The sequence below is a fragment of the Pteropus medius genome, unplaced genomic scaffold, assembly GCF_902729225.1.
Source record: "Pteropus medius unplaced genomic scaffold, Ma_sr-lr_union100, whole genome shotgun sequence".
NCBI classification, from domain to species: domain Eukaryota; kingdom Metazoa; phylum Chordata; class Mammalia; order Chiroptera; family Pteropodidae; genus Pteropus; species Pteropus medius.
This window is the reverse complement of record NW_024351073.1, coordinates 16,024,647-16,096,735: the sequence shown is the minus strand read 5'-3', so window position 1 is coordinate 16,096,735 and position 72,089 is coordinate 16,024,647. Positions and strand designations below refer to the sequence as shown.

The following is a 72,089-nucleotide window of genomic DNA, read 5'->3' as shown; positions in this document are numbered from 1 at the left end:
GGCCCCAGTGTGAGGAACAATCCAACAAGGAGAATATTGTCTCCCTTTCCATTCTTTATTTTATGTTTTTAGAGCATTTTTCTTTCTTATGCAGCTGAGTCTAACCTCAGCCCAAGACAACTATATATTACTTTTAACTGCAAACTCAAATGTCCCCTGGGTTGCTTTGGTGGTTTTCCATGAATGTAATGCGATAATCCCCTTGGAGCCACCAAGCCACTTACTACTCTTACCCTGATAAAAATACTTGGTTGGAGCTATTCTGATGTCTTTTATTTTTAATCCAGCTGAAAATGGAAGCATTACAGAGCTTAGAAATATTAATGAGAAAAGTCTCTGCTTTCTATCACAGAGTACTCCACTTAGAACGGACGAGAATCAAAGTGTTTTGCCCCAGTTTTTCCTCAACAGAAGCGTTTTAACTGAGGCTTTCAGGCTAGGCTTTTAAGAAAGAATCATATGACCCACACGGATACAAAATGGAAATGTCCTGGCAGATAAAATTAACATCTCCTTATTGTACCTGTAGTGCGAACAGTTATAAAAGGGGTTGCTAAATAATGTACACTCTCTGATGACTTAACATGCAGCCGCTCTCTTTTCTTTTTTAAATATTGTGAGGGTTAAAGCCTAATCTAATCTTTTCTTTGTCAGAGTTTCTGTCAAATGATCAGATCTTTGGAAATATTTTTATTCAGGACTGATGAGTTGTCTTGAATCCAGCCTGCATTATTAATAGGCTGTCCACACGCCCCTAAGAACCTTCTACTGTTTGTTTCTTGACAGATAGAAACGGACTTGCCATCTTAACTCTTGTTCTAACTAAACAAACCCATGCCAACTCCCAAAGGGGTGTTCAAAGCAGTTCAAAGCAGATGGATCTCATCTTTCAAAAGGACATGACTTACTATCCTGCTTTAGCTTTAGGCACAGACGTGTCTGGATGGTTTGTCAGGTGGCACAGTATTTTAAGTGGGAATCACCTGGCAAATGAGTTTTTCTTGTTCATTTCATGAAAGCAAAAGAGAGCAAAATCTCCCCCTCTTGTGGTCATGCTGTGGAGGCATGATGAATCCCACCCAAAGCTTGGTTTGGATGGCAAGACTGATGATACCACACAAACACCAAGAGGGCATGACAAGTTTTATGACTCATGCAGTGAGGCTTTCTGGGAAGAGCAGGGCAGACTCCCAGACAGATCTAAAACTGGCTTGAGAGACCAAGGAATGAGACCAGCTTGGCTTTTACTGTGACTGGGAGGTAGCCAGACGGGGCGATTTCCATACGTGATACAGCGCTTGTATGGTTTGAACTTCTCACTGGTGTCAGAGGGAGCCACTTGGGCTTTCTTATCAGCTGGCCCAGCCATGGGGACAGAATGGAAAGCACTGGGGGAGCTTGAAAGCTGTCAGCAGTCAAACATCAAAATGGGGTCAGACTCTACATTACACCTCCCTTTTCACTGAAGACCCAAGGCATTCTGGAAAATGATAAATATTTTTAGAATAATACCAAATGCTGCTTGAGAATTAAAGGTTTTTTTTTGGTATTCTCTGGAAAGCTTTTAAAATTCAGTTATCGGTTTCCTTTTTGGCTTTTAGGGGCAAAGCAATGATTGCTGTCAGCCAATCCTCTCTGTTTCTGATAAAACATTCAGAGGAAAAGTCAAAATGCCTTGGTTATTACCAAAGACACTGAAAAATTTCCCTATTCGAACCAATGAACTCTGTTGGTAGGTTATTTTCCACTTTCTGGCCTAAATCCTTTGCAGACTAGGTCAAGGTATTTCTTGGTTCTCCACATTACACTTTAATGGAATGATGGGCAATCAGAAATTCAGTGGACATAGGGACCATTTAGGATAATCTTACTCATTATTTAGATAGAGAACCTTAAGACCCAGAGGCGTCTAGTGTTTTAGCCAAGATCTCACAAACTAGAATGCAAGCCCTGAGCATTGTTTAGTGCATCTCACCTAACTTAGCTCAGAGGGTTTGGTGTTGTCTTATATTTTACTATATAATATTGGAATGGTATTAGACCCAGTTTTTTTTTAAAAAAAAAATACATATATATAAATTTTGTATGTCATTTCTCCATAATCTTCTAAGTCTAAATATATTGTAGAATTTTTACAAGAATTCTAAAATGGAGACCCTGTGTCTAATTACACTTGAAATGTTAAGTTTTATCTTAGCATTGGGTTAAGAGAAAATTTATCTAACAACAGGTCTTGCCTTTTGTTTAATTCAGCGTATTAATTTTTTAAATAACAAAATATTTAAAAAAAATTTTCCCTTTTGCGTGTTACTTTTTAGGATTTTTAAAAGTAAACTTTTAATTTTAAAATGATTTTAGATTTACATAGAAATGCCGAAGATAATGCTGCATTTATGTATTCTCCATACTCAGTTTGCTCTGTCAATAACATCTTACACTAGTATGATACATTTGTCAAAATTAATTAGCCAATATTGATTCTGCATTATTAACTAAAGTTCATACTTCATTCACGTCTCTTTAGCTTTTGTCTAATGATCCTTTTCTGTCCCAGTATCCCAACCAGGACACTCGTCACATTACATTCAGGCTTCTCTTGGCTGTGACTGTTTCTCGGGCTTTTCTTCTTTTGTTTTGATGTCCTTGACAGTTTCAAGGAGTACTGGTCAAGTATTCTGTAGAATGTCCCTCAACTGGAATCTGTCTGATGTTTTTCTTATGATTAGGCTGGAGTTATGACTTCTTGGGAGGGAGACCACCGAGTTAAAGGGCCATTCTCATCACATTGCATCAAGGGTGCAGACAATCGATATGACTTATCGCTGTTCATATTAACCTTAATCACCTGACTGTGGTAGTGTTACTCTCTTGCATGTTATAGTCTGGAAGAAAGTCATTATGCGCCATGTAAACTAAACTATGCTCCATCTTATTAAGGGTGAAATATGTACATAAATATGTACATAAATTTTTTTGAATTCTGCATGAGAGATTTGTCTACTATTATCTATCTATCTATCTATCTATCTATCTATCTATCTATCTATCATCTGTAAGCATAAACTTGTGGATATTTATTTTATACTTTAGATTATAATCCAATACGACTTTGTTTTGTTGCTTAAATTATTTCACTTTTAGCCATTGGGACCTCTTTCCGTTGACTACTGTGTCCCTTTTGACATACCCATACTGTGTTCCTTTTTTAAGCACTTTCTACCTACTGGCACTATAAGACGCTCTGGTTTCATCCTGTACATTCCCCGTACCAGTCCCAGAATCAGTCATTCCTCTAACGGCCCTTATATCTTTTACTGAAGGATGGTACTAGAAATCATCCTTGAGTGTGATGTGTGCTTGTTGCAACTGTGCTGTCATTGTTTGGGGTGGCCCTCCTGGCAACACAGCAAGGAAATACATATGTATATACTAACTCTTGTATATCTATATATCTATATCTATATCTATATCTATATCTATATCTATATCTATATCTATATCTATATCTATATCTATATACACACATTATAAATATCTCTATATGTATTCATTTTTATATGTATCCATCTTTATATCAAGTTGGAGACATGAGTTCATACTGATGTCTCCAACTCTAATCTGGTAGCACATAGATTATCCTAGTTTCCTCCCTTTGTCTGTAACCTCTCTCTCCAACAGAGAGAAACATGGCCCCTACCACCTGCCATCCATTTATTTAATTGCTCAGTTCCAGTTATACATGTGTAGTGGTTTCAGAATTGTTAATCTGATTTGGGGATGTTTTCCAACTTTATCTTCCAACCTACCTCCTGAATTTTTTTTCCTAATCTTTATTTTTTAATTTTTAAACTCTCTTTTTTATTCTGTAATGCTTCCCTTTTTCCTATGGATTGATAGCTTTTTCCCTCTCTTCCTAAAGATATTAATTGAAATTATAAAATTCATTCTGTCCTCAGGATTGTTTCTGTTTCTTCTTTAGTTTTTTCATTTCTTGGTGTTGGCCTTAGTCTTTTTCCTTAGAGACTTCTTTAAGTATCTGCTCTTTGGCGATTTAAATACGTCTAATCATGAGGTACGATGATTTAGAAATCATAAAGGTACCTAAATAAAACACTGTCTAAATAACTTCCTGTGCTAAACTACTGATTGTTTAGTTGTAATTATGAACAGAAACAAAGGATATTGTTCTAGATGAGATGTTAAGCTATTTGTGTTCCAAAGATACTCCCCAAGATATAAGTCAGAATTAGGGACAGAGGCTTATTTTTAAAATATAAAATGCCCTGGAGAGTACTACTTTCATATGATAAATAGCTAGCAAACTAGATACAGAGTGAGGCACTAAACAGGCTGATTGGCAGCTGTGCGTCCTGGAGTAGGACTTGTTGACTGATGGGTGTCTTCACGGAGGACCACTAGCTTTTCCATTGGGGGTTCCCCAGAGAACAACCACTTTACAGTAAGAAATACATTTTTCATAATGAACCAGTAAACACACATGAGTACCAACCTTTCTACTCAAGCCACAAAACAATATTTAAATTAAATTAAAGTGCAACATATTCTGATATTTTCCATTTTAAGAAGGTCGTGACTCACTAAACTGATTGAATAGCCCAGTAATGATTCAAGACCAAAACTTAGAAAATTTTGTTTTAGATGTTTCTGTGAATCGGTCTCTACCTGTTTCTTTGTCTAGAAAAAAAAAAAAGTGATTACCCTGTCAAATCCCTTTGTCATGTCCAAACTACTGGAAGTGCTGGGATTTCTCTCGACTCTGTATTTTGCACATGTTGTTCCTTTGCCTGATAAGTCCTCCTCAACTTTCTGCCTGCTAACTTCTCCATGTCCCGCAACTTCAGCCCAGGCATTATTTATCTTGGAAAGCTTTCTTGGTCTTTTCTTCTTTCCTATTTGCTACTCTTCCCTGTCCAAAGGGACTTTCACCTCATCTATTCTCTTTTTCTTTGTTTCCATAATAATGAATACATATGCTATTATCCTATCTAGCACATACACATTTGTTAATGTAATCATTGATTTTTATATCTGTTTTTCCCCTGAGACAATACATTCAAGCCACAATCTATGTTTTGTACTTTGCCTTTTTTTTTTTATTCTTGGAATCCTGATCAGACTAGGACTCAGATGAGAATCAGAGGCTGGTGTGTACCTTCTACCTGTATTTACAAGACTTCTGGTATGCTTTATTGGGTCATGCAGATTAGATCCACCATTAGACTCGGAAATTATTCCACAAAGCTTACTACCTGTCCCCTAAACCTGCATAAACATAGCTCCGTGAGTCCAGACCTCAGACCTATTTGGAGCAATGCTGATTCCATAGAGGGCAATAGGCTCCCCCATACTCTGTTGAGCATGGGAGAAAGTGTGCTATAGACACGGATCTCAAAGTCTGTTTCCAGGAAGACAGCAGGCTTGTGACTCTGAGCCAGATGTCCTCCCCACATGGGAGCAGGAGTGGAGAGAGGCCTCCTGACTTGGGGGTATCTAGATAGAGTGTGGCGCCTCTTTGTGGAGTAGGAAGAGATAGGTGGAGAAAGGAAACAGAGGCATTTCCCCAATACTGTTTCATCCTGGATGTGTATCACAACTGTTTCCTCTTTAGAGACCTGTGGCCCAGGAGTTTGAATATCTTATTCTTATATCTATTCCTTAGCATTCAGTTAATGAGCCATTAGGGTGATCTATAAGATCAGCATTTACGATTGGAAGGATAGATGTGGATAATGATGATGGGGTCAAAGACTAGAATTCATAATGACAGAACATACTACATTTAGGACAATATAAGGGGGAAAAGAGGAAGACTATGAATATTAGAGTATAATATCTTGGTGATTGAAGGATTTGAGTGATTACCTGTCTTACCTGATATCTTAAATGGAATGGAGATGAAAGTTATTAACGAAGAAATTAAGGAATTGTGAGACCTGTGTATTGGGCGTATCATTAGCATGAGCATTAATATTGGAAAATATGATGGTAGAGCATTGAATGAAGAGTGAGATTTAAGTCATGCTAAAATATTCCGAGAATACAACAGAATATTCTGGAGGTTCATAGATTACTAGACAGAAAGGACAGAGTGGTTATTATGTTAAAAAACAAATACTCCTTTATTATATACTTATTTATTATTACTTTTTTTAAATTAACATATGACATTTGTTGCTGTTGCTGTTGTTCTGAAATGTTTGCCTTTAGGATCAGAAAATAAGCTCATACCATCAAGGACAGTAATGCATTTTGGCTTAAAATACGAGTACTGTGTTAGAAAGAATAATGCTGGCCGCCATAACAAACAAATCCCCAAATGTGCAATGGTTCAATCATGATAGAAGTGTATTTCTCACGTGTGTAAAGTTCAGGATGGGTGTTCCTGGTAGGTGACTCTCTTCCAAAGATGATGTAAGGGTCTAGACTCCTTACATCTTGTGGCTTTCCTGACTCTATTATGTGGCTTCCAAGATCCCTATACTTAACTTCACCAGGTTGGAAAGGAGCTGCAAGAGAAGGCATACTACTTGTTACCAATTTGGGATGGAAGAGACTAAAATCATTTCTGCCCACGTTTCACTGGTGAACACTAGTTATGTGGCTTCACCTAAATTCAAGGGAGCCTGGGACTCTAGTCTACTGTGACCAACTACTTTTCAGCCACAAAATTATACAATAAGAGGAAGCCCAGTTTTGGGCAGACAGTTAGCCATCTTTCCAAAGATAATTTGTCAAGTAAAACTTTCAATAATTATTAAATTAAATCAAAACTTAAGTAAAGTATAATTAAATAAAATAATTAAAACTTTCAACAATGATTGACTGAGCAAACAAGAACACTTAGTAAAGACATAAAAGATTTGACAAGCCAATCAATTAACAAGCTTGATTTAATGAATATAAATAGAAGCTATCCATACATAAAGAATTAGAACCACCATTCTTCTTAATCACTCAGAAAAATTATAAAATCCATTATTTTCTAGGCCAGAAAGCGAGTTTTAATACATTTCATAGCCCACATCTTCTTTTTGTAAAGATAAGCATTACCCCCTAGGCTCTGCTCTACTTGTTCAGACAGGAGGATTCTCACTCAAAACCGAAGCTCCAATAATCCAGTTACCAACTTCCAGGAACATGGGTTGCCATCTTTGCAAAGAAAATGCCTTTAAAAGCAGCGTTTTTACATATTTTAAGATAATTTGCATATGGCAGTTATTAACATACATTTTCCTCATGGTTATTTATCATCACCTGCCCCTTCTATTACTTCATATTAGCCTTCGAACTTGTAAGCATAAAACATTTTTAACCTAACCCTTGTGATGGTTTCTGATGACCTAAAAATTGAAAGTTGCTTATAAGGTCAATGGATTTGTAAACTTTGACTTAGTTAGAATTAGGCAGAAAATTATGGGGCCATAAGTGGAGTATCATAAACATTTAAAATAAAAGTCAAGTTTATTACTATTCCATTAATTCTCATCAGAATAATGATGTCTGATTACTTCAATAGAAGACAAGCGGTCATTTTCATTTACATGGAATAGCTGACATCCTTTTTCAACTGTGAAATTTGACAAAGAAGGAAAGGTCTTATCTCAGAAGTAAAACATAAGAAGTTGAGTTTATTTGGTAGCTAGAAATGTCCCCAATATACCTTTGTCCATATGTAGGTACTCTAAGGTTACTTGTTTTTTGATATAAATTTCTCAATGTGTTAAACCTTTTAGCAAACCCCTAGCCCTAATTCCTAATGCGTAGATCCTCAGAGGAAAGAGTTAAAAGCGAGCAAGGCTGTCATGGGAATCATGACTCTTTAGATGGGGTGAAGAAGAAATCAGAGTTCCTATACCTTGATGCCAGGGAAATTTAGGATTCCTTATTTTTCATTTTACACATGAAGATGATGAGACCTAGGTAAATAAGGGTATTTATTCAGGGTCTCCTAGATACTTCAGTTCAGACATTAACAACAAAAAAAATGTCTTTACATTAGACACTAGACACCCTTTGGATGTAACAAAAACACGCCGGAGCAGCAAAGGGTTCAGTGGACCAGAAGAAGAAAGGCCACTGGCAGCATGGCAGGAAGAGTCTGTAAGGGGATTACACAGATGTGCTCATAGATTCATTCTTCTCGTGTCTTTATTTCAGTAAGTCTAGGTATGCATAATCATTCAACAAATATTATTAAGCCCCTGTTCTGTGCTAGGTCTATAAATACCTGTCTTCATGGAGGGTATTTTCTAATGGGACGATTCTCCGCCATACTCAGTGCTTCCAGTGATAAATTTATAAAAACCTGGAACTAAGATGAATTGGGGTAGTTAAGAAGGTTCTCACATAAGGTATGGAATGGTTACTTTTAAAGTCACATATTCCACTACACATCTACCACAATGACTAAAATTAAAAAGACTGACAATACCAAGCGTTGGGGTAAGAATATGGAGAAACTGGAACTATCAGACATTGTCGGAGGGAATGTAAAATGGTACAAGCGCTTTGTGGAAAGATCTGACAGTTTCTTTTACAACTAAACATATACCTAACTTACAAACAAAAATTTCATGCCTAGATATTTATCCAAGAAATATGAAAATATGTCTATAAAAAACTTATATAAGTACATTCATAGAATGCCTATTCATTATAACCAAAACCTTGAGACAGCCTAAGTGTTCATCCATGGAGAATAGATAAATAAACTGTGATATATTCATACAAAGAACACTATTCAGCAATAAAAATTAAATAATTGGAGTACTAAATATCATCTAAGACTATAATCAAAGAGGAAGAGATACGATAATTACTTTCAGAGGAAACTTTTTTAACCCCCAAACAGTCCATCGAGAAAAGATACATCAGGGAGAGAACGTCTTTCAGGCTGGTCCTGGGCTGGAAAATGGTAGTTGTTGATCCAAGGCAGGTCTCTGGCTGCCCTTGCGTGATGTCCTAATCTCTGTTGATCAGCTGGGCTCCAATTTAGGGACCTTGGTATTTGATGCTGGGAAAATTGTAAAACTTTAATTTGGACAAATGGGGCTAATAGTGCATGTTACCTGACTCCTGGGAACATTGTCAAAATTATAGGAAGATAAGATCCTGATGATGGATGGCTAAGGACAAGGGTGAGCTTTAGAGAGCTGATATTGGTCTACTTCTTTCCACTCCAGCTAAGAGATCTCGCTATGGCTGCCAGACTCATCCTTTCCCAGACGAGGGCATTCCACATTTAGTTCCATTTTTAAGGCCCTCTCTTATGCTTAATGGTATTAACAGGGCTATGTTATTTTTGAAAATTTGTGGTACAACAAAAGTACAGTGATTTATCAGTTAGACTGAATGAAAGTAAAAGAAAGAGTTTGAGAGCTTGCAGGAAACCTATGGTGTCAATTTGGGATCCATTAGTATCCAGTCCTTCAAGACTGGGAGCTAAATTGGGTAACTGAAAATAAGACTTAAAAATATAAATGATTTTCTTTCTTGGCTTCTAATCTGAGTCACTGTGTCTGGGCTTTTTTTTTTTTTAACCTCTTCATTCATCCTCTTCCTCATTTCCTGCTAAGCTAGTTTGTCTTTCTTAGCCATTTGGTTCTGTTACTTCCTCTTCTTTGGTCCTCAGTTCCAGAAACATCTTTGTCTGGAATGACCTGGCAACACCTTAGAGGAATAAAGTAATCAAAAAGTCTCTTCCTTTCTTTTCTTCCTTCTGGAGGTTGGGAATGTGAGAAAGAAAAATGAGAAGGAAATAAATGGAGATTAGAGCCAGAGGCTGGGAAAACTATTGTCATGAATATTGGGTTAATGATAAGTTTAAGGACCTCTCTTCCAGTTTGACTAAGACTGTCACATGAGACAAGAGGCTGTTTATTTGATTAAAGAAGTGGGTTAAGGTAGGGAATCGCTTTAAAAAATGATGCAATTTCTTTGACTTCAAACATATATATATATACACAATCTTCGATGTAGGGCCCAAGGTTTTGTTTGGTTTTTGAGTTTGTGTCTAGTGTTTGGAGTACAGTGTCATCTTTCTTAGGTAAATAATATTGCCAAATATACCATCTATGAATTCTAACTTCAGTTTCCTTATAATGGAGGGAGAATTTAAGGACACCTGTGAGACAATTAAAGTACATAATCCTTTTAGATTTTTGAGACCTTCTAGTCATTTGTGTTTTACCCATATTTACTTCGACAGCATTGTTGTTTTCTCCCTTTTATCCCATCTTTCCATAGTGTTCACCTGTGCTTTCATAGAAAAAGCCATCTTGCTTTTCGTACTCGTGTTTCATGGGTTTTCAAAATAGTTATCTGATTTAACTAAATTCTTAATGAACATAACAAGTCTAATTCAGAAAAACTAAGACTTGGAAACAAATGTTGCCAATTTTGATGAGCGCACAGCTAGTTGGTTGCATGTGACATGTGCAGCTGTGCCAGAGAGAAGCCTACCAGCTTCAAGCTTTCAGCATGTTGTGGGTCTCAGTCAATTTGCTTTACGGATGGGTTCGTGAATATTGGCTATAACTCAACAAGCTGGTTAAGTGGAAGTTTATTGGGAGAACTTCTACTCGGCCACGTGGTTTACTAAGCTGATTGTGGTTCCGTATTTGAAAACTGGAGGCACAAGACTATCATTACAGCATGGAGATGGCTGGCTTTTAGGACTTGAGGTACTCTGGTAAAAAGACGTGTAGGGTCCCTCCTCTGAGAGGAGACCACACTCTGTGGAGTGTTACCCTTCTTCTAATAAACTTTCTTTTTGATTCTAAAAAAAAAAAAAAATGCCTTTAGGCTCCATGTTTCTAGCTCAAGAATATAAATATGAAATTCCACTAATGGGTTTTTGTGATTTTAGAATATGCATTGCCTTGTATGGGCATTCTCTTTTAAACTAATGTATATTTTTAACTGTTACCACCTAGCTGTATCATTAATGTCTTCTATGAATGAATTTATTGAGACACTTGCATTGCCAGGAAGAGCCTTGGAAAGAGTAAAAGTTCCAAGAAAGAGAAAGAGTACTGATAGTAAAGAGTTTTACAAAGACAATTTTATTTTCTACTTCATGAACTTATCAAAGGCTGAACCTGCATATGAACACTTTAGTAATGAATGAGAACAGCGCAGAAATTTTGAACATCGAGCATTTTCAAGCACTGTGCCAGCTTCTGGGACTGCAAAGGGGTGCTGAGCGGTGACCTCCATGATAAATGTTTATCAGCACACTACTGGCCCAGAGTTTTAGGGTAGGTATACATGGAATTATTATTAGTTTTATAACAGAGGAAATTACATAATGCTTGACAGAAATAAGAATGGAGCAACTAATTCTGGCTGACACTTGCGTAAGGCATCCAGGAGTTTACACTGGGGCTGGGTGTTGGAGTGTGAATACACATTTGTCAAACCAGGAAGATAGGGGAAGTCACCCCAGGAAGACAGACAGCAGGGGGTGGGGTGGGAGAAGAGAAAGAGAGAAACAGAGAGAGAGAGAGAGAGAGAGAGAGATCTGACAAGGAATTGACTCACGTAATTATGGAGGTGACAAATCTCAAGATCTTCAGTAGGTAACCTAGAGACCCAGGAGAGCTACTGTTCTTCCAGTTTGTGTCTGAAGGCCTGAAAACCAGGAGAATGATGCTGTAGGTCAAATGCCAGCATCTCTCAAAACCTGAGAAGAGCCAAAGTTTCAGTTCTAATCCAAAAGCAGGAAAAAAACTGATGCCCCAGCTCAAAGGCTGTCAGGTAGGAGGAGTTCCCTCTTAATTGGGAGAGTCAGTTTTTCTTTCTATTCATGCCTTCAGTGGATTGGATGAGACCCACCCACTTTAAGAAGGGCGATCTGCCTTATGCAGCACACTTCCGATTTAAATGTTATCCTCATCCAAAAACACCCTCACAGAAATACTCAGAATAATGTCTGACCAAATATCTGGCACCCCATGGCCCAGTTAAGTTGACACATAAAATTAACCATCACAGAGATCATAGGTTCAAAGTGAAATCTTCGTGGTTTTTTTTTTTTTTTTTTTTTTTCCTCCTGATAGAACTGAGAGCATGGGACAGCATTCTCCAACCTGGAAGTACTCAGCCCCATTTGGGCTGGAAGTCTGTAAACGCCTGTTAGCTGCTGTCAGCCAAAACTGTATAGGTCAATGAAGATGCCTTGAGTGCCCAGGACTTCCGATGAGAGTTCAAAAATGTTTTGTGACAATGTGATATTTGGGGGCTTAGTGTCAATCTACACCCTCTGGTAATATTTATAGGACTAAATTTGTAGAACTAAAATTATGCTGGGAACAAAGCACTGACCGATTGCGAGGCTGTTTTTATATTTTAAGTGTTGATTGCTGAGTTGTTTTGGGACTCCTATTCTCAGTCCTCCTCACAGATATCCATACCTTTCTGCTAAATATTGCACAACCAGCTAAATTAAAATATTTCTTCAGTATGGACTGTGGTCAGCTTGAGCATTTGGAATTTAATAATGGACAGTGGCTTATTTAGTTGAAAACTTAAAGCAGCTGCAAGTTCCTTTTCTACTATAGAAAGAATAATAGTCAAATTCCTCATTTGGGCTGTGTCCTTTGGGCTGTAGGTCTTTAGTGATGATTAGGATGACGGCAATTACAATAATAGCCACTTGTTATATCAAGTACTGACTGAACCATAAGTTGCCTTATGTTGATTATTGTCCTCATTTTATCGATGGATAAACTGACATAATAGGTTTTAAACCTTGATTAAGCTTACATATCTAGCTTGTTGCTAAGATGCTAGACTATTTTATCTCCTTTTATTAATGTTGATGGTGAACATTTAGGTGGAAAAATCCCCAAAGCTCCAAAATCAGACCAGCGAAAAACCAAACGGTAACTCAGAGAGAATGAGAACTCAGGTTTATTACACACAGTCCCTGAGGAACTAGTGCTCTAAAGATCTGGGCAGTGCATTCAGTGGAAACATTTCTTACATACCCAAACCTTACACAAGCTGATTGGTCAGTTTGAACACAAACCGTTACATACAGCCGGGGAGTTGCTATGCAGATTGCAAGTAGTAACGTTGTATAAGGGCGAGAGTTGTTATGGGTAACCAGCAAATACAAATTGTTCAGGAAGCGAGAGCTGCTGGAGTACAGTGACATTTATAAGTCCAGCAAAGTGCAAGGGAGCTCTTGCAGGACCCCTTGCATGCAGCGAGCATATTTACAAAAGCAGAAGGCTGATTAGCTTTTAATGAAAATTCCTGAAGTTTCCTCTTCAAACCCAATTGATTTCCAGCTCAAAGTGGATTTCTTTATATCTACATTATTCATTGTACCTATATAAACTAAATTTGTTAATTACTACTTGGCAGGATTTTAAAATAACTTCCCTGTGTGGGAGAGAAAAGAGCTATTTCTTAAGGGGTTTGTGGATATATCACGGAGAGACAGTGTCTGGAAGGGTAAGGAGCTGGGTCATTCATTTAGCATGTTATTTCTACATTTTTATGTAAAAAGCAAACAAGTGCATTCTTAAAAGGGGAAAGAACAGGTAAGTATGAGGATAGGGGCAGAGCTTTGCTCCTGTTGGTCCCGGCCACGTGCTGATGGAATGCAGGATGCTTGAGTCTGCTTCCAGCTGTAGTTCTGGGTCATTTACATTCCCCCAGCCTGGTTACAGCCCTGGGAGGTGGACCCAGAAAAACATCCCTCCTCACAGCTAAGATGGTGCCCCTGGGGCTCCCAGAGGCAGGGCCACTGCCGAGCACAGGACTGTCTCCTTTGATAGCCTCTGTTTATAACAGTCCAGAAAACCTTTTTTAAGGACAAAGAAAATAAAATGCACTGGACTGACTTGGGAGAAACAAATCTTCATGTTGAATGTGATGATTTTTTTGGTGTGTGTTAAGCATAAACTGTCTCAGTTCTGAATGGGAAGATAATGTTATTCCCTGAATACTATAGGGAGGAGGAAAAATGATTGGAATATATAGGTTCACATAACTACCAAGTCCTCACTAAGAATTGATTAGTTTTTTATTGATTCATTCACTCCTTATAACCAGGAGTTACTATGAAAATGTAACTCCGGATACCCTGCTCACTGGTGGGGGTATGATTCAGAAGATTTAATCTCTGTCTTCATGGAGCTGACCGTGGAGAGGAAAGGGGAACAGATTGCAGTAAACAAGTCATTTTGTTTATAGTTCTACAGAAGAGATGTGACAAGGTGTTACAAAGGTTCCTGAGATTAGCACCTTGAGCAACCTAATGTAGAGTTTCTAGAAGTTTCCTAAGGAAGGTACCTATAAGCCGAGGTCTGAAACGTGAGTCAAGGTGAGATAGAAAAAGGGCCTATAGGAAGTAGGATGGGGAGGGCTGTTCAGGTGCAGGGAACAGTGTGATATCTAATTTTCATGGAACTGTCTAGAAGTTCATTTTAATAGCTTACCCTTGTGAGCCTTTACTAAGCATCAAGTTGTGTGCTAGGAGCTTTATGAGCATTGTCACCCTTAGTCCTTTATAGCAACTCTGTGAGTAAATATTATTCCCTGTTGAAGAAATAAAAGTCCTAGAGAAATTAAATGACAGTCAAAGGAAGAATTAGAACTAAGGTTTAAGTCTACATGATACAACATTTAAAGAGGAGAGGGGGCAAGAAAGGATGGGAGGTGGCGGGAGTTCTTGATCCCAAGCAGTGCTGGTTGTCTTTTCTCAGGCGCTTTGCCTGCACTCAATCCAGCCACAAGTGAAGTCCATCTGTTGCTGGAGTCTGGAACTCTCGCAGCTGATGCTGAAAGAGAAACTTGACCCTTCTCTAAACCACTGTCTTAGTTTGGCGGCTGTAACAGGATGTTATAGACTGGGTGGCGTAAATAACAGAAATTTTATTTCTCACCGTTCTGTAGGCTGGGAAGTTTAGTCAGGGTGCCAGGATGGTGGAGTCTGGTGAGAGCCCCCTTCTTGGTTTGCAGGTGGCTGTCTTCATGCTGTTTCCTCACACGGTGGGGTATGGGAAAAAATGCAAGCTCTCTCGTATCGCTCATTATAAGGGCACAAAACCCATCATCAGCGTTCCACCCTCATGACCCAATTACCTCCCAAGGCTCCCTCCCCACATATCATCACATTGGGATAATGGTTTCACATATGAATTTTGGGGGATACAAACATTCAGTCCATAACCATCACCCTTCCTACATTCCTGATCTACAATGCTGAGTCCTGCCTTTCACGTACTATCTCTAGGGAGCTCCTTTTGGGACACTTTCCCCCTCACTTCGACATTGACTCTGACATCTATTGAAGTTCAAGGTTAATGGGTAAGAAGACAGTGTGGTGATGGTCCATGATAGTGGGAGAAATGGGTGGGAATAGCACTGCACTGATGGCGAGTCTGAGTGAGTCATAGACTGACGGAAATTGCAACTTAGCTCAGTCCTGAGACAACTGGACTTCTTACTCCCTGAAGCAACGGACTTCTCTTTGGTGGCTTCCTACCAAGAGCATCCACTCTCCACAAAATGAGGCTCAAAATATTTGGAACCATTCATCAAGCCAGGGCTCTTGAAGAGCTTCATTTTTCTGAACTGTTCATTTCCCTTTAGTTAGAGCAAGAGCTCGTTGAGCAGAGAAATTTTGCCCAGCTGAGGGAGGGGCCTGAGGGAGGCTCCAGCCCAGCAAGACACAGGGTGGTCTGGCCCCACCATTAATTTTTCACTCTCTTTTCTGTTTGGAGTCGTGAGGTCCAAAAGGAAATTTCAAGAAGCAATGTTGTGTGAGCACTGATATTCTCAGTCATACTAGTTCCTACCTTTTTTAGTTTACCAACATTTTTTAGAATCTGCTGAAAGCTATCAACCCCTTTCACAGAAAAATGTACCACGCAATATTTTTTGTCATTAAGTAGTCTCATCCAGGGCCAGAGATTGAGTGCACTCGGTTTATATGTCACGGTGAATAAGGACGCCAGGATAAATTGACGACTTTGTCACAAAGAAATATAACACCGGAAAATCCAGTTTGGAACAAGGCGAAGTGAAAATTATTGATCAGCCAGTCTCAAGGATCAAGTAAACTTAATTGATCTTCCTGTTATGCTTAATTTGGAGGCTATAGTTATGTTCTAGGGGGAAAGGTGATGCATTTTAAATCATAGCCTTTTGCACGGTGCTCGCTTTTTAAACAAGTTAGTGAAATATCTTTGGAGTGTAGCAGAGAGAGAGGGAAAGAGAGAAAGAGGGAGGGAAGGAGGGAGAGGGAGAGAGAGAGAGAAAAAGAGAGAGAGAGAGAGGGAGAGAGATCTTTTAATAGTGTGCTTAAATTACCTCACTTCTTATGAGAATAAAAAAATTTGCAATTGCTGCCTGTATGAATTAAAAAATGAAACCAGAAGTCTAGAAGTCTTGTCTAATTCTTGCAATTATTAAGTCTTGACGCTAAAAGGGAAGAAAAGGGCCAATGCTTTAACCTTAGCTCTTCCCAGGATTTTGAAGCGGTGATGCCCTTGATGACAGTGTACATCAATCGCCTGAAAAAAAAGCTGGAGACGATGTTTCGCCTCTCAGTTGAAATCCTTAATTCACTACAGCCTGAGGCCCCAAGTCACCATGGGATGCACCAAACAGGCCTCTCCAGGGTGGCATTGAGTTTCTACGTGGACGTTATTCGACGAGAGCACTGCATATCCAGGAAAATTATATTCTACCCCAAACACACCTTTGTCCACAGAGGTTGTCTGGGATGGTCTGTTTCAGCACTTGTAGATTTCAGTTTTTCTTTTGAGAAAATGATGAATGAAAAAGCATGTTACATGAGCGGTCTCTCAGGTATCAGTGGTGGGGTATGCTATGTGTGCGTGTCTGTTAACATGTGACAATTCATCCACTGTGAGCAGGCGTTACATTTTAAGGGAAGCTGTTAAAACAAACCACGGAGTTTACGAGGAATGTATGTAGGAATCCAACATACGCTCGAATGGATCAAAGTCCTCGTCCGTATTTCCAGAGTTTTCTGTCCACTAACTTGTTTAATACATGAGCCTGGGGACTAGAGGGAGTAACAGGATGAATAATAAACAGGGTGAATATAAAAATTCATAATGTGTTCCATGGAGATAAATGCTACAGAAAAAAGTTAATTAGGGCAGGAGAATGAGCAATGCTATCATTATTTTGAATACTGATACACTGGTATGAAAAATTTATTTGAAAGGAATAATATTTGAGGTTTTTAAATTGACATATAATTGACATATAACATTATATTAGTTTCAGATGTACAACATAATAATTCGATATGTGTATGTAATGCAAAATGAGAAGTCTAGTTATCCATCGGCACACATAGTTACTCATTTTTTTTTCTTGTGATGAGAACTTTTAAGATTTACACTCTTGGTGTCTGATGGGTGCTAGACTCATCATGAGAAAGACTCGTCACTTTGTAAGTTATATAAATGTCCAATCACTATGTTGTACACCTGAAACTAATATAATATTGTATGCCAAATGTAATTGAAAAATAAAAAAATTATTAAAAAGAAAAAAGATATCAAAATTGATTTATAAGTAGTGTGTGTTTTGCACATCCATTTCACTTACTCTATTTTTTCAATAATTTATTGAGAAATATTTTACACACAATAAAATGCAGTGGGGTCAGTGCAGTATCAGGTAAGTGTAGTCTCATGGTTTTTGTGGGGTAGACGATTCCACCCTCTGACTTTGTGATGACCTTCAGAAAGTTCCCCTTTGATGCTTCCTTTAGAAGCTTCTAAATAGGGTAAGACAAGGCACTGAGTTCTTTTTAAAGAGTTGATTCTAGACTAAGAATTAGCCCCCAACACTAGGTTCCATATTCGATTACCTTTTAAAAATCTGTCCAACCTATCCAGTAGGCAAAATGAAATGACAAACATTGGCTTACAGAATAACTCCAAATCGTCCAGCACTGGTAATGAAAAAAAAAAAAAAAATTGAACCATATGAATCATCTTTCATTATTTAGTGAATCTCTTACTCCCACAGAAAAACGGAAGAATCCAAAATAATTGTGTTTCATCTGGTTGCCACAAAGAGATTTAGAGTCAGAAGAAGGAAAGAACAGAAAAATGAAGGAAGGGAGGGAGGGAGAGAAGGAGGGAGGAAGAAAGAGGGGAATGAGGAAGAGGGAGAGGAAGAAAGACAAAGGAGGGGGGAGGGAGAATAAGAGAAGAAAGAGGAAAGAAAGAAGTTTCTTTTTCTTTCCCGTACGGAAATTAAATGACAAAACCCCCTTCCTCATTTGTTTTTAAAGTTGCCACACTGTTATCCCCATTTCATGGATCGGTACGTGGAGTTTCTGAGACTTCTCACCTTGCCCAAGCGCCCGTGGCCGGGAGGGCGCCCAGCGCTGCTGCTCACAGCCCTGCTTTTTCTGCACCAACCACCCCAAGGAGGCATCTTCTTTCCTCCTTGCAGTTTTGGGGAACAGTCATGTCTCGGATTTGAGGGTATACAATTATTCCAAGGGATTTAAAAACAGGGTTTCAGCACACACAACTCTCTATATATCAATCATTTAATGGATAGTAGAGACAAGTAACTACTCTCTAATTTCTTCTACTTTGATTAAAAGAAAATAATGAAAATGGCATCTTATTAGCACAAATGTTATGTCAAAGTTTCAGACTTATGGCAACTTTATATAAAATAGTAAATAATAAAATGAGGTGATTTTGGTCACACAGATATGAATTTAAGATACAGGGACATCTTTTGTCAGCCTCAGTAGACTACTTCTTCCTTTGTTTTGTTCTGGGTGCACGGTATTGAGAAAAATCCTGACCGATGCTGCTAAATAATAGTAAACTATAAACATTTTTAAAACACCTCATTTTGCAATATTGGATACTCTCCAGTTAAACTTAATCCAGAACTTTGAAAGAGGAGTAGCAGGAAATGTTTGTTTCAAAGCTGAATCTCTAATATCTTCTTGATTTGTTTTCGATTCGCTCGTGATTGCATAACTGAGCATTATAGCAGGACTATAAGATGTGTGGCCAACATGCCTGGGGCTTGCAGGACGTTCGCATGTGGCGAACATGTGCCGTGGGATGAAGCGTCTTGAGCAACAACTGCATGAACGAACAAGGGAAGGCTTGAGATTTTTTTTTTTTTTTAACCATTTTAACCATTTTTAAGTGTGCAATGCAGTGGCATTAAGTACATTCACAGTGCTATGCAACCATCACCATCGTCCTCTGCTTTGGTTTTAAAGTTATTCCCAGGTGTGTATGTCATGTCACTTTGAAAGGGGCACGCGTGTATATTAGCTTTTGTCTTAAAGTCTCACTTATATAATTGCCTGGTTATTAATACTTTAGCTCTCATTTCAATCCCAACTTTGATTAATCTCTTAAATTTAAACTCGATTTGTTTTTTTTTTTCCTTCAAGTTAGAATCTTTCTGGGCTCTCCTTTCCTGGTGGTGTTTCCAGAAGATTCGAAACCCTTAGGGATACTGGGAATTGGAACTTTGAGGTGTGACCTGATCCCTAGCTAGTGTCCTCAAGACTTTAAATAGCTATCTACCCTAATTTCTTTAGTTAGTATCTTACCTGTTCCCTGAGCTAATACTAATGACCTGAAATCTCATCAACTTCTTTCTGAGGAAAATCAGAACATTTACTCCTATGACATCCCTCTGTTCTTTTTTTTGTTTTGTTTTTCCTGTCAGAACAGAAAAAAAATGGAGAATCAATTACATCTTTTCTTCTGTATATACGAGAAATAATAATTGTTGGTTAAAAGGTCCCATTTTGCTAGAACGAGCCTCACAGGAGCTCCGTGAGGGGCTATTCTTATCATCTCCATCGCATAGATGATGAGATGAAAGCACAGAGAGGTTAAGTGACCTGTCCCAGGTCACACAGCTAGGTGAGTACGAAGCTGGAACACAAGCCAGGAAGTCAGCTCCTAACCACTGAGCAACAGTACCCTCATGTTAAGGATGGCTTCTGTTGACATCACCAAGATTCCTTTCCAGAACTCCAGCTTCAGGGGAAAATTTGGGTCACAGACAAGGAAGATACAAGTGCACTGAGAGTTGAAAGCCTGAGTTCTTATTCTAGTACTTTCTCTGTCATTCTCTGTGTCTTAGACACAACGCATAGCTCTTCTGGGTCCCACTTTTTTTAAAAAAAAACAAAGGGCTTTCTGAGTGACTATTTTTATGAGAGAACTGAATCTGTGACTTAGAGAACAAGTGGCAGACTGAGTGGAGGCAGGGCCGGCCCTGTGGATCAGAGGGCCCAGGGCAAAATGAAAATGCAGGGGCCCCTTATTCAAAATTACTAAGAAGTTAAGACAGTGACTGCTGAGCATTAAGCCAGGTGGAGAGTCTTTCTGAGTGAGGGGCCCTGTGTGATTGCATTGTCATCCGGGCCCGCCTGAGAGCCTCGCCTGTTTACGAAAGAAACCATGGCAGTGTGTTTCTGTTGAGAGAATCTGGATCCAGAAGCTGACACTGAGGATGGCTCTTGAGAGAGTCCTTATCAAGGGAAGACTCAGCTCTTGACAAGTCCCAGGATTTCAGCTAGATCCCTATCATGCTGGTGAGCAGGAGTGAGGCAGGCAGACAGAGCCTGAGGGAGGGTTTGCTGACTAGAATGATATAAGTAGAGGAACATACTAAAGTTGAGAGTCGGCTTAGAGATATTTGTAACTCTCACAATTCATAAAGAAAGTAGGACCCAGAAAAACTATGGGATGTGTCCAAGTCACCTGAGGAGATAAAGAAAGTCCTAATACTAGAACCCAAGTCTCCAGCTTCCAGTTCACTGTGTCTTTCTTGTCTGAGACACAAACTTCCCCCCTGAAGCTAGAGTTCTGGGGAGGAGTCATGATGGTATCATGGGAGAAGCTGTTCTGCACTCAGCGGTTAGGTGTGGGCTCTGGAGCCTGCTGCCCGGGTTTGTGTCCCAGCTCCGCCCTCACCTAGCTGTGTGACCTGGAGCAGGTTGCTTCACCTCTCTGTGCTTTTACCGCATCATCTGCACAATGGACATGACAATAATATTCTCTTCCTGGGGCTGTAGTGAGGATCATAAGAATGAATACACATAGAGAAATTAAGATATAGAATTCGATAAATCTTATGGATCGAATGTCTGTGTCCCCCTAGAATTCATATGTTGAAGCTCTACCCCACCATAGAGTGATATTAGGAGGTGGGGCCTTTGGGAGGTAGTTTTAGATGAGCTCATGAGGGCGGGCCCCCATGATGACGCGAGTGTCTTTGTCAGATGAGGAAGAGAAAACGGAGTCTTTGAGTCCTCCTGCCCCCGTCCCATGCAAGAACACAGCAAGAAGGTGGCAGTCTGCAAGCCAAAGGGATCTCATCAGACATTGAATCATCAGCCACCTTGATCTTGAACTTCTCCGTCTCCAGAAGTGAGAAATAAATGCCTGTTGTTTAAGCACCCCTCCACCCCACCACTCCCAATCTGTGGTTTTTCGTTACAGCAGCCGGACCTGACTAAGCCAATAAGCATCAGCTATTATTATTTGGACACAAATAGAACTGGCTGCCACTTAGTCTTCCACAGCAAGTTACCCAGCTTCTCTAGGCCATTGTTTCCTAGGCTGTCGTGAGCCTCTTAGAGACGGATGCGCTGTGAGAAATGTGTTGCTGGGGTGGTTTCGTCATCGTGCGAACATCATAGCGTGCATTTACACAAACGTAGGTGGTATAGCCTACTGCACACCTAGGCTCTGTGGTGTAGACTACTGCCCCCAGTTTACAAACCTGCACGGCAGGTTACTGTACAAACAACACGAGATTCAATCAAGCACGAGAGAAAACGATGCAGTCGAGACACAGTGAACACAAGCTACTGCTGACATAACGTGGCAGTTTCACTGCAAACTTTTTATTTATAAATGGAAAGAGTATACTTTAAAATAACAATAAAAGTACTGGTTTATTATCAAGTGTGGTAGATTGTGCATAATTGCACGTGCTGTACTTCTATTTGACTGGCAGTGCGGTAGGTTTGTTTACACCAGCATCACCACGAACACGTGAGGAATGAGTTGTCACGTTATTAGGATAGAGGAGTTTTTCGGCTCCATGATAACCTTATGAAACCACCATTGCATTTGCCGCCGTGGGAGACCAAAAGGTCCTTGTTTCAAATGAAACAACAGTATGTACCTTCCAGGGTCACCAGCACGGGGCTTGGCTCTTGTCTGACAGAGTAGCAAAATGGAATAAATAGTTTTCAGCAATATTAGCTATTACATAAAACCCCACCTTTCAGAACAACAAATGTTTTCCAAAGAGGACCTGCCTCTCATTAAACAGAGGATAAAACGAGGAGCTGAAGTCCCATCCCCCAGGGACTGCCAGCCCTGAATCCCAGAAACCAGAGACATGTAAGGGATTGAGCTCCTGGGCTAAGCGCCTCCAACACATCTCATTTCTAAAATGCCTGTTGATCCTGCTTTGAAAACTATCAGACCCGCGGGAGGAAGAGAAACACAACACAACCATGCAAAAAACCCAAACTGTGACATCTGGCTAGGCGGGAATGACTGTGGTTTATAATATAGACAGACGGAGCCGTGGGCTGCATACATAGTCCTGGCTTCACCTCGCTGAGGTGTCCCTGTTGTGGTCACACGGGGAAGTTGGAGTGAGGGGACAGCTGGAGTGGTGTTTACAAAATAACCTTGAAATCTGACAGGGAAACCCCCCCTTGACACTCATGCCTAAATACGGGAAACATTAAAAAACAAGTGGTAGACATTAATTCAGTTCAAGGTTATTTAAAAAAAAAAATAACTGCAGAAAAAAATACTGAGGATGAAATAACAGTTTCCAGGCTGGTTAGAAAAGGTGAAGAGTTTTATGAGTGGGACAGGAAAAAAAAACCACCAAAACCCAAAAAACCTTAATTAAAATTATTTTTCTCAGTTAAGAGGCATGCTGTTAGAACAATGACCTTTACATCCTGCTTACACCGACTGCTAAAAATAACATTTGGGGTTTTTGTTTTAGGCTCTCCTGGGCATAGGCCATGATAGCAATCACCTTTGTTCATAGAGCAACTTTGTCCTAAGAAAAAGGAAGCTGGGAATTCCAGAGTGCGGCTAAATAATACAGAAACGTGAGGGCCCAGCCCAGGCTCCCATTGACAACCTCGAAGATTCTGCTGGCTTGGTGTCACCCTCCCTGCCTCCCACAGTTTCACAATTCCACATTTGTCATACACTTACCGTGCCCTTGGCACTGGACAGAGGCAGAAAGGAGAAGGCTCCATTTTGGAGACTCATCGTTCTGCCGTTTGCTGAGCAATCTCAAGCAAGTTGTGTCACGCTTCCGTCTGCTGAGGCTGCAATGGTAGGATCGCCACTAGCAGGGGCCAAAAGACCCAAATGTGACCTTGAAACTCGTCAAAGAGATTTCATTTAAAACTGAACACTAGTGTTACCAGCCTACCGGAAGTCTCTTTTCAGTCCGAGCCTAGATTCTAAAGTTTTTATCGCAGTCTGTCGAATGAACGCAGACGGGTAGGGGAACAAAGTATATAGCACGAGACTGGTGCCTTAATAGTCACCTCCGTTGTGTCGGAAGGACCTCCCGTTCTCTTTGGATGTATGGCGCACAATCGAGCTAGAAATACTAGCTATCAATAACCAGTTCAGGAGGAATACCAACCAGCAGCAGCAATGTCACCTGGGAACTTGTTGGCAATGTACATTCTCAGGTCTCAGGCCCACTGAGTCAGAAACTCACGGCCCAGAAGTCTGTGTTTTAACCGCTGTCCAGGGACTTGTCTATTCTGGTGCATGCTGATGGACGTTTTTTTTAATTTATTTTTTGTTTTTTAATAATTTCAACATTTTCAGTCAGTGTCATTTTAATGAATCATTATTCTAGGTAAAACTTGGTAAATTACTTTTTTTTTTAATATCTATACGGTTCGAGTTTTAGGTATAATTCCCAGAACTGGAACCCCATATCACAAGAGCCCCTTAATTTGATAGCATTTTAAAAGATTTTCCCAGTAGCACCTTAAAATGTTCTACTTCCCACAGAGACAGGAGGGTTACGATAAAGGAGCCATCAAGTAGTCTGCAGACAGGCTGGTGTGTAGATCATTTACGATATTTCCCTCGTGGGCAGTAAATGTCCGTCAGGCTGAGTGTACATACTATACATGGCAGTCTCAGGAAAAGGATGACCTAAGTCATTGTAGAAATGTCCCTTTTCCAGAGACAGCATAATCACTTAAATGCTACCGGGTGTTGTCACTACACCTGGTGTTTGGAGGCCGGGTCGTTTGAACAATGGAGCAGGGGTGCGGTGGGAGCATGCCAGCCAGATGGGCACAGCTCAGCTCAGCGTTCATTATTCATCATGCTGATGTCAGCCGTGTAGGAGAATCTACACAGCGAAAACTGGCAAACACTCCAAGCAAGGACTTAAAGAAATTTGGGAGGGAGAGCTGGTTTACCAGCACGCCACTGGATTTGGAGAATTCAGAGCTGCCAGGTAGGTCTTACTGACTGTGCTCATCTCTTCGGGAATAACAGTCTTTTAAGTCTTATTTATGTTAAGTTTGGAACTCATCTTTATGCTTGTCAGTATATGGTACCCACACTGGGATTCAAAGCAAATCCATCGGAGGATTTCTTTTATGTTACTTGAATATTGCTCTCCCAGCTCCTGCAATGAGGTCTCTACGAGACTTCCAAACTCTTTCTGCTGCGGAGCGCCGAGGCGTCTGCCAGGTACTGCTGTCTCTTGTCTTCTAGGTGTTCAGAGCTGGTCAGCTCAGCCATTTGGGGGTGATTCCCTCTATCCCGCTTCGGTCTCTTTCTCCTTTGTAGTCTACTCCAATATCAACCAGAGAATCAGAGGTTTTCATGAAAGGGCGATTTCTACTTTAATTTATAAATTTCATGTTTACTTAGGGCCTACTCTACTCCAGGCACCGTGTAACTCCACAAACCTGGCCTCATTTAGTATTAACAGAAGCCCCAAGACATAGGTATTACTAGTGAGGAAGCTGAGATTCAGAGAGGTAAGTAAAAGCCAAGATCACAGAGGATTTGAACTTGGAGTGTCTGACTCCTGTCTTTCTCTCACATAGGTCTGAGTCACAGATACTGAACTCCACTTGGAATTAATCTTATACTTGGTACTTTCTTCCTTCAGATTGTGTTATATCTCCCTGGAGCCCGTTAGCTACTTGCGCAAACATATCTGGTGCGTCTGCCCCACTGGGTCACCAGGTGTGCCCAGGATTAGACACAGTTTAGGTTCCAGTTAGGGCAGCCTCCTCCCTCCCGACAGCTAGTCAATCATGATTCATTAAGTGCTGACCACAGTGATTTTACTTCATAATCACCCATAGAGCTTTAAAAACATAGAGATGCTTTGGACTCTGACCCAGAAATTCTGACGTATTGATTAAGGCATAAAGCCTGAGAATTTTTAACAGCTCGTGTAGAGGGCTAGGCAATTCAACACCCTCTTAAGTGTGTAACTGAGCTCTCAAGACAGTAACAAGGGACCTCTGGGCAGAAATCATAGAAGGGGCTGAAAACCAGGCTGGTGAACCCATGAGCTGATTCCGTAGCTTTGCTTGGTGACAAGGTGGGGTGAGAGGAAGACTGTGGCAGTGTAGTAATGTGACAGGGCACCATTTAAAAAATTATTTAGCATTTGATACACACAAAAGAATATTATTCTTTCAAACATGTTACTAAGATCCATCCATGTTATTGCAAGGTGTAGCTCACTGACTTCATGGCTGTGTGATATTCCACTGTGTGATCGTACAACCATTTGTCTGTTTCTTCACCTGTCAGTGGACATTTAGGAGGTGTCAAGATTTTTACTCTTATGCAATTATAAATACGCATGCACATGTCTCCTGGTGCACATGTGCCGGATTTTGTCTACGAATAGAACATATTCAAAAAGGAATTCATGACTCTCGTCCCCTTCAAGACTTGCTCCACCTACGGTCTTCCCCATGTCTCCAGTGGCAACTCCATCCTTCCACTTGCTCAAGACAAAACTTTGGCACCAACTGTATTAGTTTCCTGTTGAGGCTGTAACAAATTACCACAACTTTAGTGGCTTAAAAAAACACAAATTTATTATCTATTTTTTAGATTAGAAGTCTAACATGGGTCTCACTGGGCTAAAGTTCAGGTGTAGGCAGGGCTGTGCTCCTTCTGGAAACTCTAGAAGGCAAGCTGTTTCCATGCTTTATCCAGCATCAAGAGGCCGCCTGCATTCTGGGCTTGGGGCCCCCTCCTCCACCTACAGAGTCAGTAACTTTGGGTTGAGTCTTTCTCAAGCTTCCATTGCTTTGGTCCTCACTCTGTTGCTCCCTTTTATACTCTTAAGGGCCTTTGTGAGTACAGTGGGATCACTCAGACAATCCAGGATAACTTCCCTATTTTAAGGTCATCTGATTAGCAACTTTAATTTCATCCTCAACTTTAAATCGTGTCCCTTTGCCATGTAACCCAAGATACTGGCAGGTTCTGGAGATTAGGATGCAGATATCTCTGAGGGTGGGGGAGGCATTATTCTTCCTGCTTCATCATCTCGATGACTCTTTCTCTCATATGATAAAACCAATCTGTGAGGAGATAGTTTTCAACATAAACTGAAGATCTGGTCACGTCTTACCTCTCCACTATTCTTGCTGCCTGGATGCAGTCCACCACCATTCTCTCAGGATCATTGCAGTAGTGTTGTGAGCATTTCTCTCTGTCCATCTTTGCAGCCTTATTTCAATACATCAGCCACAATGATCCTCTTAAAATGTAGATCATGGCATGCAAAGCTACACAAAGTCTTTTCATTTCCAGAGTCTTTTCATTTTCTCAGAATAAAAGCCCAGGTTCTTCCAATGGCCACACAATTCCTTGATTCATGCATCTCTATCTTATCTCCTATTACTCTCCACATTGCTCAGTCCTCACCTTTAACTCACATTGTAATTTGCTGATTATTTTCTGCCTCTCTCCTTCTAAAAAGTAACTTCCACAAGGGTAGGAATTTTGGGGTTGTTCACAGGTATCTGCTCAGAGCCTGGAAATCGGTATTTATACTAAGAATAAATTTTTTTTCCCAAAGGGTTTATACTAGCAGCTCGGACATGAGATGATGTCCTGGGCCAGCAAAAGAGGGAAGATGGCAATGAGACCCCAACATAAATCTGAGAACCTACAGAAAATTCCTCCCACAGCCAAAGGGATTTTGTCTGTCTTGGGCTGGGCTCAGTCTCCTAGAAGCAGTATTGTGTTTGCCAGGGTTCTGGGAGGAAGACGGAATGGGGAGTGACCGTTTTTTGAGTAGAAGATTTCCTTTTGGGGATGATAAATATATTCTAGAACCAGAAAGTTGCATAACACTTTTTGAATGTACTAAGTGCTACTGAACGGTACACTTTAAAATGGTTGGAATGCTGAAGCTTACCATAATAAAAGTCTTCTGAGAAATTATTACCACAGGCCTGCTGTCACGCGGATTGGGGATTGAATTGATACTACCTGTTTGCTCAAGGGACACCCAAAGCCAAGAAATTAACGTAAGAATCGGTCTCAGGCTGGCGATACCCCTTGAACCCCCGAGAGAAGCAAATGCTTCTGAAATTGTGGACGAGGGATATTCTGGGAGAAGTTCCCATACGCAAACCCCCTGAAACTGGGCTCCCATCTCAATTCCACATCCCACAGGGGAGCACCCCACGTGAACAAACGGCAGCAGATGAAACCTACGGCAGAGTTAATGGAACTCTAGACACCAGAACAAGGTTGGTTAGAGATGTTGGAGTGTTTACACTGATTAAAGACCAAAATAAGCAAATAAGCAGGAGACATGAGGAAAAAAGCAATACTCAAGACGATTAGGAACGTTTGAAAAAGAACAAAATAAAACCTCTAGAAATTAAAACGAGTCTTTAAAAACCTTAAACAGATCAAAGCGTTACTTGATCAAGGCTTAAGAGAGAATCGGTGAGCTGAAAAATTCATTCGTGGCCGTGGCATTAATCCAGAACGCGGCACAGAGAGATAAGTAGGTGATAACGTGACCTGATAGTAGGTGATGACGTGTGGGGAAGGAAAGTCTGTTATCAGTAGTGAAATCTCCAGAAGAAGAGGTAAAAGAGGAGAGGGAGGGGTCAACACTTAAAAAACAACAACAGGGAACTTTCCAGAACTGACCAGGGACATCGGTTTCAGGAGGCATGATGACTCCTGAGCCAGAAAACTCCCTGAGGTGGCTGTGGTGGGCACCGAGGGCAGATCTCCAGACCTGGGGCAGCCCCAGACAAACGGCGAGGGAGACAGAGGCAGGCCTGCCGGGCACGGAACACACACGGGCTCTCTGTGCAGAAAGCACGCTTTTCCTCCGTACAATTTCTCCTTTTACGTGGTCAAGAGCTATAGGTAGCTGTGACTGCAGAAAAAAGCAGTGATGTTCTAAGAAATGCGAGAGACTCCACTGGGAAAAAGAAGACCTTTTTTTCTGTTCTGTGCAGCTGTGGAATTTGAAATATGGGATTTTCGAATTGGCGATAAACATTTCTGGGTTGCCATCTCTATAACCAGAGGAACTCTTGGGCAGAATGGTTGCCAGGTAGATCTGCCTGCAGCCATGTCAAGGTGGGTTCACCATGGTAGGTTCTGTTGAGGATCAGGTTACTGCTTCATCTTGAACACTTAGTTCACTAGTGAGTTCACGCTGTAGCTCCATGTGAAAGCTAAACTCTATGACCCTCGAATTAAAGATGCATTAATATAGAAAAGGTAGTTTGTCATCTTAAATTCATATCTGCTAGAATTAAGGCTTGTGATTTTGAAATAACCACCAGACTTTAGCATGGCAGGATGACCATTTGGGTCATCCCCAATATCAGTTAGCAATGATATCAATAAACAGCTCTGCAAGAGATAGCCTGAGTTGTCAGGACATATCTCAGTTCTCCGTGTAAACTCACTATGCCTTTTAGCTTGATCAGGACAGTCCGGAGCATCTCAGAAATATCTGCAGCAAAATAACTAAGCTATGATTAAATATAACACCGATGGTATCAGTTGAAGAGTTGATGCCAATACTCAAGGCAAACCTAACAGGAGGAGGTAGGTTCTCCTGATGGCTGTTTTGGAAAGACTTCCCTCAGCATTCCATGTTTCAGTAAATGGTACCAATATCTATCCAGTTCCTCAAAGTGGAAAAGGTGGAGTCGTCATCTTAAATACCTCTCTTTCTCTCTCTCTTCTCTCCCCCACCTCTCTCTCTCTCTCTCTCTCTCTCTCTCTTCATACCCTGATATAGAGCATAAAAAATTGAGGACTTTTTGGACTTTACAAAATGGATGGCATTGAGATCCATGAGAGTATTGTCAATTGGCAAACAACCAAGTCGCATGATGGGAATGCCCCTGGGGTGTGACCGGAACACCCCAAACCACAGAAACGTCACTCAGCCTTAACTGCAGTCGATAAGTCACGAGTGCAGGAGCTGATTGGCAAAAACAATTCCTCCCTGTAGAGGCCATATAAGCTGAACACCACAGACAGACCATGCTCGAGCCTGACCCGAGAGCATCATGGACAGTGAGCTAGAGCCAAAGACTCTGACCTTCTGATCCACCGTGGCCGCTGGCTTGGGACTGATGTGCAATTGTCCGCACCGCCAGTCAACAGAGCTCGCTTTGGAGACGCTGAGGACTTCCATTCCTTCACTCTGTCACGTGAGACTCTCCCTTCCCCCTGCTCTGTGTGCTGTGTGTTAACCTGCGTGGGTGCCTGATCGTTTTATCTGAAAGGTTCTACTCAGTAAACCTGGCACCGTGGAAAGACATAAGCGCGTCCAAGGGATTTGGGTGGCTGTCTTTCTTGCTAGAGACAATTCTCCTCCCATCACTCCCTCGTCCCATCCATTTTACCTTCTAAATATTTCCCTAGGGCAGCTTGATTGAAATCAACTACTGATGTGGCAAATCGCTAATTTTTGTTTGTTTTATTTCTCCAAATTGAAAACATTTAGGTGAAGTGGGATGATAAATCACCCTCTGAGACACATAAGAGAATATAAACTTAACAAACCTTCATCCAGGTTTAGAACTGAATACACGGAATCTCTGAAAGATCTGAAAATTAAGCATGATGACTTTTTGGTCATTATTTGTAAATTTCTAGGTATGATGCGGGAGCTAAGGCAGAATAACAAAGGGGATCTCCAGCTGGAGGGTCTGCTTCAAATCCGTGGTTACTGTAATATTACGAGGCTCCTATAATACTTGCCTGTATAATCATCTTTTAAGTGCTTTCTCTTCTCCATTTGAGCTTCCTACCTTCCATTATAGTTAGAGGGACCTATTAAAGCACACTTTGATCACTTCAGCTATAAATATTTGTATCCGTTTGCATATACATGTGTGAGTATGTGCGTGTGCGCACTTTTAAGTAACGCCGATGGCTACGTCCACAAAGGATACAGAGACCGATGGCAAAGCCGAAATGCTTCTTGCCCACAAGGAGCTTGCAACTTAAGGGATGGATTTAAATAACTTAATTTCTTTTAATCATTAAATAAGACTATTAAAAATTCTCATTATATGTTTTGTTGACACTTGAACAATGCAGAATATAAATTCCTATTCGCTTAAGTAAACACCGCCGACAATGGCCTATGACCTCACATTGTAGGTTCACACTGTGATATGGGTGCCAAGTTTTGTTTCAAAGCTTTTGCATTCTTGTGGCAACTGTACAACAATACCGCTGGAAACAAGTCAGCTCTGACGGTGTGGGAAAACCGAACAATGTTTATCAGATCTACAGTGCTGTAGATGAGAATTCTGTTTTATGTTTGACTGTTACTGGCTCAAGAGGGTGTGAGTACAGCACTTGTCTTTCAAAGAAGCTTTTAAGGTAGAAAGTTCTGGAAATCTTTTTCTCTAGGACATAAGAAGTCCTGTTACCATTTGATATTGAACTATGACTCTGCTGAAATTGTCTGGATGTGAAAGTTACACTATATATACCATTGCTGTACAATTCTTATCTGAAGATAAAGTGAATAATAATGAAATTATTTGTAAGTGTTTTTCCCCAGGATCTGTGTGATGTTCAAGCTTTACTATATAATGTGTTTTTAACTAAAGCTGATTATTTCTCAAGAGTAGAAACAACTTATATTTTTCCTTAAACACATTGGGAGTTATGCAACTTATGCCGACATACTCTCAATTGCTAGAATTTCATAAACTCTGAGTGAACGAATTCTGCTTTTGGATGAAATAGATGTTTTATTCTACGATGAGCATCTCAGGCAAGACTGAATAACGTATTTAACTGGGAGGGATTACTAATGTAAATTCAGGAACTTTTTTTTTTTTTCCTAAAAGACAAATCTTTAGGTGAAATGGGATGAAAAATTACTCCCTGGAACAACCTAGAGAATATAAAGGTTTAACGAGCTTTCATAAGTTTAAGATTGAATATGTAGAATATCTGAAAGATTAAAAATCAGATATGAAGGCTTTCTTTCTTTCCAATTGTGCTTTTCTAACACGTTGCCCAAGTGACATGCAGAGTAACAGGGTAGCCAGAGCCTGGCTTGTTTGGCTCTGACGGTCCCACCCTGAGGGTTTCGGCGAGGTGCTTCACCTCCATTTGTCTCAGTTTGTTCATCTGTGAAACGGGGTGGACTGTCAGTGCTTGTCTTCTTGGGTCCTAGGGGGATTATCCCTGAAAATACAGGCAAAGCACTTTGAATAGAGTCTGGCAGAACTCGGCTCACAGTGAGTTGTTCTATAGAGATTAGATATCTGGATTTTATATTCTCTCTAAAGAGGCTTAACCACAGACTTCTGCAGAATAGTATGGAGTTAGCTTTGCCTTGGACCAAATGAATATGAATGAAATCGAAACAAGAACGCGAGGGAGATGGTGGAGGGATCTCTTAAGAACCGGATGCCAGACACTGCTGAGCGGGCACCGTTTTGATTTCCAAACAGAGCTGATATGTGATTAGGCTGTCTTCTTTCCCAAACCCAGCTATAGCAACCCTTCTGTGGACCCCTTCTATTATTGTTTTGTGATCATGCAAACAAAGATAAGAAAGCTTTGTGTAAGTAACCTAAATATTGGCTTCAGAGGAATTTTGACTCAGTTATTCTATCTTTGTTTCCTTGTGAACCCCTTAGATATATTTTTTCTTATTTGTTTTGGCTGAAGCAGATTAGAATTTTTAAAAATCAGGCTTTCCTGAGCAATTTTTCTATACATTCAAAAAAGGTTAAATGTTACCGGGGTAAATCTGCAAAACCTTGGAACTGCACCTGAGTTTGCATTATGCTTATATGAGATAAGCTCTCCGAATAGCTTTACCTGAATAGTTAAAGGAGTGTTCATATGTGTCAGCTCAGTCCTCCTACGACGTCAGCCTCGATATTAATTGGAGGAAAACTTACTCGTTGGAACAAAAGACAAGTAGACACACGGCATCCTAAGAAGAGCTGCTGTGTAGACTACTCTCCTTGGCCAGCTGTCACTTTGTGGCAGGTGGAGTTCTCTCCGGAAGTTGTGTTTGTCTCTCAGGTTTGTGTTGATTCCGAGCCTCTGGAATTTCCTGATGCAAGGAAGGCTGCTGTGAAAAACTCTCTCCCTCTCAATTCCCCCACGGGCCCAGCCACCCCCGGCATTGTTCTGCTGAAGTTCGGTACCCACCTCTTTGCTTCTTTACATCAAATACTAGAATTTGCTTCTTTACATCAAATACTAGAATTTAACTTCACGGTTCTTCCAGAATTCTAGGTTCTTGTCAATAACCATCAGGAACACGAACTCATTAAATTAAGTGCTCCTATTTATGCTGGGGATGTTTTAAAATAGCAGAATGTTGATACTGTTAATAATAATATTGATAATGTTGGTAATATTAAATATTTTTGAGTGAGTCTCTATATACTAGGAGAAAAGGAAATAGTTCATTGACTTAATCAGGTTAAGACAAAATTTTACTTTATATTATTTTTTTATTTTTTAGGTGAGGCAACCCTTGGTTGACCTCACAGATAGCAAGGACCTTGTCAGTTTACAATCCCTTATTTTTTTTATTTTTTATGCCTACAGCACCTAGTCTTCCTAGATGTTCTCCCATCCAAGTACTAACCAGGCCCGACCCTGCTTAGCTTCCAAGATCAAACAGGATCGTGCTTGTTCAGGGTAGCATGGCCATAGGCTTAAGACAAAATTTTAAATGAAATATATAAATATTCAACTCAATAGCAATTGTGACTTGGCAATGGTCCTAAGAAATTTAAAAAGTACAACCGAAGAGGAAGTTTCTTTATAATATCTGTAACTCTGAAGTAGTTAAGTGAAAAGATGAGCAGAAAAAACTAGAGAAAGTGATTGTTTTATTGTATCAAAATGATACCATTTTTCTGGGCAGCAATTGAGTGAAGTTAGTTTAGTTTAGTCAAACTGAGTAGAAAACTGCTAAATCCAGTAGGGTGAGGAGTAAAACTTTTCATTTTCACCAAAGTATGGGCTATGAAGTCACATTTTACCTTCGCAATTGGACTGTCCCCATAGGGAGCCAAAAGAAAGCTACTGTACTGAAAGTGGAAAGTAGCAGACACATCGACGTCCCTCAGGGTCATCCAGTGGGTGCTGCCTGTCTCCAGACACCCTCGCCTGTTACCCCAAGTCTCTGTTCACCCAGTAAATGGTCTACTTAGAGCCCAAGATGAAAACTTCTTGACTCAGCGGACTTCCCAGATCTGCTCTCCCAGGGATAGCCAAGAATCCCTGATGGTCAAAATCAAAACAAAACAAAACAAAACAAAACAAAACAAAACAAAACAAAACCCCCAAACTTGCTAAACTGGTTCCTGAGCCACTTGGATTTGAATGAGACTCCACTCTGAGAAGAAGCGAATGTGACAGAGGACAAAATCTGGGTTGTGGTCCCCTCGCATTTCAACCTCAGGGAAGCGGTGCAGCTAAATTACAACAAACAAAAACAAAAACAAACAAAAACCCCTTTAAATCTGGGTGTGATTCTAGGCAATATCCCAAGTGGGGAAAAGACAAAAAGATAAATTACATATTGCAGGTCATGTCTTCTACTTGAAGAAAAATGTAAATTTGACAGACGACAACACCAAGAACCCATACGCAGGAACTAGTCTTTTAGAGGACAGATGGCAGAGATTTGCAAACAGCCAGGAGCTGAGTCTTCCCTGTTTCTTGTGCAACAGAAACATCCTGAATCCACGGCCTGGGAGTCGAGCCAGGTACGAGGCGTTATCCCCAGGTCGGTTTTCTCTCCTTCTTCTGAACTGTGTGGCAAAAGCATTTCTCAGATATATGAAAATTGGCCTGAATAAAAGACTGCAGTGGGGGTTTGCGGAGGGCACCGTGGAGGAGTGGGTGTGGCTAGTGCACGCGGGACATTTTCCTGGAGCGAGTCCCCTACTGGCCGGAGCCCCACCTTTGGCAGTTTATGGGAATTCCCCTCACAACAGTTAGGATGCCACTTTGGCCCACAGACATCTTGAACTTCATCTTAGACCAACATTCGTTTTGATTTTCTCATCTTATCTTTGAGTTCAGCTAAATGACCAAATTATCCTCTAATACCTTCTTTGGTGTACATTTCTTTAATGCCTAGTTTCTAGAGACTGTTTCTTCTGTATTTACTGATTCTTACAGAAAACTTCAGTTATTATCCTCATTTGCCAAGCAGCTCGAGCCTCCGCCCAGTGGCATGGTACCAAGAACGGAAGCACGCCTTCTGGCTTGGAGGCCAGCGTTCTGAGTTATTTCCAGCGCTTTCGCCCTCTTGGCTACTTGCATCAATGATTAAGAATATTTTTACAACTGTAAAACCCTTCACTTAACATCAGGATTCTAGAGTTTTTATGTGGCTGTCTTCCTAGGCACAGTTTGTAGAGGAAAGTACTCTTTTTGTTTATTTACTTATTTATTCAACCAATATTAATTCAGCATATATTGTGTGCTGGATGATCTTCTAGGCTAAGACCTTATAAGAACTTATATAAGAACTTATATTTCAGTACAAGGAGGCACACTGCAAACAAGCGAGACAAAGAACATATATGGTACAATTGAAGTGATTTTAGGGGAAGAAAAGCTTGTCCTCTAGGTTCGGTGGCTGGGGTCTGTGAATTAAACAGAAGGCAGATGAATAAGAAAAGGCATGCCAATTTTAAGATTTTAAATTTTATGTGCATGGAACTTAAGAGATAAGAAGTGAAAAATCTAAATATGTGGTTAGACTCAGGGGCTCTTATACCATTTTGACCAAGGGTGATAAGTTGTAGAAAAATAACTATACAAAGGAGAGTGAGTTTGGGCTTCTAGAGTCAATAAGTTGTGGGAAGGTGACTGGAAAGTATATGGGGAAAACTAATGGTGGATAAATGTCATTTAGTGAAGTTCGTTTATGTAGATTTATCTCTGGTGATAAAGATTGCTCTCCTATTCCTAGCATGGGAGATGGGGACATCTATGCCCGGTTTTGGGGCAGATAGTGGAGGGCAGAGAGCTCTTCCGGTGTCTGCTTTGTCTCTGTTGCTTTCAGCTCAGAATAATCCTTATGACCAATTGGCATATTTTGGGGTGGCATATTCCGTACCCCTTCCGGGCAAAAGCGTGGGGTGGGAGGTGTTTCGCAGGTTTAGGTCGAGTGCTCAGGGAGGACCCAGTGAGCAGGACAACATCTGAATAAAGACCTTGAAGAAGAGTGGGAACAGCCATGAGGATAATGGGGACGCGTGTTCCAGGCAGATGCAAGGAGAGGAGGCAGGAGCGCCAGGGGCATCCACGGAGGGCGCGCTCACGGGGGCAGGAGCGAGTGAGAGAGGAGGCTGAGGAGACCAGACAGAGAGGGCAGGACGGGCTCGAGCATGCATAGGTCACATGCCGGTCACGAGATGCGCTGGAAAGCTGTTGGAGAGTTTTGACCGGAGGAGGGTGTGATCTGACATGTTTTAACAAGATCACCCTGACTTTGGATTGAAAATACACTGTTGGGTGATGGCGGTGGGACCCTGAAACCACAGAGGGACTAGTGTTGTTATACAGGGAAGAGATGGTGGTGGCGTGGTCCAGGGAGGAGGCAATGGGCGGGGTGGGTGGTGGTCACCTTCTGTATATGTATTTCAAGAGAGTTGACAGGATTCGTTGAGAGATTAGATGTGGGGTTGGGAGGAGAGTCAAGGTTGACTTCAGCATTTTTGCCTAAGCAACTGTAAGAATGGGGTTACTATCGTAGGGAGGAAAAATAATCTTCCCTCTACCCTTCTGACTTCTTGGCTGAGACCCCCCGTAATAAAAGACAGAATAACAAGAGAAAAAGACACGAGCTTACTAACATGTACACCCGTGGTAGAAACCCAGGACAAATGAGTAACTCAGTGAGGTGGCTTTAGAATTCAGGATTAAATACCATCTTAATGGGGAAAGGGGAGCAGGGATGTAGGCCTCTTAGGGGAGAGTGAATGATATTTGGAAAGATGAATGGGCCCTTAGGATCACAGATGAGAGGTATGATAATTTGTGACACATTTTGTATAGGTGTGGTGTTGACTTCATTATCCTTTCCTGTGATGAGTCCATCTTCCCTGGTTGATGGAACTCTCGGTGATGGAATCTGAGTTCCTTTCAGAGGCTCTGTCTCTAGGCAGATGGAGCGAGTCAGAGAAAGCCTCTCCCTGCACTTGCTGTTTTTCAAGTAGCTGCAGCTCAGAATAATCTCAACGCAGTATATTTTGGAGTGGCAAATTCTAAAGTCCTATAGCCATATTTTGGGGTGGCACATTCTACTACCTTTCACCATTTACTGAGACTGATGATGATTCTGAGAGAAGTTGGTCAGTTTGAGGACAGGGGATGGTTATCAGGAACTCAGTTTTGTGTACATAAGTGTGAGACAATGATTAGGCATCTCACTAGAAATATCCAAGACACAGTTGGATGTCTGAGTTGAAATTTCAGAGAATTCTGAGCTGGAGATAATTGTTCGGAACATGTAATGTATTGATGATATTTAAAGCCGCGAGACCGGATGAATTCACCAAGGAAGAGTGTAGCCTTGGAATTAAAAGATTTGGGTCTAGATTCCAGCTCAATACTTGGGGCTCTGTAACCAACCTGCTTCATTACCTGTAACATGGCTATGTGTTATGGACCGAATGTTTGCATTTCCCCCAAAACTCATTTGTTAGCTATCCTAACCCCCGATGTGATGGTATTAGGAGGTGGGGTCTTGGGGAGGGGATTAGGTCATGAGGGTAGAAGCCTCATGAACACAATTGGTGCTCTCATAAAAGAGACCCCACAGAGCTCCCTCACCCCCTTTCGTCATGTGAGGACACAGAGAGAAGGTGCCCATCTATGAACCAGGAAGCAGGCCCTCAGCAGACACTGAATCTGCCGATGCCTTGACTTTGGACTTCCCAGCCTCCAAAACTGTGAAAAATAAATGTTTGTTGTTTAGGCACCCAGCCTGTGGTATTTTGGTATAGCAGCCCAAATGGACTAAGATCGTATAGTAACATTAGCATCACAACGATGCCCTTAGAATAGATCTCAAGTGGTATCATGCTGAGTAAATGTTCATCGAATATTGTCAATGAATAAACAGAGTTCCTTTTCCTTATTAACTAAGAACCATTTGTCCTACTCGTCGGCTAACTGCACTCTGACACTGTCTCACTCACCACCAGGGATTCCGAAGTGAGGAGCAGGGTAGGATGGGAAGGCAGCAATTTAACTGTATCTGGACAAATAAGCTACTGAGCATTGACTATGTGGGGAGGTCATATCTCTTTATGTGCATTATCTCCTATCGCTCACATAAGAACCTACGCGATACCCGCCACCAAGTTTCCAGTTTTACGGATGAGACTAGGCAGTGTACCCAAGGTCATGGCATCTGAAAATCAGAACTCAGACTGGGACCCACGTCCAGTGGACTCCAGAGCTTAGTCATTATTCCTCATTCTCTGCTGTGTTGGCAGAAGGGAAGGGTCCCCACACTCTGGTCAGAGACACTTGGTCTTAATGTGGTTCCCCAGTCATCTGTCTTTCCTTTCTCAATGTTGCGCAGCTGCTAAGTAAGTGGTGGGATCAAATGTCACTTGTGACTTCCCATGAATACGGGCTCCATGTTCCATATCACAGTGGTCATTCTGTGACACAGTAAGGTGCTCCTTTCCCCACCTCTTCTCTCCCAAAATTTAAACATAAAGAGAGAAACATCATCTATGGCCGTGCCACCCTAAATGTGTCTGATCTCGTCTGATCTCAGAAGCTAAGCAGAGTTGGGCCTGGTTAGTACTTGGATGGGAGACCACCTTGGAATATCAGGTGCTGTAGGCATTAAAAAAATAAAAAATAAAAAATAAAGAGAGAAATATCTTGAGTAAAGTCTCTGGTTTATAGCTTCCTTTAATTTTCTTGATGCCTTATATGGTGTTTTTCAACTTTGGCCACTCTTTAGAAAATAACTGAAGGGGTTTTTAAAAGAAGTACAGGTCCTGAGCCCCTGCTACAGATGAACTCAATCAGAATCTCAGGAGGAGGCCAGGGTGGTGGTCTTTATTTTTAAGAAATTTATCTGGGAAATTCTAATGTGAGACCTACCTAAGAACCACCGACCTATGAGATAGGACAAAATCCAATGCAGATGCAAATCATGGCCATTGACCTAGACCAAAAATTGAGGTAAAAGTCACATACTAACAAAGTAGTTCTAATTCTTTTTCTCTTCCCAGCATCCATGAAAGATAGACTACACCCATCAGAACCTGGGGTGGTGATACTCAACCACTGGCAGGAGAAGAGAATAGAGAAGCAGGCACAAATGTTTCCACTTGTCCTCTGTTAACCCCATCCTGGCCTTGGGGCCAGTCCCAGATTCCAGCAGGAATGGAGGGATGGCTGAGGAAATCCAGGCAGTCTCGAGGGTAGAGGTGCCGGGAAAGGCAGAGAGCCCCGTGGGCAACAAGACCACTGAGTTGTGAGTTCAGTCTGGGACAGCCATTCCAGTCCAGCTGATGGCTGGAGGCCATTGACATGCACACCTGGGCAAACTGGATTTAGACACAATACCTTAATTTTATTTTTTAAAATATTTAGAGTCCCTGAAATATCTTCTTTACCTATTTTTTCTAATCTGTCCTTTTTTGGGGAAGTGATTACTGTGGCACAGCTTAAAAGCTTTTGTTGTTCTTTCTTATGTGGATATCAACATGTAAAAATATTACTTCTTGCAGAGTGGAGACCTGAATATCACCAGAAACATAACTGGTGTGGCAGCCGCTGTGTTTAGACCTGACTACGCTTATGATCTGGCTGGCCGGTTTGCCAGAGGGAGAGTCCTTGAGTCAGTGGCAATTCCTTTCAACCTAGCAGCTCTTTGTGCACTGCAGATAGACCAGATTACTAAATGCACAGGCAACTTCTGCACCCAAGTTTCTTCTGGGCCTCTGTCCAGGCAGGTGTCTGGAACCGTGATCTAGGAATAGCACAGTGAGTAGGCAGATTAGGGCTTTTTCCATTCTTGTTTGCCCAAGGGCTTACAGTGACCCCACTCCCCATCGCTGGGAGTTTTTGATGTCTAAGGATAAAGATTTAATAAATGATGGTATCAGGCCTCAGTGCACATCTTCTGCTTGCTTTCCTGGCCTCCCTTTCACTGAGGGTGGTCTGACCGGGCCGTAAGCCAGCTGAGGGATGAGGCAGGAGAAGCATGCTGACGCCCTGGCAGCCCTCCTGAGGTTCCAGGAAACCTTGAGCTCGAATGTCTTGCCAGACTCTAAAGCTCCTCGTGGACAAAGGAATCTATACATTTTAAGCAGCATTGAATTTCAGAATCCAGATAATGCAGGACCTATTGCAGACTAAAATCAGAATAATACGTGCATTAAATGGTAAACGCCTATGAGACTCTGCTTCGCTAGCCAGAATGTGGATCCGCTATTTCATTTTTGGTGTAATGGAGCAGAATTGTTTGCTATAGTTTGTTTTTGCAATGTAAAACATTGTAAAATATACAAGCAGTATGTGAAAATGCATATGTATCAACAACACAATAAATGAACAGTTTTTAAGCCACCATCTATGCCAAGAAATGGAACATCGCCAGCACTCCAGAAGCTCCCTGTGTGCTACAACCAGATTGCATATCCTTCCCCACCCCCAGCCCCCAGATAACTGCTGTCCCGAATTTTGTGTTAATCACACCTTTTCCTTTCAGTGCGTGTTTGTGTTTGTGTAGCCATAATGGGAGTGTATTGGTAAATAGTAGATTTAGTTTTGCCTGTATTTAAACTTTACATGAAACAGTATTTGATTTGCTTTTTTGGCTCAATGTTTCTGAAATTCAGCCAACATTAATACATGAAACTCGATCCATTCATTTTCAGTGCTGTACAGTATTCCGTGGTATGGGAAACGGTCAACTTTTAATCATTCCACTGTTGATGGATACTTGTATTGTTTCATTTATGAAGAACACGGCTAACGACATTCATGAGCATGTTTCTTGGTGCATGTGTCACCTTAGATTTTGACAGCTGTCAAACTTCTTTCATTGAGGAATCATCAGGAAATGAGAAAAATCCTCAAGACTGGAGCTGCCAAGCAGTTTTCCCATTTTTAAAAAGTGGGAAGAGTTGGAATCTGGAATATGTTGAAACAATGAGCATAATGAGGAATCTTGACAAAATTCTGAAAAAAAAAAAATTAGATGTGATTTGTTCTTAAGAGTGCTTAAAAAGAAAATGAAGTCCCCACGACTTAGTAGACTGTCGCTGAAAGTAAGCTATGTCAAATTATTTTAATTAATCCTTTTGGTAGGTCCAGGAAATGTTACATGGACCTTATTTTCCTATGAGCATCCTATGAGGCTCTCTCTGTATAGATTACCTGTTATAGGATGGTTCACAGTGGCTTATGTTTATTTGTTTCTCTCCATCTTTTTTAGACCACAAGCTCTAGTGTGCAGGGACCCTGTCTTGACCATCTAACAAAGTACTTGGCTCCCCGCTGGTCCTCCCTAGGGGTTTGTTGGATTTTCTCCTTGAAGACAAGACTGGGAACATAAGTGATACAGGCAGGAGGGCTAGTCGCCTTTAGAAATATCATATCTAATGATTACTGATTAGCAGATAAATATCTATTTAGAAGCTTCTATTTAAGCATTTGCTTTGCTCAGTATTTTTTGAGGGTTCGGATGAGTTTGTTTCTTTGTTTTATATAACAATTTCATTGAGATATGATTCATATACCACACAATTTACCCATCTAAATCGTACAAATCAATGATTTTTTTTTGTAATTGCAACCATTACCACATCAATCTTAGAACACTTATCATTCCAGAAAGAAACTATATACCCATTATTAGTCACTCACTCCCCATCTCTTCCCAACCTCCTCGCTCTAGGCAACCACTAACCTACTTTCAGTGTCTATAGATTTGACCATTCTGGATAGTTCATATAAATGGAATCGTACAATATATGCATTCTTGCGACTTTTTCACTTAGCATAATATTTTTAAGGTTTATTTATGTTGTGGCATGTATTGGTACTTCATTCTTTTTTATTGTTGAATAATATTGAAGAATCATTAAGAAATATTCTGTTTTATGACTATACTACATTTTATTTACCTATTCATCTGTTGATGGACATTTAGGTTGTTTCCATTTTTTTTTGTTGTTGTTGTTGCTATTTTGAATAATGCCGGTATGACTATTTGAGTACAAGTTTTTGTGTAGATGTATATTTTCATTTTTCTCTGAAATATTTTCACTTTATTTCATTTCTGTTGGGTATATACCTACAAGTGAGATTATTGTGTCAAATGGTAACTCTAGGTTTAACCTTCTGAGGAACTTGTCTTGGTCAAAATTTTAATACACAATTTAGGCTAAAACAAAATTAATAGTGATCAAATTTGTGAATGGTATAAATCTGTAAGGAATCAGCGCTCTATGGTGGCACTGTTCAGTCACACGTGACCGTGGAGCACCTGAAACGTGGTTAATCTGAACTAGGATGACTTATAAAACGTACACTGGATTTCAAAGTCTTGGTATGAAAAAAAGAAAAAATTATTTTATTAATAATTTTATACAGATTACATGTTGATATGCTACTATTTTGGATACAATGGAGTAAATAAAATGTTACTAAAATTAATTTCACCTGCTTCTTTTTACTTTTTTAAAGGGCCACGTGAAAATATGAAACCACTTAAGTGCCTCACGCTCTGTTTTTATTTGGCAACGCTGCTCTATTCCTTTCCTGCTTCAAACATTAGACGAATATTAGCTTGGCAGGGTTTGGACTCAGACCGTCCTGGATTCAAAACCAGATTCTTCTTATCCGTAAAGCTGTGGGAAAGTTAACAACATCGCTATGTCTCAATTCTCTTAACTGCGAAAATTGAAAAATAATATGTATTTTATCAAAATGTTACAGGGATTCCGTGAAAGAAGTTATATAAAGTATTAGCTGACTGCAGGCACATAGAAAGAGCTAAATCAATGCTGGTTCTGTTTTTCCTTTCTTCATGTCCATTCTGTTAAGTGATAAGTGATTAACTTTGTCAGATGATGCACAGTTCTGGGTGGTAATGTGCATATATTGTGATTTACGGTATATTTAGTTTAATAAGGGACTTCAACATTTTATACTTAATAAAACGATTTTGATGTTTGAATTTTTGGGGTAGGCAGGATCTCACAAATAATATGAATAACCACTTTCATTTCTTCTTTGATTTCAGAAATTAACTTTGTCCATTTGCAGTTCAATATATGCCAAGTCTTAAAATGATTCCAGGCTGTTTGAACTTTACTCAGCATTAAGGATACATTGAGATTGTTTGCATATGTTTCAGGATGTCATTCAAACCATCCAGAACTCTTTCAATATGGAAAACTAAGTGAGAACTTCTCAAGGGAACTTGTTCTCTCTCCAGAGGTCAATGGAATTTCCTGTTTCTGTTTGGACTCAAAATAACACACAAAGTTCTACTTTCTCTGAACACTTTGGATCCTGGCTTGACCCAGGAATGCATAGAGTAATTTAAATGAAAAACACACACATGTCACAGACTCTTCACCTCCTCTCCAGGTCTGAGGCTTGTCTGGTTGACCAGAAGCTCATTTTTTCCTACCAACATTGATCATGGACCATACTCTCTTCACTTTGTTACAGGGATTAACTTCTCTCTCTAGTATCAGCAATTTATCTATGATTTTTTTTCTACCTTTCTTATACCTTTGGAAGCAGATCAAGCATCAAATATAGAGAGAAGTTGAAAAGGAAGTGGTAACTACCTTTACTTAACTGAGGGAAAAAGTTTGCCTCTAAAAACTGGAGTTTCATGTAACCAAACAGAACATCTTGATGTGCTGGGGGTTCAAGATGGGCCTTTCCTTGCTATAGGTTTATGTAAATGGACAGATACATACAATAATGTTATTGTTTGAGCATTAATGTCTTTCTTTTCTGTGTTTTTCTCCCCTAGGTGATCTGTATCTAGAGCATTCTTATTTGGTATGCAGTTAAAAAAATAATTAACATGCTGTCTGTCTACTTTTGGGAGAAATGTAACGAGCTTAGTCTGGGGTAACAGAATGGGTGCCCTCTGCAGTTCCCCTGAACACCGTGTTCCCATTTGCTTGATTAGTGAACTTGGCATCCTCGATAGTCCTGCTAAAATTTACAATGATTTGGACATCCTTCTGTACTCCCTGAAAGAAATTTCTAAAGACTTCCTTTCAGCTGTCACAAAAAATGATGAAGGGTCATTTACAGACAGAATTGCTTTGATAGTCCCCGCCTATGCATACAATGGGTAGAAAATCATTCATTGCCATTTACAGGGCAGTAAATATTGGAAATATTACACTAACTTAAATAAGTTCTTCGCCTAAAGGATGGACTAGGCCCTGTCTATTGACTGACAAAATTCTTCTGTCATTTGGGATAGCAGCACAGATTATTCAGTTTCTCAGCAAGTTAAGTCAAAGTGTAGATTTACCAGGATAAACTGAAAGAATGTCTTGTAGCTTCTGGTCTATAAAGCCTTTCTCAATATCCTATTTCTAATATATATAAAAAGTATCAGTTTACTCCAACCTTTTTAAACCCAAGTCATGATATTTCTTCAAGCAGGAAAGAGGTCATTGGGAAGAAGCCAGAGACTTTTGTATGTTGCTTCTTCCTCCTCATTTAGAATTTTGATGACTCCTCACCTTCTGAAAAACCATGCAGATGACTAGATATGAGTTCTGAACAAAATTAATTATTGCCCAGTGGTGGTAGCCACATATATCTACTTTGTTTTCAAAATTAAATTGTTTGATGAGGAGCAGAGAAGATGGAGGTGACAATAGGTAACAAGTCTCTTCTGGGACAATAGTTTTTACCTTATTACTATCAACATTGGCTAGAAACTAAAAATTATTCAATTAATCTGAAAATTATTTCAGTTTATCACACAATTATAATCAGAATAAAATTAAAGAATAATTAACACATAATTCACTTCCTTAACATAACAACTCCAAATTTTTCCATATTTTTTCCAGTCTTTGTCCACTATAATCCAGAGAAAATAGTGCTCTTCTTACATTTAACAACTCTCAGATAATTTAACCAAATGGTTTAAAATGAGATATGAAGCTATAGAGCTTCCATGAAACCATCTATCTGTACATATTAAACATGGCAAATAGAAGTACTATTTAATGATAAAAAGATACAAGCCACAAAATTTATTATAGTTATGAGCCTTTGTGCCAAAGAAACATAAAAGTTGAATATAAAGCAAAAACTTATAGATATCTGAAGAAAACTTAAAAACAAAAAATTGTTCTGGGATATTTTAATATATTTCTTTCAGACTTTAATAACCTAAGTTGATAAAAATAAGGAAGAATAGAATTTGAAAAATATAACAAACACCTTCACCATTTTATATATATATATATATATAGATATATATATCTATATATATCTATATATATCTATATATATCTTCATATCCTGGAGAAAAGATATATTCTTTTATGACTATGGGCATTTACAAAACTCAGTCATGTAATTAGCCACAAGGAAAAACATTAATACATTCCAAAAAGTAGAAGTTTTAGAGGCCATATTTTTTTGCTCATAATCCAATAAAACTGGAAATCAATAACAATTGCATGTAGATAACCCTGAATTAAAGAAAGCTTCACATAACCTAGTGGAACCTATCTAACGTCATGTTTTATCGGCAGGGAGTAATACACGGTATAGAGCTCCTACATTAATTGAGAATTTGTGACTACAGGTACAACCAATGGTACCAGGTACTTGAGAGACTAGAATCTCGTTGGAGGCTTCTAGATTCTTTAGAGTACCTTCAATCCTTCGAAATATTCCCCTAGGTTCAGAAAATCGTGGTAAGTAGTGAACTTAAGGATCTGAACAGCTGACAAGGCAGAATGAACTTTAAATATTATTTCTTTTTCTTTCCAACATGAAGGAAATGAGAACCACGGTAACAATGCAGCTTTTCCAAGGGCCGTGATAAGATCTCCCTTCCGTGTCTGGAGCTGAACTCTGAAGCACTAGACTCTTAATCAGCAGAAAGAGGAAACCAGGACTTCCTCCCCAGATCGTCCTGGCCTCCAGAAGGCAGTTCGTTACCTTTTACAAAATTCCCTGCATGCTGTCAGCTCAAGACCCATTTTTTTGTTGGATTCCCCTTGGCGTTAGACTAAACAGAGGACTATGTTGCCATTTTAATGTGTGGTTCTTTAAAAACAACTCTTCCCTATTTCATAAAGATAAAGCGGCTTAAGTTATGCTTAATCAGCCTGTTCTTTCAATATCATGATTATGAACATTAAATATAAAAACATAGTTCATGAAGTAACCAGTCTGGGTTGGGTTGGGCTAGGGCAGGAGTTGCCTTTGATGAAAGAAATCTTTTAAATTTAGATCTAAAAAGAATTACCAAGTATATTCCTGCCTTGTGACAATAAGAAAATTTTATTTTATCCATTCAATAAAACTCGGAAGATATGAGCGGAGTGCAGATGGATGGAAGACAGTCTCTCTCTCTTTGATTCTGTTGTGTAAACAAGTCATCTGAACTCTTTCCATATTTCAAATCCCCATTAGTAAAATGGGATCAATTAAGAAAATGAACGTGAGTTGGCACTGGCCGAATGTGAGTCATCCCCTCGTAAAGCCCCAGCTTCTGGAAGATGCCACGTTGCAAAAGACTTCTAATAACATGCTCTGAATTAACTAGGATGAATTTTAGCTTCATGCTGAAGTAAAATGGCTAACTCAGAAGATTGCAAAAACCTGAAATCCACAGGTTTGCAAATTCTCATTTGCATCTCGCGGGCCTAAACACATAGAATTGTATTGCAACAGTGGTGTTGACAGAGCCTGCTTCATTAAAACAAGGAGCCCAATTTAATAATTACTTCCTCTGAGGCCCTCAAATACTTTGGACTGACTCCTTCTTTTCTTTCTGCACCTTCCCCTTTCAGAAAGCACCCCCCAACACACACACACACACACACACACACTGGGCCTCCTAGTCGGAGGCCTGTTCCCTGGGAGTGCTGTTGGTAGAGGGTAGAGGGAGATGGTGGCCCTGAGGCCCTGAGCGCTCAGGACCCCAAGTTTGGCTCACCAAGTTTTCTGCTTCTCCACGAATAACCTGGCCATGCCCTGGTATTCAAAAGATCAAAGCATCTAGGGAACACCATCAGACTCAAGAGCAATTCCAACTCTGCCACCACCTGACGGAACATTCTACGCACAGGTCTTCTGTGAAGTGTGAAGTCACACAAAATGAGAATTGCGTTGTCACTCAACTTCTTTTATCAGGAAGGGGAGCAAGGTTTATTTATATGCTTATTGGGAAGAAATCTGGTTTGGAAGTTTATAGAGATGGTTGATAGAGAATAAAAATATGCCCGTAAGCCAAAGAGGTTCTTTTTTCTCCTAGTGTTTGCTTAGACTATAAAAGGAATAGTAGTGTTTATTGTCTAATGTGTAGTGATTAAGTGAGAATAGATGCTTGCATAAAAGCACACGAATGCTTTTGAACTTCTTGAAAGGAAGTTATTCTTACGTTTAAAAGAGCAGAAATGTCAGTAGTTAGCAAACATTGACTTTGCAAATATATGATGTGACTGTTTGGAAAATCTAACAAAATTTAGAACAAATACTGTGCTAATAAAGGAAAGGAAACAAAAGAGTAAGAGCGTTTATTTTGATGTGAGTTGATGTTATTTGAGGACAGCATTCTCTCTCATTGTACTGTAATATTTATAATGAACCTGTGGCTTGGCGAAATCTTTTAGCTAAGTACACATTCGGCTCACAGAGGAGGCACTTACCTCTCAAAACACTGAGGTTGGTAGATTCTGTAAGCGTACGTGTTTGTATCATTCCTCACAGCGCTTTCTTTTTGCCTAGCAGAAGATCAAACATTGAGGATCAATTAACAAAGGGTATGCACAAAATCCTTAGGCAATTTTATTCAGCAATAACTTTGGACGCATCCATGGTAAGAGCAAACAATGAAATGCTGTTAAATCCTCTAAACTCACGTTTTGTATTAGGGTCAAGATCATGAAGTCAATTAGATCCTCAGAAGCAATTGGAGGTATTCATTTAGCCAGCTAGGTGGAGGGCTGCCTCAAATTGTTTTATTTACTCTCAGTAAATCCTTATGATTTAGGTAAAATTTAGGACCTGAGGGAAGCTGGATGAGGACTGAGTATTATGTCAGATGATAGCCGACAGTATTGAGAGGCAGCTAGTCTAGAGATTGGTAAAGAGACTTCCTTTTAGCCCACAGTTGAGTCAATCAAATCAAAGTGCAGGTAAAAGAACCTTTCTCTTATTTCCCACAGGAAAATATCCAGAGGAAAACCATCAGCTGAAAGACATAGTGAGTTGAATCAATGTGGTTAGAGCCTTACCTTTTTCCCCACCAGTCTAAGCAGAGTACAAGACAACGTCTTTGTTTTTCGTTTTCTCTTTTTGTCTGGAGTTTAACATCTTATTGATCCACTCAGCTTGTACTTACTTTATGTTGGTCTTAGATGTTGTCTCTCCTTTGCCTGACTTTTTAAAAAGGATTTTGAAGAGGCTTTCTCAGGACTAAGTGGAGAAAGAAGTACCTTAAACCCTTTGAGCACCACAAGCCAGGGAACTGTGAGCTAGGACGGAGCTAAGATGCACATAGACTTCAAACCTGCTGCACTTAAGAATTATAAGAACTTATTAAACATATGAATGTGATGCTGAAGTGTTTAGGGGGAAGGATACCGATTTATCATTTATTTTGAAATATGACAAAAAAGAGCTAGGCATATGATGAAGCAAGTATAATAAAATGTTAATGGTATAATCTAGGTTCAGGATGTACATTGGTTCATCGTAAAATTCTTTTTTTTCCTGCATGTTTGGAACTTTTCATAATAAAGTATTGGGGAAAAAGAAATGTTAGAACATATATAATATTTTCAATAAAAAAGAGAAATGATGAAACACATAGTGAAATAAATGCTGTTGAAGAATGAATCAGCGAATTGTGAAATTAGATTCAGGGACTGTCCCCCAAAACTCAGCCAACTAACCAACCAACAGGAAAGAACAAAGAATTAGAAAATATAAAATTACGAGATATCTGCGATGGTAGTAAGTATGAGGAATCCCAGAAGGATAGGTAAATAAAAATTGAGAAAATGATAGATTTGAAAAAATAAAGGAAATTAAAAATAGCATCATCGAGCACCTTGACCTTGAACGTCCCTGTCTCCAGAAGTGAGAAATAAATGTCTGAATTTCTGGGTGAACCCTAGCACTGATATGTTTTAAAGTCTCCTAGTGATTTTAATGTGCGTCAAGGCTGAGAACTGCTGGCTGGGAGACTAACATACTTTAAAACCAATCAGCTTTGGGAGTACGGAAACAAAATGAAACAAGTGCCATGATTTTAACGACAGCCTGGGCTTTCTGTAGGTTCCAAAAAGTTGGATTTAATCTATTGTTAATATCTCAATTGCAATAAGGACAGAAAAACAAATACTTAATAATTAATTAGTACACTATTTTCTGACCAAATTCTTGTGCTGTTGGAAGTCAGTGGAATTAAACTTCACATACTTATAGCCCAAGTAATATTTTTTGGACTCAGTAAAAAACTTTCCTTTTTTGGTCTTTGTGTTGTTTTTGATGGATTTCAGTGAATGCAGTGGAGTGAACATAGCCTTTTTCTGTCATCTGTAAGTAAATGTTTAAAGAAGGCTTACAGTGACGTATTTCCTTTTCCATTTTTCAGATTAATAAAGTCAAGGAAGAACAAGAAATTTATTTAAGAGCAAGAAATTCCTGATGAAATTGAGAGCTGGTGTCTTAAGATTCTCTGTCATGCCAGTAGTTTAGTGTAGTTCTATTAAAAACATTTGTAAACACCTTTGTCAAGCACTGGGCTGACCATGGAACGTTTAGGTCACTTCTCTCGAGAAAATTATCCTGGTCCCTTTATGGGGCAGAGAGCCATGAAAAAATAATTACAATCCAATGTGCTAAGTGCATCGCCGGAGATGTGCATGGACAGATTCTCTGGAGTTTAGACTCCAGATTCTGGTGGAGTTCTCTCCACACTGATTACCAGTCATTGCATTCAAGGTTATATTTATTACTTCTAGAAGCTGATTTCACATGAGATAGACCTGGATTGCTGCCAGCAGATGAAACCAACAATCCAGGGCCAATCTCAAATTTAGTTTTATTCCAGGATCAACAGCTTTTTGTAAAAAGTCAGATAATAAATATTTTAAGCCTTGCAAGGATACATTCATTTTTTTGTCACATATTCTTCTAATTTTTTATTGTTTTCTTTTAAATGACCATTGAAAAATGTAAAAACCATTTGTAGCTCTTGGGTCGTACAAAAGTGAGTTGGCCAACCCTAACTTTATTCTAGAGTGCATCTTAAATCCATTCCACGCTCTGTAAATCTTGGGACTGGCCCTAAAACCATCAGATGAGAGCTCAGAGAGGAATGTCATTCAGAGTTGACCAAAACTCAGAGTGTGGTGCTATTGTTCTCACCGCTGCTCTTTGTGGGAGAATCGGACGTGCCCGTGCCTGCCATGTAGCTCACATCACTCCACCCTGCGGGCGAATTCACTTCACCACATGTTGATGGTAGGCTTGCCCACACGGCCTGCTTCTCTAAAGCATGAGTGGGAATGCAGTGCTCCATTTCCCAGTAGAAACCGAAACCCGTCCTGTGGCTCATGGTTCCTCCATGGTACGATCTCCTTCTACCTCGAGATCGACATGACCCAGATGCGTTCGATTCCAGAAGGAAGCAAAGTCACAGGCCAACCAACTCTCAGTTGACCTGTAAAATAACCAAAAATTAAATCTTTATTCTTTCAAGCCCATGAAATTTTTTTCTTTGGTTACAAGTACATTTTCTGAGAAAGCTATTTGGTACACAAAGACATTCATGTCCCCGCTGAAGCGATTTCAGTCTAGTCCACCTTTCTGAATTGAGCAGGCATGGACGAGAAGAATGATGTCCATTTTAATGTATGAATAAACTTTAAAATACGTAATTCTCACATTTCTTATTTTGTCTACAAATTTAGTTCATTTTAGAGAAGGGGTAAAGCTTGTTATAAAATGTTTAGAGTTCTAAGCAAGCAAATTGAGAAAAGTAGAATGAGCAGGGATGCCTACCAAGTTAATATTGTCAGAACAGCCAATTGTCCAGAAAACCCAGAGAATAGTGAACTCAACAAATTAACATGATTTTTTATTTACAAATAATGCATGGCGAAATACCAACGGTGTAACTATTTCTAACTAATGGTTGGTAAATAATAAGCATATTCTGAATTACTAGACCAAATGACATAACTAACCCACCTCTAGTGCTGAGCCCTGTTGAGTTTCAGAGCATCAGTTACTCACAAATTGCTACTATAATTTAGCAGAGATGCTATGATTTGTGTCTTTGCATTCCACTGTCAACGCAGGACTTTGTCCCTGCCAGTTAATGAATAGACAGGACGAACTTTTAATGCTAGAAATCCTTTTGCAGATCGCTCTCATGTAGGCTAAACATATTTATTAATAATAATAGCTGACATTTACTTCACAGTTTACACATTCTAGTTATTAGGCTAACCCTTCAGATGGCTTCTTTGTCACACTTGACTTTGGAACAACTCTTTAAGGAAGGTACTATTTATTATCCCAGGTGAATAATGAAGAAGCTGAGGCTCAGAGATGTGGTATAATTTATCCAAGGCCACACAGCTAATAAATGGCAGAGTCAAGATTTGAATTCAGGTCAGTCTGACCCTGGAGCTCATGCTCTAGCCTGGAGGACACTGCCACCTGTGTCTCATGCTCCCTCTGTGGCTGACAGGCCACCAGACCTTGTAAAAGCCAAATGAGACCATGTACATGAGAGCCCTTTGAAAAATGTCTAGTGCTGTGCAGATGCAAGGTTCAAGGTTAACATTTTCTATGACCCTAAATTGTCTAGAGGACGTAACAAACAACCACGTCGGAGGGTTCCAGTGCAGGAGCTCTGTATGTATGCCTTATGGGATGTCTCTTTGGTATGATGAAGTGATAAGGACCCTCCATCAGAAGAGACATGGGAGCTGGTGATTAAATCCTGACTGAATTTCAGAAGAGAATTTGTCTCTGCCCTCGCATCTACTCCCAAGGAGAATCCGTTAGCACAACAGCTCATATTTCCTAGGGTAAGGATAATATGTGACCTGAAAACCAGCCTCTTGAGACGAGTCGCTTGGACTCCCTACACCAGATTTATTAGATCAAATGTCTAGTGTTTCAAGCTGGTTTTAAAAATGGAAGTGAATCAGGAGGCAGAGGGTTCCTCTGGGACCCCAAACTGGTTTTTGTCCTCTTTTTACAGAAGGGCAAAGTTAGGAGATTTGTATTTAAATCACTTTGATAGAAATACCATCAAAGGACAGAGGAGCGGTCAGCTGGACGCCTCGGGACATGAGTGTGAGTCGACATGTTTCCTGCACTAGAATCTTCAAAAGTGGGTCCCGAATCCTTGAGCTGGCCCGGAACATGGCTGTGATCTTCTGTGGAGCTGGGTATCTGTGACTTTCACAGGCCCTGGACTGTACCAGGGTGTTTAATTGTGAGATGAATGAATGAGGCCGAGAAGAAAACAGGAAGCTTAGAAGGATGTAGAAGAATGAGGAATGTGTTGTCCCAACCATCAGAAAGGAAAGGAATCAAAAACCCCATACCAAAAAAGCAATCAAGGAAATCTAGCGTTGAATTTTTTACCTAAGATCCTTGGTTCTTTAATTTTCATCTTCAAAGTATGAAAATAGAATCATATAAATATAAGGCTGACTGTGCCTTTAGGGAAAATCATTAGACCTCAATCAGAAGAGAATGTGAAAATTTCCATAACCATTAATAATTTGAAACAGATGAACCCATGGAGTTCCTAATTTATCTTAAGAGTAACTGTCACTAAATACATGATACCTCCTCAGTTTGAAATAAACCTTTAAAAATTTTAGATTCTAGTCTCTTAACTTTCGGGGCGTCTATTGTTACTCAATTTGGAAGTTAAAAAAATTCGAAAATTCTGAAGATTTAGAATGAATTCTAATTCTGATTTAACACAAACTTTGATACACTCCAATTCTTTGATTTTCATCATTAAAAGGATTAACATTGTTGAGATACTATATATTATGTGCCTTCTTTGAAAGCAGGGGCATTTTATTTTAATTCATTGTTTTTTCCTCATCGTTTTTCCAAGGAAAGCCAAGGTGCTTTCAACACTGTGATTTGTTTGAAATGCCCATCATCCACGTAGTTATAATGGGACACTGAACCAGCTCTTATAAGTTTACCAGGCTTGACAGGAGACACAAACGACCTATTTTAGTTCATGCAAAATGCAGAACTAGACCCATTGACCTGACTTCATCAGCTTTGCTCTGTTAGGGTTTTGGCCTCTGAAGCTGTATCAGATGACAAGAGTTAGCTTCTCATATAAAAATTACAGTTACTGCCATTATAGAAATTCTTCATGCACTTACTTCTATCACCCACGCTTTTGAAAATTGGCAGAATCATTCAGTAGATGGAGGTTTATCCTATAGCAGTGGCAGGAAAAGACTGAAAAAAGTGTCAAAGCTGCATCAGTCCAGCTAAAGGGCGAGTCCGCACTCTGATGAACTCTTAGGAATTCAGAAAGACTGAAGCTAGACGCATATATTTTCATCCATATGTATATCATACTCAAATTTAGGGAGAGATAGTGATGGGGACAGATCTGTTCTCATCCCTGGTGTTTTGAATTAACAAAATAAAACAAGTCTCTTGCAGTGTTTAGGCTGAGTCTAGAGAACTACATTTTGGGGACAAGGTAGGGGAATCCTGTATCTGATATGGGGACTTAGACTAGATAACGTTGCTTACCTTGAGATTTTATTAATTCCATCCAGGGCCTTCCTTCTGCCCCAGGCCTTTACGGGACCATGTTTCGTATGCAGGAAGGACATTGCTGATCCTCCTCACTCCCAGCCATGTGCTTCTGTAAACCATAATAAGTTCTAATAAACGTGGCTAACGAATCGGAGCCAATGTGAGAACCAATGAGGTAGAACACAGGGTTTTCTTGCCTTCTCCAGGAGAATATTGTTGCCTTTCTGAAAACTGCACCTGCCTTGGTGGTTTAGACCCAAACAAGTAGGTGACTCTAATGAAGCGTTTCTTGAGTAGGAGACAAGCTAGAGAGATACCACATATTTCTATTAACCCAACTCCCTAGTCGGAAGCATTTTGCAGTGGGATGCTTTGTGCAATCTCAGTGGCCCTGGGCAGTGATGTTTGTGGGAAATCAGAGGACTTCAAAGAGCCGTATTTTAGAATGTGAAAACATCTGTTTGTCACCCATAGAAAGAGTCCTCTGCCCCCTTCTGCCCGTCTTTTTCTCTGTCTCTGTCTCTGAATGGACCTACACAAAGTTTATCTGTCGATGTGTATGATGCACAGAAGATGCAGGATACAAGGGCCACCTCAGCATCTCCCCCTCCCCCGTCGGTGGCAAAGACTTCCACTACCAAGACAGTGCTCATGCCTGATTGGCAGGGCCAGGTCTTCTCACCTCCCTGTAGACTCCACCTCCTTCCTGACTCCCTCGAATTTGAATGAGATTCCACTCTGAGGAAGGAGCGAATGTGAGAGAGGACAAAATCTGGGTTGTGCATCTCCTCGCATTTCAACCTCAGGGAAGGGGTGCGGTTAAATTACAAAAAACAAACAAACAAACAAAAACAAAAAAACCCCTTTAAACCTGGGTGTGATTCTAGGTGAGTAAATGGACAGGGACAGTGGAGGGGGAGTCTGGCAGTGACCTTTATCCCTCTGTCAGTTGGAAACTGCATCTGAAACTTGAGCGGGGAGGTGCTTGTCATAATACTTACTGCAGCGGGGAGTTACTGTTACAACCTAGAGGACCAAAAAAAAAAAAGTTGGAAAAAGAAACCCTCGATATGAATGCCATGTAAGTCATGGAGCGAGGGTCCTGAGTATCAAACTACAACTAACTGCGGCCCTTTTCTGAGACAGTCGTGGTGCCTGGTTCTGAAAGTCATTCAGATGACCCAGAAGAAGGTCCAGGACACCGGAGAAAAGGCAGCGCTGTTCCGTGGATGGGAATGTATTAATGGTAGTGACTAGTCATGCGGCTACTGAGCACTCGAAATGTGACTAGTGAAAAGGCAGAACTAGAAACTTTAGTTTCATTTGATTTTAATGAATTTAAACTTAGATTAGGAAAGTTGCATGTGTTTGGTGGCTACTGCATCGGGCAGCATAGTTTAAAGGCATCTGCCCATGACACAGCATGCTCTGCGGCTCTTGGAAGGTTTGCTTTTTTTCCTTCCATGTGGGGATGTGCACAACTCATCTCTCGGTTGGAGAAAAACTCCTCTCAAAGGACTTGTGTCCCCATCATCGTCCTCATCCTTCAGTCACCACCTTGTTTCGGGGGCCGGTAAGAAAGTTCAGCGTGAAGTGGTTCGGGATATACCTTTTACCTGTGAATGTCCTCTCTGAGGATGATGCTCCGAAGCCAGTTCCCTGAGGGGGCCGCACAGGGCGCTGGTCTCCGGTCCGCCCATGGGGGCTTATTTCTTAGAGCCCAGCTAAGCTCATTTTCCGAATTCAAGATTCTCCGGGTTCCCGCGCCCTCTCATTGTTCACGCTAACACAGTTTTACCCTTTCTTTCACCTTCAAGTCTATAAATTTAATTGCAGTCCAGTAACTTGAAGAGCCTCTTTGTTTTTTCAGTTGGATTCCTTCTGTGTCTATGCCATGGATTAAGATCCCTGCAAATACCACTTCGAAGGATAAACTGAATCATCCTCAAACTCCTTCCTGGTTAACCTGTCTTGATCAGTGACACCGTTAGAGAAAAGAAAGTAGAAGACTCTATTCATCACCTTCTTCTAGACTTGTTGCTTCATTTTATTGCTGGGAAAACCAAGACATAGGCGTCAAAATGACCCACCCAAGGTCACACAGGTGCACAGGTGTTAGCAGAACCAGAACTATGACCAGGTCGCCAGACTCCCAACCTAGAGCTTTTTTCTCTCATCACATCCCACGGCCTCCCCAGAGGTGCCACACTCCAGAAGAATAAGGTTTACGTCAAGCATAAGAATAAGGTTTACATGAAAAGTGCGATTTAATTCCAAGAGGTCAGATTTCTAAAGGCTTCCTCCTATTGTGAGCCGTTCCTTCAGCCAGGTTTGTAACTGCCACCAACTCGGTCAGGCTCATTCACGTTGTATATTGTCTGTGGCCACTTGCCTGCTACAGTAGCAGATTATATGGCCTCGTGGCCCACAAAGTCTAAAATAGTTACTACCTGTAGCCTTTTATGGAACACATTTGCAGACTCTTGATGTAAATTACAATGTAATAATAAGGTGTTTTTGTTTTTTATTGTCGTTGTTTCAAATTACCACACACTTAGTGACTTCAAACAACACAATTTATTGTCTAAAAATGGGTCTCACTGAGCCAAAATCAAAGTGTCAGTGGACCATGTTATTTCTGGCAGCTCTAAAGGAGAGTGTGTTCCATTTTTCTTTCCAGCTTCTGGAGGCCACCAGAATTTCTGGCTTATGGCTCCTTCCACCTTCAGAAACAGCAGTGGGGCATCTTTAAATCTCTCGCTCTCTCTGCTTCTTTTGTCACGTGTTCTCTGACTTTGGTCCACCTGTCTCCCTCTTTCACTTACAAAGATATTTGTGATTACAGTGCGTTCAGCCAGGTAATCCAAGATAATCTCCTCATCGCAAAGTCAGTTTATTACCACCTTAATTTGATCTTCCTTATTTTGATTTCTCTTTGCCATGTACGATAACATATTTTCAGGTTCTACTGATTAGAATGTGGGCATCTTTCACGAGATCAAAATTCCGCCCGTCACACAAAGAGCAGTGTGGTACTAGCCTTCTCAGAGGGAACTGGTGTTGTACTGAGTGCTACATTGATAGGAAGAATGTCAGTGCTAGATCTGTCATACATTTATGTCCTCGAACAGGTGAGTATCAGCTTAGAGTCCTCATTACTATGGTAAAGATAGTAATAGCTAATTCATACAGTTGTTTGATAAGTGAATAACCTAAAAACCATTCCTTGTACGTGCCTTGGCATGTAATATGACTCAATAAAAGTCATTTCTCCTTCTTTCATAGGCTCTGTGGTTGCTCCCAAGTGATAGGTCTTTTTGTAAAGATGTTTCTTGGAAGTACACAGTCATCCTTTCTCTCCTATTGAGAAGGTATTCCATGACTCCTTTGCATTTTCAACCCTGCCGGCAACATGTATCTGGTTGTACAAAGCTAGGATATTATTATTATTCAGTCCTTCACTCCCTGACTTTTTTGTTTTTTTGTTTTTGTTTTTTTAACAATAATCTATGGAACAGCAACAAATTGTATAAACACATCATCTAGCTTTAAGCTGAGGCTTGGCAGATACTCCTGGTGGCGATTGGTTCTGTGGCTGCTTGGACTAAAAGGCATCGACATCTCTAGGTGCAGGGACCCTGCCATGTCCTGCTTTGTCCTCAGGAACAAAGAGCTGGGCCCACTCATCTCCTTCATTCTGCCCAGGGCCAATTGGGTCAGTGGAAAAGGCACTGTGGAGGAACCAAGCTTAGGTCTTCCTCTACACAGTTTCTTTCTGGAAGTTTATGTATTTTCTTTATGGCTAAGGGTCTAGGTACAGAGATGAGGCAGTATAAAGCCTTTATAATTGAATGTGAATTACAAATACTGATGGTAGGTGAAGAGAAAAATATAGGGAGTAGGTGAACTCCAAGAATATCCCCAAGTTTAATCGCTTTCTCATTATAAGGATTCCGAACAGCATGCCACCTGTCACACATGCATGATCTGGAGTCGGACTCGCTTCCCCTGATGAATTGATTGTACCAGGAGAGTTTCCATTTTAGCAGAGCCATCCACAGTCTAGAGAGCAGTTGGGTGACTCTGCCTCTGGGTGAGGGCTACATGGCTGAAGTTTAGAGTAGAGAGTACTTCCTTCCGTTCCTTTAAGGTCAACACAGATACTAAGCTTTTGACCGTAAGATTATGAATGAGAAGCAAAGAAATTCCTGAGCTGCTGGGAATACTAGCTACCATTTATTAATCACTTTCAATGTACTAAGCCTTATTCTAAGTGCTCTGCGTTTACTAACTCAAGTAATCCTCCCCATACTCCTCAGAAGCAGATCCGATTGTTATTATTTATACCAGGCAGAAGGAAGATGAATAACTTGTACAAGATGCATAGCTAGTAGGAGATAGTCAGATTTTGAAACCAGGTAGGAAGCTCCAGAAATGGCTCCGGAGAGCCCCTGAGGGGCTGAGGTAAAGAATGTCTTCTCCTTTCTTTATCTCTTCCCCAAGGTGGGAGGAAGTTCTAGAAGAGTAAGGCAGTCTTGCCAAAAGAAGGAGCAGAAGAAACGAGAATGAGGACGAGTGTAGGTTAGATCCAGAATTTTCTAGCAGGTCATGAATTAAAACCATAAAACCAAAATTAATGTTACTCTTTTCATTTCTTCCAGATTTCCCTGTTCTCTTTGTTATCATTCTTCCTGATAAGTTTCTTTTCATTATTATTTGAAAGTTGTGGCGAGGGCAAGTTTGTCTTTCTCAGCATTCTTTTCTTTAACAAAGGAGTCCGGCAGCCTTTCCATCCTGTTCCCTCCTGATCTTTTCTGTAGAAATTTAAATTCTGTATGAGCCGAGGACTTTATGCTGTGTCAATGCTTTTAAGAAGGAACAGGAAAGCAAGATATGGCTCGAATCAAACATCCCAACTTCTGGCTTTATATCAGCAGGATTTGCCGTGTGTGCACAGATAATGTATCGTGCTAGAAGCACATTTTACCTCAGAGCACCCACAAAATGCTGAGGCAAAATTCGGAGAAGGGCCACCACCTATATGCATCAAGGTTATTAGAAGTGCAAACTAGCACCTCCATTGTTATGGTGTTGGCGGGGGGCAGCGAGGGGGCAGGGCAGGGCACCTGGAGCCTTATGAGGAAGGACAGCGTGCTAAGTTTGACTGAAATGCATGCATTTTTAAAGCTCAGTTCATGAATACATTTTGATTTACAGAGGCATTTATGAAGTTAGATGATGGGTTTCCACAGTCTGTTGAAGTGTTCTATAGATTAATGCAAAATAATAATAATAATAATAATAATAATTCGGGGAGTACAGAGTGACATAAAGTATCCCAGAATATTGGTGAAAAAGAAACGTGCAGTCATGTGTGGGAAGCACAGAGAAAAAAAAAATCTTAAAAAACTACAAGAACATTAGCAATAATAACTAATAAAGATGATATTAGCAATGTGCCCATTTGATGGGAAATATGCAGACCTAACTGCTGCTGAATCCCATAGGGAGTGGTTTTGTCAACATGCAATAACTATTGAGCTCCTACTAAGTGCTTTCAAGGGTCTGAGAGCTGGTGGTATAGTGTCAAAGGAAGCAGTGTCCTCTTATCAACTTTGCATTTTAGTGCAGGAGCCCATATAATATGTTAGGTGGTGATGCATGCAAAGTAAAGACATAAAGAAGGATGAGAGGAAGAGTTCTATTTTATGTCAAATGGTAGAAGAAGTCCTGATAAGATGACGTTTGAGTTGAGATCAGAAGGAAGCCAAGAAATGAGCTGTGCAGATATTTGGAGCAAAGTACATTCCAGGCAGAGGTTCAGCAGGTGCATAAGACCCCAAGGTACAAACATACTTGGGAATGTTCAAGAACAAGCAAGGAAGCAAGGAGGAGAGTAACGAAGATGAGGGCAGGGGTAGGTGAGTTGAGATTGCGTAGTGCCTCGTAATCCTCCTAAGGACTCCGAGATGAAGGCAGTGAGTGGTTTGGAACAGAGAAGTGGTATGATCTGGCTTAGATTTTAGAAGGATCACTTTTGCTCTATGTGGAGCCAGACTTTGGGGAGGAAAAGACTGCCTGGCTATGAAAACTCCCTTACAGATCTGCAAAACGTCAGTGAGAGTAACTGTTTCAAACGTTTTCCTGGAAGACTATCCAGATAAAAGAAACGAGAGCTTTGGCGTGATCTTTAAATGACCCAAGGGGAAGGGGGAGTATTGGGCAAATATAAGCAACATGGCATCCAAGAGGTGAAGTTGAGACATGCTTTCAGTGCAATAGCCAAGTCATCACAGCACAGTCAAAGCCAGCTGGGACCGCGGAAGATGACTCCATATCCTGTGGATGATCTGCTTGGCACAGTGTGGATGGAAGCCAGTGAGGACAGGAGGGATGGAGGCCCCGCGGCTGCTGCCAACCTTTGTTCAAAGCTAGTGGAAACTTCTGATTCAGCTCAACTCTTCTGCAGCTAGCAAGGGGGAAGGCCTTAAGGGGGAGGTGCTGAGGCTGACATGACAAATGTTATGTGGGCACCCAGTGTTCCACCTGAGCCATTTCTGAGCACTTTCCAGTCCTTTAAAAATTGGTACGTCTTCATGCCGGTGATGCTAACTAGGTCTTAACATTTACTCTGTGCCAGCTGCTGTGTGAAACATCATATTCTTGATCTTATTCATTTAAGTTTTCACTACAGTGTGGAAGGTGTTATTATTATCATTGACAATTTTTTTTTAGCAGTGGGAACTGAAGTTTAGAGACTCATAAGAACTTGGATTCAAAGCCAGAGAATCAGAATCCTGTCTGTATGTTGAAACAATCACACAACTGTGTCTGATTGTTACTTGTCAACATGTTATGTGAGAAATTGCCTAAATGGTGGCAAAGTTTATTCTTAATTGGCTTCCCTTTAGTAGATATTGGCATACCTTTTGCATCATTATGAGGTCTGCTCTTTCCAGTGCAGGAAAACAATAGCAACGAAGTATTAGACTGAAGAGAGAAAATGCATATAACCGATACACAAGCCCTGCTTTTAGCAAACCTGATAACGTGAAACAACAGACTTAAAAAAGGCACTAGAAAGACATGCTTTTACAATAAAAATTTTCACTACTTTGTCAAAGGATTTGCTAGGATACATATATTTTTAAATAATAGGCTTCATAACGCACCTTTGCATACCTTACGATGTGCTCACACAAATCTAGTAATCATCTGTCACTGTGCAAACTTATCACTATATTATTGACTCTATTCCCCGTCACCCGAGACCACCAATCTAAGTGCAGATGAAGCAAACGCCGAGTGCGATCTGATGTGGTTTCTATTTGAGCGCTGAACATAAATCTCCCTAACCCCAGCCCTGTTGGGTACTGAGCAAATGATGATATTATCGGCTAACTGATATTTATGATGAACTCTGTTTTCAGGTTTCTTCTCCTGGTCCACTTCGACACGTCAATCACTCGCTCAACGTTCTTCCTTAATGAGGCTGGAAGTGTTGAGACATTTTCCAGCGGGTTTTCCCCCTAGAGAACTGTAATTCTTTTTCTTCCCCTTCTTTGTAGTTTTTATGTTCTAATTATTGATTTTTTACAATTCATACGCATTTCTTCATCTATTTTGAAGGATTATTTAAAATAAAACCAGTACTTCCCCCCCCCATCCCCCCGCCCCTTGAAGTTAAAAAGAAAAAGAGGAACAAAAAAATCACCACTTTCCTGTATTTAGTTTATCCTTTGGGCAAACTTTTTTTTTTTTAATTCAGTTGAATTAGCAACAGTGACTTCAGGCAGGAGGGGACTATGGAAGTGACCGCTACAAAGAATTTTAAACATCCTGAAAAGCTTCAGCAATTCAAATTAGTTCCACTATATTTTGTATATTTAGAGTCAATACTTTAATGGTACAACTTGGTAGTTTTTGCTTATTAATTTTAGAAAAGCACCCTTCATTTTAATTATTTTTCTTTGGAATCAATAATATTCATTGCTCAATAACCATGTACTCAGCTTTTAACAAAGACATACTAATCTTATCAAAGAAAGCCATTTATGCCGATTGATGGAAGTGTGACAGAGCCTTTAGTCCTTCTCAGGTGTTTGTATTTTGGCTACAGAAATCTTTCCTTGGTCCCTAAACTGACAGAATGGTTGTACTTTTTTTTTTTTTAAATTAAAGAAGAAAAATGAAAGCAAGTGAGCATTTCCCTAACAATTAGATCTCTCAGTGGAAGTAACTGTGGCCACCCCCATGCCCCATCCCTCATCCCCCCCACCCCACCGTCATGCTCTGTATTCATTTTCTCTCCCGTCATTCAAAGTGGTGAGTTACTTCAAGATCAGATTTTTACTGTGCATTATATCTTGGTTCTAGTTGCCTAAGCTCCGCTGATTAACTTGACTGAGCATGCGAATAGCAACTCTGAAGCAGAAATAGCCACACAGTTTAGTAGCTACCATGAATATATCATACCTCAGAGTTAATACACCATGAAGATACCCCCAATAGTTTGCAATCATTTACATATGTTCTTTCCTGAACAGAGTTTGCATTATGATTACTCTATTCTTAAACCAAATGGTCCATTTAAAAGAGATTATACAGAGGAAAAATTATTTCAAGCTTTGTTTGACAGTGTTTTTACTTATATTAGTTCCCAAATCCTATGAATAAAAGGGGTTATTTTTCAAAGAAACTGCTTAACCAATCAGTATTTGACACGCATTTTGTGCAGAAGTGAGATGCCTCCTGAAAGAAATTTCCAGAAATTTATTCCTATTTAAGAACAAAAGCTTAAGTTATGAGATACTCTTAACAGCATGTGTGTGTGTGTGTGCGTGTGTGTGTTCACCATAGAAAACTATTGTAGTGACGTTCAAATGCAAAATGGCACTGACTACAGATAGCCTCTCTCCAGAAGTTTTTGTGATAATAAGGGTAAAATCTAAATGCATATGAGCTACATTGAACCAGCTTCCAGGAAGAGTGCTGCATATCATTTAGGGGAAAAACAGGCATTTGCTTTGAGAATGTTGAACTAGTCTGAAAATCTAAAGTATAGTGGGCCTGTCACACCATCCACTGCATCTATGGTTCCTATCGTATCTCGTTAGTAAAGAATTACTAATCTATCTTTCAGTTTTATCCCCAAACCCAGTCTGCAGAATCTAAAGGGAATTTTTTAAATCATATTCCTCTTTTATAGCAAATCCATTCTAATCTATGTGTCCAGGGGATGAAGATGAGTCAGCCACAGTGATAACTGCTTGTTATAATGTCAGTATCTGTAAAGGCCATTTGATCTATAAACATTTCAAGGCGAGAAGGGAGAATCACACCTTTCAGCCTTTCTCATTGCAATGTTAAGATGCTTATCTTATTTGATGTAAGTAAATGTACGATACATTTCTGCCCCAGGAAAGGAGACGGCAGCTCAGGGCTGGGTGCTGGGGAGGGAAGGGTGAAGGTAAGGGGCCGTGGCAGGAGGAAAGGAAGCAGCAGCCTCTTCCTCTGGGAAACTCTGCTTTAATGTCTGCAAATTCTGGGAATGTTCTCAAGCTTCTGGGCTGCCCCTAGGAAGTAATTTGACCTTCGTGCGGCAGCTCATTTTTGGAGGTGAGATTCCAGCCAAGCGACTCCCCATTTGCAAAGGCTCTGAATATTTCCTTCCTAGTTTTTGTTTCTGTATTCCCTCTGTTGAAAAAGTATCATCTGGGGACCTTCCTAAACAGCCTTTTCAGCATTTTTTAAAGTCTGTAAAATACAAGCAAATTAGAGCTGTGTAATGTCTGTATAACCATTACCATCATTTCCTTGTCTAGCAGCAAACATTTACTATTGTTCCTAGTATGCTATGATGTCCTGAATGCTCGCTGTCCTAAAAATTAACCTGCCACTTATCTTATAAATGATTTTCAAAAATTGTGTACATTCTAGCATGCTTGAATATATTACCAAATTTATCAGTATTTTCTGTTATTCTGTGCGTGTTTTTTAAAAATAATCACTAAACAATTCACGGAGTATAGTAAAATCAAGATTCTTGTGGCATTAAATGCTAAAGCTTTAGATTAACTACCTAAATAAACATCTTTATATAACTGTAGTTTATAACATCCTTGAGTGTGTATGAACTGTGACTCACTTGTATATCCCCAATTCTATTCATATTTCCAGACTTAGACAGGCACTTAGCAAATGTTCAATAAGTCATTGTTTAGGGAATTATTATAAGTCCCAAAGAAATTTAAGGGTACATGTTTGTTATAGGTTGAAGTGTTATGTCCCCCCAAAATTTATATGTTGAAATCTTGATTCCTAAAATGATGGTAGTAGGAGATGGGGCTTTGTGGAAGTGATTAGCTCATAAATGGGGTTGGTGTCTTTATGAATGAGGCCCTGGAGGGCTCCCATGCCCCTTCCACAATGGAGGACAAAGTGAGAAGTCGGTAGTCTACGAACAATGAAGTGGCTTCTTGCTAGACACAAATCTGTGGGTGTCTTGATCTTAGACTGCCCAGCTTCCAGAACTGTGAAAAATAAATTTCTGTTGTTTATAAGCCACCCAGTCTAAGACATTTTGTTATAGTAACTCAAATAGACCAAGCTCTGTTTTTATATATTCAAATGCTATTTGTCTTGGACTTAGTTTTAGTCTCTTTCTTGACTGCCTTAGAATTTATTCAATGGGATTAAGAAAACATTTGAACAACTTACAATTAATATTAACAGTCTATCGAATGTTACAATTATTAACAAATCCATAAATATAAATTTGCATAGAGTTAGACAGAATGAAATCTATCTTATTTGTATGGCGCACCTTACTTAGAATTGGAATTCAGCCTCTTATTACCACCATCCATCCCCAAGGCTCCCAGCTAGTTTGGGGATGTCAGGCAGAGATGAATAAGAGCACATTGATTGGAGACCAGTCCCTCACTTGGCACTATGTGGCCTCGTGGAGATGATACGTATTTCTCTCTAGAAGTTTGCTTTCGTCAATTATTTGATTTAAAGGACACTGAGCCCAGCTCAAATGGTCTTGGAGAATCTTGGAAAAACAAATTCACATTCTTTACTCTCAACTTGACCAACAATTGTGTAATTCTAAATTCCCATGAGGCCTTGGGTTTGACTTTCTGGGACTAAGCCCACAGTCTGGAATTAGCTGGTCTCTTTATTTGATAAGTTCCCTGGCTAAAGTTTCAAGGAGACTGGCAATTATTCTTGAGGAAATGCTATCTCTTTATCTTAAGTAAAGCTTTCGTACCAAAGTTGCAGTGTTCTGGTCGATCCAAATATTAAAAACAGAAGTTTATGCTGTCAGAAAGTCTGGTCCCTTTATTGGTGGAGAAGAAAAACAACCTATTCAAATCATGAGTGGGATCATAGAGACTTTTCTATTCCCAAATCCCTTCATTTTTTTTCAGATGAGGAAACAGAGGCCCAGAGAGGTTAACTGAACCAATACCAAGTGCTTGCTCCGCATTTGGGGCAGGAATGGGATCCTTGGTTTGGGGAATGAAACATGATTCCTTAAACATCCTTATAAATTGCACTTTAAGTACCCGATTATGTGCAGGGTCTGTGAGCTTGGCTGAGTGTTACTGTTCACAAGTGTATCTTTTTACTTAAGGATTAGAAAGTGTGTGCTGACTTAGCGCAGGTGAGCTTTGATCTTGCCCAAGGTCAACGTGGAAAACTGCGTCTTTTATGAAAGAGGAACAGGAAAATCCAGTATGAGATTTCACATACATATTTATTCTCCTGATAAGCTTCACATTTCCTAATGCTGTAGCTTTCACTTGCCTTGTTAATGATTTGATTGAGCGTACTTCTCTATCATGATTCTGGTTTCTCCAAAATGATATAAGTAATGGTCTCAGCCTCATTCTGCCTCACACAGTCATTAGATATGTGACTACGATCTGTCTGTATTATCTAGTTGCTGTTTAACATATAATTCTTTGTTGGTTCCTTTTTTTCTTGGGTGAATTTTATACCACCCTTCAATATAAGCTACTTAAAGGCGACAGGCTTACTTATGTGTCTTTCACATCATTATTCCTAACTAACATTCCTGAAGGTATTGAAAATCAAAATTTATAAGGGGAGCTACTTAGAAGTAATTATAGCAGGCATTAAATTATTGCTTTGGCGAAGATGAATTTCCACATGTCAGAATCGTACAGAGAAAGGTATTCCTACGTTCATGCAACTTCATCTTTCCCAGGGATTCCTCTGTACGGATCCAAGCTCTATAAATATTTTGTCATCCTTTTCTTAGATCCTTTTCTCCAAAATCAATTGTTTGAATTACCAGTTGCTTGATCATCTTCAAGTAGGGGCTGTTTTGGAAACTGCTAGCTATTCCCCTGTTATTCATAATGGACATGTATGTTTTAAAAGAAATGACCTTGAATTGGCCAGTGTTGCGAGGATGATGTCCTCTGAAACTTCTATATATTTACTTTCAGACAATGGACTGTAACTGGAGTGGGAAGCACTGCCCTTGGCTTGATTCCATCCTATCTATACGATGATATTGCTTGGCCACTAATCCTATGTCAAGAGAATATTTCCCCTCTGTGGATGTGCCTTTAAGACAGAAAACTAGTAGGCTTTAAGCCACCAGGCAATTCTAAGAGGGGAGTAACTTTTTGTGCTTCTGTTGACACCTCTGTTCTCAAAGTTAATTACACATTTGGTTAATTGGTTTAATTAGTTAATTGGCTTGCCGAGTCTGCCTCCTTGATGAGGATTACAAGACTCGGTGAAGTGCCAATTCCTGCCTGGCCTTTTCTTCACTGGTGGCCTATAACCAAGGCGCACACGCTACTTACTTTAAAGAGGGTTTTCCTTGGGAGGGGTGGTAAATTACTTCTTGTTCTCTGAAACAAGTTTCCTTTTTCTTAGCACACAAGTCGAGCAGATGCCAGTTTACTGCAATTTCTAAAAAAAAAAAAAATCTGCTTTTCTTCAGCAAGAGAGGAGAAAGGAATGGCAGTTTCCAGAGGTAGGAGATGTGTGTGGGGAGCATTTGTTGGCCAGGAGGCGGTGACGGTCATCTTAGAGGCGTCCTGCTTCCAGGGTGTGTGGTGTGCCCTCTCCCCTCAGCAGAGAAGACCAGAAAACAACAACAACAACAAAACAAAACAAAACAAAACAAAGCAAAAACAGGATTCAGTGTGTCCATTCTCCACGTTCACATTTTCTCAATAACCAATGAAAAGAAATTCTTTCTAGATTGCTGGCAGAATAAAAGGAAACAGAAACATCGTTTTTAACCATAGATGGGTTTTACAGTTTTAAACGAACCCTCTAATCGTTTCTATTTGTAGTTTGCCTAAAACCGTATTTTTCACAGAATGACTATGTGGATGTTGAATACATTGTTAGCATGTCTTGTTTGGCATCCTGGGATCAAAGCTGGCATAAGGAAACCTCCCGGCTCCTTCTTTTTCCTTGATGTTGCTGAGTTCGTGTGCTGAGGGCTCTGGTTTCACCATGAATATTCACTCACATGGTTCTGAGATTTCTGGAAAGAACGCGGCTACAGATTTTAAAGCTGGCCATAGATCCCTTTAACTAGAAGATGGAGCTCATCCGTTTTAGGAATGATGTTGTTTTGTCCTAAGCATCTCTAATTGTTGGGTTTCTTATTTCAATCTGAGGGTTAACAAGTTTGTAACTTCCTTTGTCAGACTCCTCTAAGGATCTTCTTTCTTTTCCTCATAATTAGAGAGCTTTTTTGGTAATCTTTAATCAACATTTCTTTGAACAAGCTTAATTGCATCTCATTCCAGCTCTATCGACCAGTGTGGCTATTGACCCTCCCCACACTCTGCCCCCAACCCATAACATTGCTTTATGTGCTTTAAAGGCAATTATATAGCTCTTTTCATTTTCGTTCTCTCGATTGCCAAATATTCCTTTTAAAAACTATAATTATTTTAAAAATCATAGAAGACAGACGTATAATAGTAGTACTATTTGGCCTTTGTTTTTCCTTCTGAATCAGCCTTTATATTGCCCTCTGCAAATCATACTTCAAGTGACATTTTTCTTTAGACTTTGAGGTTTGAAAAACCAAACATGGGACCAACATCCTATAACCAGTGCGGAAGTTCGTGGCAGAGGTTCTCATGCTTTGTGCCATGTGTGGAACTCTTGTTCGTACATCCCAATGTCAGAGGCCACTTCCTCTTTTTTTTTAGGGAGGCTTGGGGAAGAAAGGCGGGTGGCAACAGTGTCTCATTGATGACTCATGTTCCTGTGTCTGTGAGCATCTGGTGAATGGCAGAACTCTCCAGAACAGTGTTCTCAGAGTGGGCAGCCTTCCTTCATGGGGTCTGATTCCTTCTGCTTTTTATGCCTTTCTGCTGAATTCTGGCTAGGTGTTCGAATAGCATCATCACGTAGTGAGGAAACAGGAAATGAGATCAGGACTCGAGCAGATAGACCAGATTGGTTTAAAAAATAATAAGAAGGAAAAAAAGTGGAAAAGAGGGTGGTTAAAGGTAGAGAAAGAAATGAGATGCACTGAAACAAAATTGAGAAAAATGTGAAGCCTATGAAATCACCTTTAAAGAGTCACTCTTGTTCTGGTTATTTCTGCCTTTGCCATGATGGAAAGGAGATGGTTTAGTGTACAACTCTAAAATGCTCTAGCTGTGAATTTTTGGGCCCAGACATGTTCTGTGTGAAAGGTGTTTTAATCATCTGCTGGCATCTTGGCAAAGGGTATGTTGGTAAGTTCTGTGCAGTAGGGTGAGTTGTGAGGAGGGCCAGGGGCGCCCCAGAGAAGGACGAGGTGGTTCTGCTGGGAGCATCCCCTCCAGGGAAGCCAGCAGCCTGGTGAGTCAGCAAAGCCCAGCCCTGGGTGCGAGCTGATCGGATGTGGCGTGGTCACAGGCGGCTGCTGCAGGACGAGGTGATGGATGAGCGCCCGGGGGCCACAGGAAAGATGCAGTTATGTGGCTCGATTTCCTGTTGGCTGCATTTTATGTAACAAAACAGCTAGGCGAGCAAGGATCATGCGAATTTGCCAACATTCCCATGCTGCATTTTTACCCCACGAAATTAGTAACTTCAGGTGTAACTACAGTGGTTCGTTGTAACCTAACCACCTCTTCTAATGAGAAGGTTTTTGTTTTGTTGCCCTTATCTAATTTTAGCATAAGCTGTTAGTGTCAACTGTAACCTAATGTTAGATATTTGCCTTGGAGGCCAGTAAAGTCAGAGATAAGAAACAGGGTTATTCATGCTCTTGGTTTCACCATCTGCAAAATTATCGGGAGAAATCATGAAGGTGATGTTAATCCAAACTGGTGACCACTTCTAGCACTGACAGTTTTTCCAGAGATACTAATACTGCTGCTGGAAGTATTGTGCCTACTAGCAATAGAAATACTGATAGGCAATCCCTACGTGCGCCTGCTATGCGCCAAAGTACCACCTGCTATAGCCACATTCGATCAGTTAATTCTCCAAACTATGAGGAATGTTGTGTTGTATTAGTCACATTTTACAAAGAAGGAAACTGAGGCCGAGAGGTTACAACTGACCAAGGTCACACACTATGAAGTAGCAGGGCACGATGCAAAGCTGGAGGTTTAATGGTTAAAGAGGTCAATTTACACCCCGCCTTCAGAGAGCCGATAGTCTAATAAGGGAGATGGACCATTAAACTCTCATCTGCAGTTAAGTGTGGTGGTTGGTCCCAGAGCAAGGAGACACATAGCAGAGGTAACAGACTAGGGATGAAGGTCAGGCAGGGCTGACTGGAAAGAGTGTCACATGACCTGCATCTGACAGGCGGGGTGGGGGGAGGTGTCGGCAGGGCACAGGGTAAGCCATTGCTGAGAAAGGACATTGCAAGTCCAAGTTGTGGAATACAGTTGAGATGGAAGAATGGGGTGGAGGTGGTTGAGGCAGGAGGCAGCGGCCGTGGTCGGGAAGGTGCCCTTAGTCACATCAGGGGCAGAATATCTGCACAGAGAAGGAAGGTCACCGCAGGGTGTTGGGTGGGGACGTGAATTGCTCGTTGGCTGCCATGGATTTAGAATGCTGAGAATCAATGGGATTTAAATTAGAGGCAGAGCAGTCTGAGAAGGAAGTTTTTAGTAACTGGGATGAGAGAAAATGGTTCCCAGGTCTAGGGCAATGGCCCTGAGAATGGAGAGAAGGATGTGAAAGCTGATAAGAGGTAGGGCTGGTAGATTCAGGGATTGACCGGAAGTCAAGGATTCTGGCCTGGCAGTGCCATGTGCTGAGGGAAGGAACAGGTCAGACCCTATCATTTCCTTCCCCCTGCGACCCTCTCATGTCCTGTGTTTGAATCTGAAGGGGCGGGCTTTGACCAGTGGAGATGGAAGGTGTAAGCTTCTGTGAAAAACGGAGGCCCCCTGGAAGACCTGTGTAAGGATAATGTGGGAGCCTTGCTCAGGCCGTCTTTGCGTGCGGGTGCACCCTGCCACCTGCATAAATGCTTGAGTGGCCAGAGATTTGCACTGCGCATCCCTCTCCAGAAAATTTCTTTTGGCTCACAGGAGCTGCCTTGCCTAGAGCTAGCTGCCTGGGAAGATACTTGAGATCCCTTCTCCAGCAGGCACACACGGAGAGCGGGCCAGCGAACTAACAGGTGCGGTGATAGGAAGACTCAGCTTCCTTACCTCAAGGTGAGGCCGCCGTATGGTTTGATTGATGATGCCACATCCGCCTCACCCCGTGGACCAGGCTGAAACGAGGCTTTCCTGGACACCACATCCTGTCTCCCCGCCTTCCTCTTTCTCGTCCTCCTTCTCTTACTCCTTGTTCTGGACTGAGTTGTGTCCCCTCAAAATTCACATGTCAAAGCTCTAACACCCAGTATGTCAGAATGGGACTGTGTTTGGAGACAGGGACTTTAAAGAGGTGATTAAATTAAAAGGAGCCCGTTAGAATGGGCCCTAATACTATTTGACTTTCGTCCCTATGAGAAGAGGAGATTCCAGGGGAACTTGTGCCCAAAGGGACAACCGTGTGAAGAGGCAGCAAGAAGGAGGCCATCTGTAAGCCTCAGGAGAAGCCAACGCTGCCAGTACCTTGATCTCCAGACTTCCAGCCTCTGGAATTGTGAGAAAAGAAATTTATGTTATTCAAGCTACCTAGTCGGTGGTGTTTTGTTATAGCAGCCTGAGCTGACTAATACTCTCCCTTACGTGTTTTTCCTGGAGAAAACTCCCTCAGTAAACCATAGGCCTGAGGTTCTGGCGTCAGGCTCTGCTTCTAAAGAACATGACCCAGGAGTCCAAAGTGATGAGGGAAAAATGTTTGGGTTGTATTCCAAATGTGTCAGCTCTTCGTTGGTTATTTTATTAACTCATTAGTGGAGAATTAAGACCCAGGAAGCACAAAGGCTGACCTGTGGCTCCCACAGTCCATCTGTCCTGGATCTAGTTCAGGCTTTAGAGGTGGGCAGGGGTCCCTGAGTTTCATCTGGGACTAGAGCCTCTTTTTGACACTTGCTGAGCCTCCTGCTTCTTTTTTAAAGTCCTGGGCTATTTTAAGTCTAACTTAAAATAAGTTCTAATGTACACATAATTTAATTTGTTTCTGGTTAACATCAGAAAGAAACGATTTAAACTAATTTCAGTCTATGAAGACATAACCATCATTTTAAATTTCTCGATGCCAAATGCTCTCCACTGGGTTGTACCCTGTGGCCGTGTACATAGGAGAAAAATGAAGGAACGAAATGGGTTGAAAAATGGTCCAGGGTCAAGTTCTGATTCAACCAATGTGGGATTTTAGGCCCTTTGCTACACTCAGCTTCATTCCCCCTACGCCCCAAACTAAACTAAACGAATAAAAAAAGTCCCAAACCTCTCTAAGTCCTTTTTCCCTCTAACATTCTGATTATTCTGACAACTAAACTGGGATAGCTCTGACAAAGGTTCCAGATTTTGGGGGTTGTTCTCGTCAGAATGGTTTCACCTCCTTATAGCTGCATATGTGGTCACAACCCGTCCTCTGATCCAGTTTCCACTCGTGAACTTCAACTCCATTTACCTTTCTGTCCTCAATTCCCCTGGCTTGCTCTGCGTGTCAAATAAACCTCTCCAAACAGACTCGGAGTCTGGCTGGGCAGCGCTTATTGAAAACCCATTATGTCCTGTTTACTTACACTGCAATCGGAGACTGCGTGTTTCTGATACCCATTAATGGGAAAGTTTTGGCCAAAGGGGAGCTGATTGTTTCTGCTCTGTCCTGTCCCATGATATCAAACGTTCATCTGTGGAACACATCTGAAACCTTTTGTCCCTTAGTAGCCGCAGTGGTTAACGGAGAGAGAGAGAGAGAGAGAGAGGAGAGAGAGAGAGAGAGAGAGAGAGAGAGAGAGAGAGAGAGAGAGAGAGAGAGAGAGTCTGTTTGGGGTGGGAAGGTGTTGACTTTATTAGCCTGGGACAC

The 72,089-nt window shown here is 40.6% G+C and overlaps 2 pseudogenes; one reads left to right on the top strand and one right to left on the bottom strand.

The window, feature by feature from the left end:
* Window positions 1–33,167: 33,167 nt before the first annotated feature.
* LOC120586428 (uncharacterized) lies at window positions 33,168–33,286 on the bottom strand (annotated as a pseudogene).
* A 5,051-nt stretch (window positions 33,287–38,337) lies between these two features.
* On the top strand, window positions 38,338–38,456 carry LOC120586360 (uncharacterized; annotated as a pseudogene).
* Window positions 38,457–72,089: the final 33,633 nt, after the last annotated feature.